The following is a 71,854-nucleotide window of genomic DNA, read 5'->3' as shown; positions in this document are numbered from 1 at the left end:
ATGGAAACACATCGCAAATAAAAGTTGCCATGTAATGCAGTAGAAACGCTCTGTAATTACTAGTTGCCATGGAATGCCATGGAACGCTCTGGAACACCTGGTTTCCATGGAGTGCCATAGAAACTCTCTGGAACTTCTAGTTGCCACGTAATGCCATCACAAGCTCTGGAACTACTGCTTGCCCTGGATTGGTATGGAACGCTCTGGAATTTCTAGTTGCCATGGAATGCAATGGAACGCTCCAAAACTTCTACTTCCCATAGTATGCGATAGAAGTGCACTGAAACTCCTAGTTGCCATGGAATGCCATAGAAAGTCTCCGAACTACTATTTGCCATGGAATCAATGGAACGCTCCAGAACTTCTAGTTGTCATGGAATGCCATGGAACGCTCTGGAGCTCCTGGTTCCCATCCAGTGCCATAGAAACGCTCTGGAACTACTAGTTGCCAAGGAATGCTATGCAACACACTAGAACTTCTACTTGCCACGGAACCCTCTGGCATTTCTAGTAGCCATGGAATGCCATATAAACTGTCCAGAATTACTAGTAGCCATCCAATGCCATGGAACGCACCGAAACTTCTAGTTGCCATGAAATGCCATGGAACGCTCTGGAACTCCTGGTTGCCATTGAGTGCCATAGAAATGCACTGGAAATTCTAGTTGCCATGGAATGCTATGGAATACACTGGAACTTCTACTTGCCACGGAACCCTCTGGAAATTCTAGTAGCCATGGAATGCCATATAAATTCTCTAGAACTACTAGTTACCATGGAATGCCACGAAAAGCATCGAAAATAATAGTTGCCGATGAATGACACAGAAACCCTCTCAAAATGGTAGTTGCCATGGAATGCCATGTAATGCTTTGGAACTCCTACTTACCATGGAATGCAAAGGAATGATCCAGAACTTCTAATTCTAATGGAATGTCATGGAAACACATCGCAAATAAGAGTTGCCACGGAATGCCATAGAGACGCTCTGGAACTACAAGTTGCCAGGAAACGCTGTGGAATTCTCTGCAAATTCTATTTACCATGGAATGCCATAGAAACGCTCTGGAAATACAAGTTGCCATGGAACGCTATGGAAGACACTAGAACTTCTAGGTGCCATGGAATGCATTGGAACGCTCCGGAACTTCTAGTTGCCATGGAATGCCATAGAAACTCTCTGGAACTTCTAGTTGCCACCTAATATTATAAAAGGCTCTGGAACTACTACTTGCCCTTGATTGTTATTGAACGCTCTGGAATTTATAGTTGCCATGGAATGCAACGGAACGCTCTGAAATTCTAGTTACCATGGTATGCGTTAGAAACGCATTGAAAGTCCTACTTGCCATGGAATGCCATAGAAACGCTCTGGTACTACAAGTTGCCATGGAATGCAATGGAACGCTCCGGAACGTCTAGTTGCCATGAAATGCCATGGAATGCTGCAGAACTTCTAGTTGCCATGGAATGCCATAGAAATACCCTGGGTCTACTAGTTCCCATGGAATGCCATGGAAACGCATCGCAGATAACAGTTGCCATGGAATGCCATAGAAACGCTCTGGAACTACTAATTGCCACGGAACGCTATGGAAGACACTGGAACTTCTACTTGCCATGGAATGCCATAGAAACGCTCAGGAACTAATATTTGCCATGAAATGCAATGGAACGCTCCAGAAATTCTAATGGCCATAGAATGCCATGGAACGCTCTGGAACTACTAGATGCCATGGAATGCTATGGAACACATTGGAACTTCTAATTGCCACGGAACCCTCTGGCATTTCTAGAAGCCATGGAATGCCATATAAATTGTCCATAACTACTAGTTGCCATGCAATGTCATGGAACGCTCTGGAACTTCTATTTCCCATGGAATGCCATAGAAACGCTCTGGAACTACTAGGTTCCATGGAAGGCTATCGAACTCTCTGGAAATTCTACTTGCCATGGAATGACATGAAACGCTGCGGAACTCCTCGTTGCCATCAAAATGCCATAGGAATGCTCTGGAAAACTAGTTGGCATGGAATGCCAAGGAACGCTGCGGATCTTCTAGTTCCCATAGTATGTCATGGAAACACTTCGCAAATAATAGTTGCCATGTAATGCCATAGAAACGCTCTGTAATTAGTAGTTCCTATGGAATGCTATGGAACGCTCCGGAACTCCTAGTTGCAATGGAATTCCATAGCAAGGCTCTGGAACTACTAGTTGCCACCTAATACCATAAAAAGCTCTGGAACTACTACTTGCCCTTGATTGGTATGGAACACTCTGGAATATCTAGTTGCCATGGAATGCAATGGAACGCTTCGGAAATTCTAGTTGCCATGGAATGCGATAGAAACACACTGGAACTCCTATTTGCCATGGAATGCTATAGAAACTCTCTGGAACTTCTAGTTCTGTGGAATGCAATGGAACGCTCTCGAATGTATGGTTGCCATCAAATGCCATAGAAAAGCTCTGGAGTTACAAGTTGCCACGAAACGCTATGAAATGCTCTGGAACGTCTAGTTGCCATGGAATGCCATAGAAACTCTCTGGAATATCTAGTTGCCACCTAATACCATAAAAAGCTCTTTAACTACTACTTGCTCTTGATTGGTATGGAACGCTCTGGAATTTCTAGTTTCCATGGAATGCCATGAAACGCTGCAGAACGCCTCGTTGCCATCAAAATGCCATAGAAATGGTCTAGAAACACTAGTTTGCATGGAATGCCAAGGAACGCTGCGGATCTTCTAGTTGCCATGGAATGTCATGGAAACACATCGCAAATAAGAGGTGCCATGGAGTGCCATAGAAACGCTCTGGAACTACTATTTCCCATGGAATGCCATGGAACGCTCTGGAACTGCAAGTTGCCACGGAAGGCTATGGAATGCTCCGGAACTTCTAGTTGCCATCAAATGCCATAGAAACGCTTTGGAACTACAAGTTGCCATGAAACACTATGGAATGCTCTGAACTTCTAGTTGCCATGTAATGCAGTAGAAACGCTCTGTAATTACTAGTTGCCATGGAATGCCATGGAACGCTCAGGAACACCTGGTTTCCATGGAGTGCCATAGAAACTCTCTGGAACTTCTAGTTGCCACGTAATGCCATCACAAGCTCTGGAACTACTGCTTGCCCTGGATTGGTATGGAACGCTCTGGAATTTCTAGTTGCCATGGAATGCAATGGAACGCTCCAAAACTTCTACTTCCCATAGTATGCGATAGAAGTGCACTGAAACTCCTAGTTGCCATGGAATGTCATAGAAAGTCTCCGAACTACTATTTGCCATGGAATCAATGGAACGCTCCAGAACTTCTAGTTGCCATGGAATGCCATGGGACGCTCTGGAGCTCCTGGTTGCCATGGAGTGCCATAGAAACGCTCTGGAACTACTAGTTGCCAAGGAATGCTATGCAACACACTAGAACTTCTACTTGCCACGGAACCCTCTGGCAATTCTAGTAGCCATGGAATGCCATATAAACTGTCCAGTATTACTATTTGCCATGCAATGCCGCGGAATGCACCGAAACTTCTAGTTGCCATGGAATGCCATAGAAACGCTCTGGAACTACTAGTTTCCATGGGAAGCTATGCAACGCTCTGGAACTTTTAGTTGCCAAGGAATGCCATGAAACGCTGCAGAACATTTCTTTACCATGAAAATGACATAGAAATGCTCTGGAAATACTGGTTGGCATGGGATGCCACGGAACGCTACAGATCTTGTAGTTGCTATGGAATGTCATGGAAACACATCGCAAATAAAAGTTGCCATGTAATGCAGTAGAAACGCTCTGTAATTACTAGTTGCCATGGAATGCCATAGAAAGGCTCTGGAACTACTAGTTGCCATGGAATGCCATGGGATGCTGCAGAAATTCCAGTTGCCATGGAATGCCATAGAAATGCTCTGAAACTAGAAATTGCCACGGAACGCTCTGGAAGACACTGGAACTTCTAGTTGCCATGGAATGCCATAGAAACGCTCTGGAACTTCTAGTTGCCGTGAAATGCCATGGAACGCTCTGGAACTCCTGGTTGCCATGGAGTGCCATAGAAACGCGCTGAAACTTCTACTTGCCATGGAATGCTATGGAATGCTCAGGAACTCCTCGTTGCCATGGAATGCAATGGAACGCTCCGCAACTTCTACTTGCCATGAAATGCCATGGAACACTGCAAAACTTCTAGTTGCCATGGAATGTCATCGAAACACATCAGAAACAATCGTTGCCGATGAATGCCACAGAAATCCTCTCAAAATTCTACTTGCCATGTAATGCCATGTAATGTTTTGGAACTCCTACTTACCATGGAATGCAATGGAACGATCCAGAACTTCTAATTTTAACGGAATGTTATGGAAACACATCGGAAATAAGAGTTGCCATGGTATGCCACAGAAACGCTCTGGAATTTCTACTTGCCATGGAATGCCATGGAACGCTCTGGAAATACTGGTTGCCATGGAGTACCATAGAAACGCTCTGGAACTACTAGTTACCATGGAATTCTATGGAACACACTGGAACTTCTACTTGCCTCGGAACCCTCTGGAATTTCTAGTAGCCATGGAATGCCATATAAACTGTCTAGAACTAATAGTTGCCATGGAATGCTATGGAACACAATGGAACTTCTACTTGCCACGGAACCCTCTGGCATTTCTAGAAGCCAAGGAATGCCATAAAAACTCTCCAGAACTACTAGTTGCCATAGAACGCCGTGGAACGCTCTGGAAATACTAGTTTCCGTGGAAGTCTATGGAACGCTCTGGAAATTCTAGTTGTCATGGAATGCCATGGAATGCTCTGGAACTCCTGGTTCCCATGGAGTGCCATAGAAACGCTCTGGAACTACAGGTTGCCACGAAACGATATGGAATGCTCTGGAATTTCTAGTTGCCATGGAATGCCATATAAACTCTCTGGAACTTCTAGTTGCCCACTTATACCATCAAAAGCTCTGGAACTACTACTTGCCCTTGATTGGTATGGAACACTCTGGAATTTCTAGTTGCTGTGGAATGCCATTGAACGCTCTGGAACTCCTGGTTGTCATGGAGTGCCATAGAAACTCTCCAGAACTACTAGTTGCCATGGATTGCTATGGAAAACATTGGAACTTTTACTTGCCACGGAAACCTCTGGAATTTCTAGTAGCCATGGAATGCCATATAGACTCTCCAGAACTATTAGTTGCCATGGAATGCCATGGAAACACATCGCAAAAAATAGTTGCCATGTAATGGCATAGAAACGCTCTGTAATACTAGTTGCCATGGAATGCCATGGAACGCTCTGGAACTTCTAGTTGCCATGGAATGCCATAAAAACGCTCTGGAACTGCTAATTTCCATGGAAGGCCATGCAACGCTCTGAAACTTTTAGATGCCATGGAATGACGTGAAATGCTGCGGAACTCCTCGTTGCCATCAAAATGCCATAGAAATGCTCTGGAACGACTAGTTGCCATGGATTGCCATAGAAACGCTCTAGAACTTCTTGTAACCATGGAATGCCATGGAACGCTCTGGAACTCTTGGTTGCCATGGAGTGCCATAGAAACCCTCTGGAACGACTAGTTGCCATGGAATGCTATGGAACACACTGGAACTTCTACTTGCCATGGAACCCTCTGGATTTTCTAGTAGCCATGGAATGCAATATAAACTGTCTAGAACTAGTAGTTGCCATGGAATGCCATGAAACTCTGCGGAACAGCTCGTTGCCATCAAAATGCCATAGAAATACTCTGGAAACACTAGATGGCATGGAATGGCACGGAACGCTGCGGATATTCTAGTTGCCATGGAATATCATGGAAGCACATGGCAAATAATAGTTGCTGTGGAATGCCATAAAAACGCTCTGTAATTTCTAGTTACCATGCAATGTCATAGTAAGGCTCTGGAACTACTCGTTGCCATGTAATGCCATGAAGCGCATCGAAAATAATAGTTGTCGATGAATGACACAGAAACGCTCTCAAAATTGTAGTTGCCATGGAATGACATGTAATTCTTTGAAACTCCTACTTACCATGGAATGCAATGGAACGATCCAGAACTTCTACTTCTAATGGAATGTCATGGAAACACATCACAAATAAGAGCTGACATGGAATGCCATAGGAACTCCCTCGAACTACTAGTTGCCATGGAATGCCATAGAAACGCTCTGGAACTACTATTTTCCATGGAAAGATATGCAATGTCTGGAACTACTATTTGCCATGGAATGCCATGGAACGCTCTGGAACTCCTGGTTTCCATGGAGTGCCATAGAAACGCTCTGGAACTAGTAGTTGCCATCAAATACCATAGAAACACTCTGGAACTACAAGTTTCCACGAAACAATATGGAATGCTCTGGAACTTCTAGTTGCCATGGAATGCCATAGAAACTCTCTGGAACTTCAAGTTGCTATCTAATTCCATCAAAAGCTCTGGAACTACTAGTTGCCCTTGATTGGTATGGAATGGTCTGGAATTTCTAGTTGCCATGGAATGCAATGGAACGCACCGGAAGTTCTAGTTCCCATGGTATGCGATCGAAATGCACTGGAACTCCTAGTTGCCATGGAGTGCCATAGAAACGCTCTGGAACTACTAGTTGCTATGGAATGCTGTGGAACACACTGAAACTTCTACTTGTCATAGAACCCTCTGGCATTTCTAGATGCCATGGAATGCCATATAAACTGTCCAGAACTACTAGTTACCATGGAATGCCATGGAACGCTCTGGAAATTCTAGTTGCCACGGAAGGCCATAGAAACTCTCTGGAACTCCTAGGTGCCATGGAATGCCATCAAACCCATCGCAAATAATAATTGCCGATGAATGCCACAGAAACCCTCTCAAAATTGTAGTTGCCATGGAATGCCATGTAATGCTTTGGAACTCCTACTTACCATGGAATGCAATGGAACGATCCAGAACTTCTAATTCTAATGGAATGTCATGGAAACACAACGCAAATAAGTGTTGCCATGGAATGCCGTAGAAACTCTCTGGAACTTCTAGTTGCCATGGAATGCCATGGAATGCTCTGGAACTTCTGGCTGCCGTCAAATGACATAGAAACTCTCTGGAAATTCTAGTTGCCATGGAATACCATAAAAAGCTCTGGAACTACTGCTTGCCATTGATTGGTATAGAACGGTCTGGAATTTCTAGTTGCCGTGCAATGCAACGGAACGCTCTGGAAATTCTAGATCCCATGGTATACGATAGAAATGCTCTGGAAATCCTAGTTGCCGTGGAATGCAATTGAAAGCTCCAGAATTTCTGGATTCCATGGTATGCAATAGAAATGCTCCTGAACTACTAGTTGCCATGGAATGCCATAGAAATGCGCTCGAACTCCTAGTTGCCATTGAATGCAATGGAACGCTCCAGAACTTCTAGTTGCCATGGAATGCCATGGAACACTCTGGAACTCCTGGTTGCCATGGAGTGGCATAGAAACCCTCTGGAACTACTAGTTGCCATGGTATGTTATGGAATACACTTGAACTTCTACTTGCCACGGAACCCTCTGGAATTTCAAGTAGCCATGGAATGCGATATAATCTGTCTAGAACTACTAATTACCATGGAATGACATGAAACGCTGCGGAACTCCTCATTGCCATCAAAATGACATAGAAATGCTCTGGAAATACTCGTTGGCATGAATCCCACGGAACGCTGTGGATCTTCTGGTTGCCATGGAATGTCACGGAAACGCTCTGTGATTACTAGTTGCCATGGAATGCTATGGAACGCTCCGGAACACCTAATTTCCATGGAATGCCATAAAAAGGTTCTGGAACTCCTGGTTGCCATGGAGTGCCATAGAAACGCTCTGGAACTACTAGTTGCCATGGAATGTTATGGAATAGACTGCAACTTCTACTTGCCACAGAACCCTCTGGCATTTTTAGAAGCCGTGGAATGCCATATAAACTGTCCAGAACTAGTAGTTGCCATTGAATGGAATGAAACGCACTGGAACTCCTAGTTGCCATGGAATGCCTTAGAAACTCTCTGGAACTTCTAGTTCCATGGAATGCCATGGAACACTCTGGAACTTCTGGTTGCCATCAGATGCTGTAGGAACGCTCTGTAACTACATGTTGCCACGAATCGCTGTGGAATGCTCTGGAATTTCTAGTAGCCATGGAATGCGATATAATCTGTCTAGAACTACTAGTTCCCATGGTATGACATGAAACGCTGCGGAACTCCTCGTTGCCATCAAAATGCCATAGAAATGCTCTGGAAATACTAGTTGGCATGGAATGCCACGGAACGCTGCGGATCTTCTGGTTGCCACGGAATGTCATGGAAACTCTCTGTAATTACTAGTTGCCATGGAATGCGATGGAACGCTCCGGAAGTCCTAATTTCCATGGAATGCCATAGAAAGGTTCTGGAACTACTAGTTGCCATGGAATGCCATGGAAACACATCGCAAATACAAGTTACCATGAAATGCCATAGAAACGCTCTGGAAATACAAGTTGCCACGGAACACTATGGAAGACACTGGAACTTCTAGTTGCCACGGAATGCCATAGAAACTCTCTGGAACTTCTAGTTGCCACCTAATACCATAAAAAGCTGTGTAACTACTACTTGCCCTTGATTGGTATGGAACGCTCTGGAATTTCTAGTTGTCATGGAAGGCAATGGGATGTTCTGGAATTCTAGTTACCATGGTATGCGTTAGATAAGCATTGGAAGTCCTAGTTGCCATGGAATGCCATAGAAACGCTCTGGAACTACTAGTTGCTATAGAATGTCATGGAACGCTGCAGAAATCCTAGTTTTCAGGGAATTCCATTGAAACACATTGAAAATAATAGTTGCCGAAGAATGCCACATAAACCCTCTCAAAATTGTTGTTGCCATGGAATGCCATGAAATGCTTTGGAACTCCTACTTCCCGTGGATTGCAATGGAACGATCCAGAACTTCTAATTCTAATGCAATGTCATGGAAACTTCGGAAATAACAGTTGTCATGGAATGCCATAGGAACTCCCTCGAACTACGATTTGCCATGGAATGCCAAAGAAATGCTCTGGAACTTCCAGTTGCCATGGAATGCCATGGAACACTCTGGAACTCTTGGTCGCCATCAAATGCCATAGAAACTTTCTGGAACTACAAGTTGTCACAAAACGCTATGGAATGCTCTGGAACTTCTAGTTGCCATGGAATGCAATGGAATGATCCGGAACTTCTAGTTGCCATCGAAAGCCATCGAAACTCTCTGGAAGTTCTAGTTGCCACCTAACACCATAAAAAGCTACGGAACTACTACTTGTCCTTGATTGGTATGGAGCGCTGTGGAATTTCTAGTTCCCGTGGAATGCAATGGAACGCTGTGGAACCTCTAATTGCCATGGTATGCGATAGAAATGCACTGGAACTCCTAGTTGCCATGGAATGGCATAGAAACGCTCTGGAACTATTTGCTTCCATAGAATGCAATAGAACTCTCCGGAACTTCTAGTGCCATGATATGCCATGGAACGCTGCAAAACTATGAGTTGCCATGGAATGCCACGGAAACACATCGCAAACAATAGATGCCGATGAATGCCACAGAAAGCCTCTCAAAATTCTAGGTGCCATGGAGTGCCATGGAATGCTTTGGTACTCCTACTTACCATGGAATGCAATGGAACGATCCAGAACTTCTAATTCTAACGGATTATCAGGGAAACACATCGCAAATAACAGTTGCCATGAAATGCCATAGAAACGCTCTGGATCTTCTAGTTGCCATGGAATGCCATAGAAACGCTCTGGAACGACGAGTTGCCATGGAATGCTATGGAACGCTCAGGACCTTCTAGTTGACATGGAATGCCATGGAACGCTGCGGACCTCTTCATTGCCATCAAAATGCTATAGAAATACTCTGGAAATACTAGTTGGCATGGAATGCCACGGAACGCTGAGGACTTCCTCGTTTCCATCAAAATGCCAAAGAAATGATCTGGAAATACTAGTTGGCATGGAATGCCATGGAACGCTGCGGATCTTCTAGTTTGCAAGGAATGTCATGGAAACACATTGCAAATAACAGTTGCCAATGAATGCCACAGAAACCCTCTCAAAATTGTAGTTGCCATGGAATGCAATGGAACGATCCAGAACTTCTAATTCTAATGGAATGCCATGGAGACACATCGCAAATAATATTTGTCATGGAATGCCATTAGATACTGCAGAAAGTCTAGTTGACATGGAATGCCATACAAACGCTCTGCAACTTCTAGTTGCCATGGAATGCCATGGAACACTCTGGAACTCCTGGTTGCCATGGAGTGTCATAGAAACACTCTGGAACTACTAGTTGCCATGGAATGTTATGTTACACACTGAAACTTCTACTTGCCACGGAACCCCCTGGAATTTCTAGTAGCCATAGAATGCCATATAAACTGTATAGTACTACTAATTGCCATGGAATGCCATGAAACGCTGCGGAACTCCTCGTTGACATCAAAATGCCATAGAAATGCTCTGGAAATACTAGTTGGTATGGAATGCCACGGAACGCTGCGAATCTTCTGGTTGCAATGGAATGTCATGGAAACACATATCAAATAATAGTTGCCATGTAATGGCATAGAAACGCTCTGGAAATACAAGTTGCCACGGAACGCTATGAAAGACTTCTAATTGCCATGGAATGCATTGGAATGCTCCGGAAATTCTAATTGCCATGCAATGCCATAAAACTCTCTGGAACTTCTAGTTGCTATCTAATACCATAAAAAGCTCTGGAACTACGACTTGCCCTTGATTGGTATTAAACGCTCTGGAATTTCTAGTTGCCATGGAATGCAATGGAACGCCCTGGATTGTCTAGCTGTCATGAAATGGCAGGGAATGCGGCAGAACTTCCAGTAGCCATGGAATGCCATAGAAACTCCCTGGAACTTCTAGTTTACCACCTAATACTGTATAAAGATTAGGAACTACTACTTGCCATTCAATGGTGGGGAACGCTCTGGAATTTCTAGTTGCCATGGAATGCAATGGAATGCTCCGAAACTTCTAGTTACCATGGTATGCGATAGAAACGGTCTGGAACTCTTAGTTGCCATGGAACGCCATAGAAACTCTCTGGAACTACTAGTTGCCATGGAATACCATGGAATGCTCCGCTACTTCTAGTTGCAATGCAATGCCAAATAAACCCTCTGGAACTACCAGAGGCCATCGAATGCCGTAGAAACGCTCTGGAACTTCTAGTTGCCACGGAATGAAATGGAACACTCTTGAACTTCGTGTTTTCATGGAATGCATTGCAAGGCTGCAGAAATTCTAGTTGCCATGGAATGCCATAGAAACACATCACAAATAATAGTTGCTGATGAGTGCCAGAGAAACCCTCTCACAATTCTAGCTGCCATGGAATGACATAGAAATGCTCTGGCACTACTAGTTGCCATGGAATGCCATGGGATGCTGAAGAAATTCTGTTTACCATTTAATGCCATAGAAATGCTCTGGAACTACAAGTTCCCACGGAATGCTATGGAAGACACTGGAACTTCTAGTTGCCATGGAATGCCATAGAAACTCTCTGGAACTTCTAGTTGCAACCTAATACTATAAAAAGCTCTGTAACTACTACTTTCCATTGAATGGTACGTAACGGTCTGGAATTTCTAGTTGCCATGGAATTGAAAGGAACACTTCGGAACTTCTAGTTGCCATGGTATGTTATAGAAATGCACTGGAACTCCTAGGTTCCATGGAATGCCATAGAAACCCTGTGGAACTACTAGTTGCCATGGAATGCCATGGAATGCTGCAGAAATTCTACTTGCCTTAGAATGCCATGGAAACACATCAAAAACAACAGTTGCCGATGAATGCCACAGAAACTCTCTCAAAATTCTAGTTGCCATGGAATGCCATGTAATGCTTTGGAACTCCTCATTGCCACGGAATGCAATGGAATGATCCAGAACTTCTAATTCTAATGGAATGTCATGGAAACACATTGCAAATGAGAGTTGCGGGAGCTGCGTGAGGACACTGACACGATCAATGTGATCTAACAAGTGAACCTTTATTTCCGTGTTTCCAGTGCAATTTATAACCCTCGACCACACCCAATAAATACTGATTGGCTTCATCGCAAATAACAGCCCATAGTCCAACCTGATTGGCCACATTGCGAGTCATGTTCAAGTCATGTTCACAAATGTTCACACCCATCTTCTTCAGGAATTAAAACTGCGTCATTAATGGCGGCTGTCTCTTCTCCTGCACCTGTAAGATGTTCATGCCCCCTGCACCGGAAGTTGTTTATGCTTTCCGCAGTTCTGGTACGTCCCAGCTCGGATTCTCTGGAAAGGCTGGATTGTTCACATGTCCCTTATTTCATAAATGTCCTCCCACACATCCCCCTTCTTTTTTTTTTTTGCACAATCCAGACTTGTTTTACAGCCTGCTCGATCATTGAGCTTATGTACCGTAGGATACAAGGTAGCATCAGCAGTACAATTCATATCATGATAACAATAAGGATACCATACTTTACCCAGTGTAGTAACCATTCACTTATACCCCAAGAACTCAACCCCACGTCCAGCGGAGAATGATCAATGCCAATCTTTTTAATATTCTTTTGCAGATTTTGTATATGCTTGTGAAATGATCAGAAAGAATCATGTAACACAATCCCTCAAAATCTTCACACCCATGACCTAATACCAATAACAAAAAAACTATAGCAGCTCTATTCTGTAATACTGCACGTCTAACACTATCTACATCTTCCAGCAATTCTGTTAGTATGCTTGAAGTCAGATTAATTTTCTTAGCAGTCCAGCATGCTAAATGCGATAGTTCACGCAAGGCATTGCCCCCAACAGCTCCTGGCAAAAATAATGATAAAGCAATTCTAGAAGCCCTTCCCAGAATGAACCCATTCCTTTGCTGTGTATTAACATTGGTGGCTCCTCACTGTTACCTGCTAGACTTAAAAAATTCAAAACATACAATGCTTTCATCAGTTGATCATTAGGCAACCAACCCTGGGTTCCCCCTTTTTATTTTAACAATGTTGCTTTTAGTGTCTGGTGAGAGCGCTCAACAATTGCCTGATAGTAGGAGAGTGAGGTGTACCTGTACGATGGTTAATACCCCAAAGATTGCAAAAACGTGCAAAGCAAAGCGAAGCATAAGCAGGTGCGTTGTTTGTCTTAATTTCAAGTGGAATGCCTAAAACAGCAAAGCATGCATAAAGATGTCGCTCAACATGTCGTGTAGTTTCACTAGACTGTGCAGTACCTGTCCCACGTGTCTTCTTTTTTTTTTTTTTTTTTTGTGAAAAGCGGCAAAGTGCGGTTAACAAAATATCTTATATATAATGATAACAGTAACACTGTGTCTCACTCACTCACACATTCAAATATTGATAACCAGTTTTACACTATCACACAAGGAGCTCCTTTACACCATTCACACAAAAGACATAAGAAGACGCTTGCAAATATGATCACTACAGTAGCAACTATAGCATTAAGCAGACTAACCCCATTCACGTAGTTAAATATCAGTGCGAGGGGTGAAAATACACGTTGACATCAATGCCGATCGGTGCACAGTGTGAACATTTAGCAAATTACAGAAACAGACCAGAAAGAATACCTTTTTCCGTAGATGGACCGTGTCTGCCCCTGCAGCGAGACAGATGAGTCAGGGAGTCCCTCCGAGAAAGGGTCCCGGGGCGCGCCCAGGGAGTCCCGGTCCTCAGCGGCTCCTGCAGCCGGACAGAGATTGTCACCTCTGGGTTGTCAACTGAATCTGAGAAAACTCAATAACAACTATGTGTTATCAAGCAGGTATTTTCCATTCTCTATTGCACTTCAAGAAATCTGTCAAAGGCTTTTATATGTTTTATGCAGATCCTCCTTTTTCCATCATCTTTTTTAATTAGATTATCTTTACAAGCAACTTGAGCTCTTTCATAATGAACACTGCTTTTCAAATTACACAACTTTATAGGCAACCTGTAAATGAATCCTGAATTTCTTTGCCTGCTTTAGATAAAATGTGTCATATTTTACAGCCAGTTAACATCATGAATAAAAATAGCATTATGAAGCTTTATCTTTGACCAGACACATACAGATCATAAGACAGTTCAAAAAAAATAGTTTTAAAACAAGGACCTGCTTTGACCCTATCGCAATGACTGAAAAATTAAGCACTTTTTAAACCTGCCTGGCAAGCACAAACCTACAGCGCGATTAGAATTTGGTATGTCGTGTAACTGCGGAAGTTTGATTTACAGAGGGACTGAAATGAGTTTACCTTGGCTGATAAAGTGACCCATTGTCCTGCAATTGAAGCATCTCTTTTGCTTGCCTCCCTCCTTTCTATCTATGAGGGGTCGAACAGCACTGTATACAGCAGCAGCAAGTAAGGACGCGGTACCATTGGTGCGTTCTATAACTTTAAGCATATCAGCTACTTGTGCATCTCTGGGTAGGGTACCTAAAGCTCTTTTTGTTGTATCATTAGCATTCTCAAAGGCAAACATTTTAAAAACCTTTTTCTTCATTCCCTCATCCAAATCTGGATGACTTTTAATAACCTGATCTAAATGATCAATAAAAGAAGGAAAACTTTCTTGTGGACCCTGCTTAATATTGGCAAAGGTATATATCTTTCCTGGTTCCCTGATTGAAATCATTGCTTGGTAAGCTAACTGCTGTGACAATTGTAATACCTCTCCTATAAAACCGTGTTGTAAGCCTGTATTTGCAAAAGGACCTTGGCCCATTAACATTTGGGCTTGTATACCATACAATGGATCTCCCTGCTGCCGAGGTCGTGCAGCTTCGCGGTCACAGAGCTGTTGCCATGCCTTGGTAAACATAAGCTGTTGAGAAGGGGACAAAAGAATGTTAGCAACCTGTTGTGAATCATATGGTAACAGAACATCTGCTGTAAAAATAAATTGTAATAATTGTTGAGTATAACTAGATTGAAGCCCATATTGTGATACTGCTGAATGTTTCAAGGATTTTCCAATCAAACGGTTCCCATTTTCCACCTCCTGCCTGATCTGTAATGATAGGAAAGGCAGAAGGAAGAAAATTTCCTTCAATTAGGGCACCACGAATAACTCCTTTCCATCTTCGTCCTGCTTCTTGTTCACTTAATAGTGTATTTGACAATGAAGTAGTTGGCACAGGCATTTGCGACAAAGGCACTGGTAGTGATGACGGTACAGCAAAAGGATTATGAGTCGCAGCGTTTTCTGGAGTCTTCTTGTTGCTGTCCGCTGCCGTATTGAGTGCCGATAGTTTGTTTATGAGTTGCTGTAGGACTTCATCAAGCAGCTCCTTTTTCTGCTTTTGTTTCAACATGATCCCTGGAGAAAGAGAGTCTTCCTGTAGGCGGGCCGTTGTGACGGTGGGATAAGGGCGGGATTTTGGGCGGGTCGTTGTGACGTTGCCATAAGGGCGGGATGTTGGGTGGGTCGCTGTGTATTCAGGATAGGGGTGGGATTTGGGTGGGTCTGCTGGTTCACGTACTTCCCCCTTTTCTTTGCCCACACCCCCTTGTAGTTTTTCCGCATTCTCTTCCGAGTCCCTTCTTAATGCTATCGGGTCGGCACCATTATGGCGCACCTCCTCCTCCGAGGGTGCGGTCCCCGCGGTGGCCCCACCAGCCCCCGAACTCGTGGTCTGTGTCTGATTAGCAGGGGTCAAGGGAGGTGGAACAGGAACAGAAATTTGCATAGAAAAAATAGAAGTAGTAGTTGTTGGCGAGGAATTGCCAGAGGAGGGGGTAAAGGCAGCAAAGGCAGAAGCTGCAGCAGCTCTTTCAGCTTTCATACTATGCAACATCTCCATAAGCAATTTCCATAACGTGGTGTACTTGCCTGCTTCTTTTGCTCTCGCTCCCTCCGAACTTATATCTTCCAATAACTCTTTATCTATGGCCTCCCATGTAGCGAGTTCAAAAGCAACTCCCACGGAAGAGATTAAACTTCTATTCCATGCCCATAATAACAGCCCTTTAAGAGCCGAGGATTCATACTTGAGTCCTCTCACTGAGAGTATGTGTTGGAGCAGATTTAGGACAGCCTCCTGTTGCTTGTCCAACCCCATCTGTCTCCCCGACCGCTCACCTGATCAGGGTGAGATTCCGTAATCGTTTCACGATGAGGTGCGCACCTTCCTTTTCTCTCCTCCTTCCTGGTAACTATGTGAGTCACCGCTTAGCGACTGGGTGGATCGCTGATACTCTTTTTATCTCTTTTTTCTTTATTACTCCGCCGGGGCAGCGGATCTCTTTCAGTCGGCCTTCCACCCTCTTCCTCTCCAAGTCTTGCAACTTTGTTCTGAGGAATCTGAGGGTCCCTGTTCGGGCGCCACTTGCGGGAGCTGCGTGAGGACACTGACACGATCAATGTGATCTAACAAGTGAACCTTTATTTCCGTGTTTCCAGTGCAATTTATAACCCTCGACCACACCCAATAAATACTGATTGGCTTCATCACAAATAACAGCCCATAGTCCAACCTGATTGGCTACATTGCGAGTCATGTTCAAGTCACGTTCACAGATGTTCACACCCATCTTCTTCAAGAATTAAAACTGCGTCATTACTGGCAGCTGTCTCTTCTTCTGCACCTGTAAGATGTTCATGCCCCCTGCACCGGAAGTTGTTTATGCTTTCAGCAGTTCTGGTACGTCCCAGCCCAGGCTCTCTGAAAAGGCTGGATTGTTCACATGTCCCTTATTTCATAAATGTCCTCCCACAAATTTGGTTTACAGTTTTAGAAGTAAAAGATGCCTTCTTTTGCCTCCCTCTCCATGAAGCCAGTCAGAAAAGTTTTGCATTCAAGTGGGAAATCCTTAAGAGTGGTTTGAAGACCCAGCTCACAGGGACGGTGTTGCCACAAGGTTTCAAGAACAGCCCTACCATCTTTGGGAACCAACTAGCGAAAGATTTGGAATTACGGGAACAACCATCGGAAGAAGGAAAAATACTACAATACGTGGATGACATCCTCATTGCAACTAAACCCAGAGAAGCCTGTGTCACCTGGACTGTAAGTTTATTAACTTTTCTTGGGCTTCAGGCGTACTGAGTGTCCCGAAACAAGGCACAAGTGACTTTGCAGCAGGTTACATACTTAGGGTATGAGATCAGTGCAGGGCAACGGTCCTTGGGGCAAGCCCAGAAAGAAGCCGTATGCCAGACCCCTCGGCCACAGACTGTAAAAGAACTGCGGACCTTCCTGGGAATGACGGCGTGGTGCCGGCTCTGGATACATGACTATGGCCTGCTGGCCAAACCACTGTATTCCCTGATAAAATCCAGTTAAAGTCACCTCCAATGGGATGCTGAGTCAGATCGGGCATTCCATCAGCTGAAGAAGGCCCTCATGTCAGCACCAGCACTGGGACTCCCTGATGTGAGTAGACCATTTCTCCTATTTTCCCATGAAAAGCAGGGAATAGCGTTAGTAGTACTGGCACAAGACCTGGGACCATACAGACGAGCTGTGGCGTACTTCTCCAAACAACTGGACGCTGCTGCCAAAGGGTGGCCTGGCTGCCTAAGGGCGGTAGCAGCAGTCATCCTGAATGTTCAGGAACCTCAGAAGTCTACCCTGGGTCAGAAAATGACTGGTTTCCTATCTCACACAGTGTCTACAGTCCTTGAAGTGAAAGGGGGACATTGGCTCTCCCCACAGAGATTCCTGAAATATCAAGCTATCATGGTCGAGCAGGATGATGTTGAGATTGTGACCACTAACAATGTCAACCCAGCTTCATTTCTTAGTGGGAAGGCTGGAGAACCAGTGGACCAAGACAGCTTCACGACAATTGAGGCCACGTACTCTAGCCGCATGGACCTAAAGGATACCCCCATGGATGGGGCAGAGCACTGGTTCACAGATGGGAGCAGCTATATCCTGGGCGGAAAACGACATTCTGGGTACGCCATCACCACTGCTGAAAAGGTAATAGAATCTGGACCACTACCGGCTGACACTTCAGCATAAAAGGCCGAGATCATAGCCCTCACTCGGGCCCTGGAGAGGGCCGAAGGAAAGGCTGTGAATATTTGGACTGATTCTAAATACGCCTTTGGAGTGGTACATGCCCACGGAGCAATTTGGAAGGAGCAAGGACTGTTGAACTCCCAAGGAAAGACTATCAAGCACGCAAAGGAAATTTTAAGACTTTTGAATGCAATCCAACTTCCTGAAAAAGTGGCAATTATGCACATCAGGGCACACCAGAAAGTGAGCACTGAATTGGAAAGAGGAAACGAACTGGCGGACAGAGAGGCAAAACAGGCAGTTAAAGAAATGGTAAAGGTAGAGGGAGCACTAGTCCCAGACGGACAGATAACCCTAGAAGGTAAGCCAGAATAAACTAAGGAGGATCGAAAGTTAATCACAGATTTGGAAGGAACATCCAATGAGGACAGGTGGGTTATAACATCACATGGGAAACTCATAGTCCCCTCTTATACGGTTTGGCCATTGGTCCGGGAGGAACACAAGAAGGGACACTGGGGGGCGGAGGCATTACACAAATACCTTATCAGACACGGGACGACTCGAAACTTACACATCGCTCTCAGACAAGTGACTCAGCAATGTGACCTTTGCCTCCAGACTAATCCAAAAATTGTCCCCAAACCAGAAATGGGCCAAATTGGGAAAGGGAATTGTCCGGGACAACATTGGCAAACTGATTTCTCAGAACTTCCTAGAAAACGGGGGTATAAATACTTGCTTGTACCAACTGATACCTTTTCAGGCTGGCCAGAAGCCTTCCCATGCAGAACAGCTAAAGCTCGAGAGGTGACCAAGGTGTTGCTACAAGAAATCATACCCAGGTTTGGAGTCCCAGCGGTGATGTCCTCAGATAGAGGGCCGCACTTTATCTCCAAAGTTGTGCCAAAAATAAGCCACCATCTAGGGACAGATTGGCAACTACACACTCCATACCAGCCACAATCCAGTGGCCAGGTGGAGAAAATGAATCACTTGATTAAACAACAGATTGTTAAATTAGGACAAGAAACCAATTTGGCCTGGCCACAATCTCTACCCCTAGCAATGCTATGGATACGAACTAGACCCCGAGCTAAGGAAGGGCTAAGCCCATTTGAAATCCTATATGGGCGACCCTATGGGGTACAAAAGGGAACCTCTTCACAAATTGGTGAAGAATTGATGACTTCCTATATGGTGGCATTAGGGAAACAGCTTCGTAAAATTGAAAAACAGGTGTTTCGAACCCGATGCAGGGGTTTGGATGGGTCAGTGCATAACATAGAACCTGGAGACTAGGTGTATGTTAAGTCTCTTACAGAGAAAACTGTGGAGCCACAGTGGGAAGGACCATACCAAGTGCTTCTTACCTCTTTCACGGCAATCAAGATCAGGGAACAAAGTGCCTGGATTCACCACTCCTGAGTGAAGAAAGCTCCTAAAACTCCTTGGAAAGTAACACAGGGTGAGGATGAACTGAAACTAAAGCTCCGCTGAGCGAAATGAGTATATTGCACCCAGAAGTGTTTAGTAACTCGGCCTGCCAAGATTTAGTCAGGAAAATTGTTGTATTTGTAGTTATCGTAACCCAAGGGTTGAACAGTAACACCCCAGAATGGCCATGGACCCAAGCTCATATTGAATATACTGGGGATATGGGAACGCTCTCTGATAGAAAAAGCTTAAGCCTTGCCACCGTGGTTATGCATAAAAATGAAGTGTAGCCCAAAAATTATTGGAGCACAGACCTTCAGAGAATGATGCCTCAACTGCAGGGAATGCGGGGTCAAAACATAAGCGTAGGATGCCGAGGAATTAATGGAACTTCCTACAAAAGGGCAAACCAGATAGCTGTATCCAATATAATAACAAACACAACAAATAGAAAGCCTTGCAGTATCTTGGATTGTTGGCATAATTTTACTCTAACACAACCTGTCTTTGTAACCTGGGTCTGGGCACATGGTGAAATAGGATTACCATTGAAATTGAAGATAGATGCTGTACCGTCTACGACAGCGGGGCCCTGCACAACCTATACAGCTGATACTAGCACTCAAACAGTCCGAACCCAAACTAAACTTGAATCTAAGATTTATGAGATTGGTCCGTATGTCATCAGAAATACAGGTCAGCAACAAGTATTATTTAACCCAGAGTGGTCTCTAAAAAGGGTGGAACTGATGATGCAAATTAAGGTTTCAGAAATACAACCATTGTGTTCCCCTTTCTTACGGACTTCCTATGAAGGGTGGACCACTTGGCTACGCAGGAGAACGGGTATTTTTCAAAGGCGAATACCGAGGGATGTAGCTGGGGTGTTAGGGACAGGACTTGGGGTTCTAAATACCACAGATTCAGAAGTGATAATGAACAAATTAGCTGCCTCTACTGCTGATCTCTCCAAATTACAACAGCCATCACAATCCTCCCTATTAGCTCTAGGAGCTCACCAATGGTTGGTGTCGGAAGTTCTACCCGGCTGGGAACGGACAAACATAAGGGATCATAATATCATTATAGCTGCAATTGGAGGGCTCCAAAGGAATATCTCATTGGCCCTGAGCTGTATCCAGGCCCAGCTGTGGATGCAATCAATAACTGCGTCTATTATAAGGGAAGGAGAGGAAGGGGTCTTCCCCACGGAGATACGGAAGATAGTTTGGGATAGTGCCACTGATAGGGAAAGAGAGCTCCAGTCCTGGTGGGAAATGGTAAACTTTACCTATAACCCCACCACACACACAGTCACTGCCCTCGTGTTAACTATCCACAATGCATCAGTGACTGTAATACATCCCATAATAGCCATGGGAATAAATCACAGTCAAAATTTGCTTTATCCTTTGGAACATAGGACATGGGCCCGAAAGAGAGAGAACAAACAGTTGACTTAGAATCCTGCGTTGTACGAGAGCAACAGGGATTTCTCTGCGAAAGCAATACCATGAGTGCACAAGACATTTGCTGGATACCGACCAAAAGGTCTGTCACCTTGAAATTCGCCCGAATGCCAGTCCAAAACTGGTTGTTGTCTATGCAGTAAAAGGTTGTGCTTGTTTAAGAACAACATGTCGCTTTGTGTCTGTAGGAGGAGTAGAAACAGACACCAGGAATCACTCGAATTTCTGTATTTGTAATTTTACCACCATCACAGGATGTGACTTTAGCTACTTTGCTCCTGTGGTTTCTCATCAAATCCTGAGATCAAACTATACACTGATTTCTGAACTAGAACCCACAACTATAGGGATGGATTTAGCAGTGAGAAAAAGATTGTTGAAACACCCAGACTTAATACGGATATTAGAGGAAGCCAAGAATAATGGACAGGAAACTCTAATAACTGTTCATCATGAGGCAAATGAGGTAAGTAGGGTCTTGAAAAGGGTCAAAAAGGACGGAGAACACAAATGGTGGGATACACTTTTTGGGTGGTCACCTTCAGCCACCAGATTTTTCAACGTCCTAATGCATCTGATAGTAGTGTTGTTGATAGCTACCGCTATTTTATTATTTCTAGTAGGGACCCTATATATGTGGGTTTGGCGTATAGTTAGAAGAATAACTTCAATGTACGAAGCATTATACCAACCAGAATAGCCAAGTAAAAGAATTCACTTAACTCAATAGAAAAGGGGGGAATTGGTAGGGGGACATATAGAAAATATATTTTATAACCCAAGATATATCGAAAATATTAATAGGGAGCTACATAGAAAAACAAAGCTAAACCTATTAAAACTTGCTTCCCAGACCTAACATGCATGCAAGTAGGCAATTAGTCACTACCCCCTGCAAATTGCTTGAGAAAGAAGCTGATAAGGGAAACAGAAAAGACAGAAACAAGGACATAATTCATGGTTCAAAAGCGTCAAAGGCAGGAGGAGCTAAGGGCTAAGGAGGGCTCGCTAACATCCATCTCTAACCAAGAACAAAGAGGAGATAGCCAGATGTGCACACAGGGACAGACCAGGCTGAAACTGGTCTGGGACTGCAAGCTCAGCCAAATTAGAGATTCCAGGGGAGAGGCGAGGAGTATACAGTGAGGAAGATCTACGGCCTTCATCCCTGAAGACCCCTGCCCAGGACCACCAGTAGGAACTGCGCAAGCGCCCCGAGGAGGAGCCCGAGGCGGAGATTATGGAAATGACAAGTGACAGGAAGGAATGGCCTTTTTGGGGACAGGTCATGAATATGTCTAGGCATTTCGAAATAGGTGATGTTTTAACTGGATAAATACTGGAGAAGCGGCCACGGTGGGGATGCACGTTTGTGGTGGAGCGATCCCCCGTGCATCTGCGCGCAATAAACACACCTACTGTGTAACCTTTTGGGTTGTAAAGTCTTTTCCGCACATCAGGGTGTCACAAGCCTGGGGGACACAGGATCACCCCGGGGGCGGGGGTGGTGGTGGTGGTGTGTGTGACAGGGCCTGGGGACACAGGATCACCCGGGGGGGGGGGGGGGGGGGCAGCAGGTGGCAGGGCGAGCATGAGGGGCACAACAACGGAGCTGGGGGTGCCCCCCCACCACACACCACTGTCCCAGTTGTGGGACCCCACGGTCACCCCACCATCCCCACCCCTCCTCCTGCCCCACACACAGCCCTGAGGGGGTCGGTCCAGCTGTGACCCCAGCCCCACAGGGCAGCCATCACCCCTTTAAACAGCTCTCCCGTTCCCCCAAGCGCCCCAACCCCACCCTCAAAGCAGGGGGGGACCCCTGAGCCCCCTCAGATTCGCAGCGCAGTCACAGACCAGAGCCAAGGCTTTCCCTCCTCACAAAGTTATTAAACAGAAATGTTAAAAAAAAACAATAAAAACAAACAAGACATGGGGGCACAGGGGCCATTCCCCCCTCCCCAGCATGTAGTGCTCTGGCAGCAGCCACTCTGGGGTGGGGGTGAAGCCCCTCCCGCCCCCCCAAAGTTAACCAACAGGGTGGCAAAACACCACAACAACAAGGAACTCCCCAAATAGTCAGTGACCAGTACAAGGGGCACCCCCCAGCCCCACCCCCTGCAGCACCCCCTGGCTGCAAAGGAGGTTTAAGTGCTTTTCTATAAGAGTTCTGCCAATAAAGCTTGGCTGACGGGGGGTCGCAGCCCTTATGGACAGGGTGGTGGTGGTGGTGTGTGTGACAGGGCCTGGGGACACAGGATCACCCTGGGGGGGGGGGGGGGGGGGGGTGTGATGTGCTGCAGCCCCGTGGCTTTCCCAAAGCTGGCAAAGCCACCCCCCACCCAGCCCAGGGTGCAAGGGGAAGGGGGGCACTGGCTTGGGGGGCTGCCCCACAGCCCCCGAGCCCCATCCCTGATGCTGGGGAGGGGAGGTAGCCTGACCCCCACTCCCAGAGGAAGTTTGAACCTGGCAGGGATTGAGCCCCCCTAGGCATTCCCCACTCACATGCTACAGCCCCCAGCCACCATTTGGGGTAAAACCTAAACCCTGTTTAGGTTAAAAAAGGGGTAAAAACCCACAACCATACCCCCCGGTTCTCACGCTGCTGAGGGGGGCGATGCTGGGCAGGGCACCCAGCACAGAGCTGGGAAGGCTGGGGGGGGTGGGGGGAGGGGGGCAACCAGGTTTTGGGCTGGGCAACCGTGAGCACCGGCAGCCCCCGGTAGGGGGTGGGCAGGGGGCTGCGGGGGTCCCTCAGAAGTTCTTGAGGCGGCTGTAGAGCTCCCGCTTGCTGCGCTCGCCCACCCAGCTGCGGCTCTTCTGGCGGAACTTGCGCAGGTCCTCCTTGAAGTCCTCGTGGTCCATCGGCCGGTAGTCCTGGGGCTCGCAGTGCATCTGGGCACCCACAGCTCTGTCAGCACCCGCAGGCCCCCCTCCCCACCCCCTGGGGCAAACCCAGCACCCCCCAGGACCCCCAGCACAACCCCCTTCCCCTGGAGGTACCACCCTCATGGAGGATGCTCAGAGCCAGACCCTTTCCCCTCACAGGGCAGGGTTTTGGGGAGCGGAGAGGGTGTTTGGTGTTTTCCCCCCACCCAGCACTCTCACCCTCCTGCCAGGGACCGCCCCCCCTCCCACACAGGGGGTGAAAGTTAGGGGGGCTTACCTGGTACTGGGGGAAGAACTCCCGGTACCCCCCCTTCAGGACATAGAGCTCGGGGTAGTGGAGGTGGGGGTACTCGTTACAGGCTCGGTCCTTCTCCCTGATGAACCGGCACCTGCGGAACAGGGGACAGGATTGGCACCCAGATAGGATCCTGCCATGCCCAGGGGGTCCGGCAGAACCCAGCGTCCACCCCACCTCCCCCAACCCCCCCAAACTCACATCCTGGGCCCCCTCTCGGAGGAGAACTCGCAGTGGAAGATGACGATCACCCTCTTGCTGGCGTCAAAGGGCACGATGGGCTTCTTCAGCAGGAACTCCTCCACGTCCTGCGCCAGCGGCAGGTTGACGGCGCCCTGGTGAGGGAGAGGGGCCCCTTTCAGCCCCCCCATCCTCCTATTTCATCTCGGGGGGGGGGGGTGGGGGGGTGGCCCTCCATACCCTGCCCCCCTTCTGCCCCATCTGTTGGGAATGTCATCACCCCCCTCCTCCTTCCAGCTGGGGCTCAGCACCTCCGGGGGTGCTCAGCACCTTTGGGGAGGCTCTCAACCCCTCCAGGGGGTTCAGCACCTTTGGGGGGGAGCATCAGCCCCTCTGAGGTTTGACAGGTTTGTGTCTCCCCCACCCATGACCACCCTGTCCCCAGACCCGAGGGGCGCAGCGGCGGTTCTGACCTTGATGTGGCCTCCCTCGTACTCGTAGGGGTACCTGCAGTCCACGATCACGCAGCTCTCGATGAGGCTGCTGAACTGCCCCGTCAGCACTGCCACCATCTGTGGGGGGAGCCCGTCACCGAGGGGGGGGGGGGTGGGGGGTGTGGAGCAGGGAGGCAGCCCTGTGGGGGTGTTTTTTTTGGGGAAGAGGTCACTGCTCCCTTACCATTTCGGGAGAAATGTACTTCAGGTCCGGGTGCTTCCCCTCTACCGTCTGCAGAAGGTAAGGCTGGAGGAGAGGCGGGTGCTGGGTCAGAATCTGTCCCCGGGGAGACGTCCTGGCTGCCACCCGCTCCCCCCAGCCCAGAAGACCCCCCACCTGCGAGGTTTGCTCCCTCCCAAGAGGGACGGCGCTGCGGCACTGGATGAGCAGCGGGTCAGGCTCTTCAGGCTGGAAAGTCTCAGCCCCAAGTCCCCTTAGTCCCAAACAAGGGCCACCAGCTGTATTGGGGCTCTGGCACCAGCGCAGGGCTCCACTGAAGGTCCCCCTTTGTTTCAGGAGAGGGGGGCAGGCAGCACCCCCAAGCCTGCAGCACCCCCAGCAGCCCTACCTTGGAGAAGTCCCCGATGAGCTCCCGGTGGTCGTTGGCCAGCAGGTTCTCCATCTCCTCGTGGCAGAAGGACCCGGAGCACAGCAGCCGCGCTTTCTGCGGGGACATGAACCAGAGACACCCCCCTCGGTGTTAGCGAGGGCGCCGGCAGAGCCGTGGCACCGGGCAGTCCCACCCGGGATGGGCAAGGACGCCTCACCCCGAGGATTCCCCATCACCCACCGGCTCCGCCGCTGCCGCCTCCTCGCCAGGGCTACCGGCCACGCTCCTCCGTCGCTTGGTCTTGACGGGGGTGTCCCGGTCCTGGGGTCGGTCTATCCGCTTCCGGATGGGCCTGGTGACGCTGCTGGGCATCGAGGGCGAGCGGAAGAGCTGCCGGCACTTGCCGCGCTTCACCGGACACTGTGTGGGGAGAGAGCCCGTGTTGGTGCCCAAGGGTCCGGCATTCCCCCCACATACCCCCCCCCCCCAGCACCACGAGAACAAAGGGAAAAGGGTCCCTCTCTAGTGGCTGCACACCACCCAGGACAAGCCCAAAGCCCTGGGGGGTGTGTGCTGCTGGCCAACCAGTGACCCTCACCCTCAGATCCCACCCTGGAGACCCCAGGAAGGGGGAGCCTGGGGCCCCATCCACCCCCTGAGACACCCAACGTACCGGCTCAGCCTCCTCCTTCCTCACCAGGGGCGCAGTCAGTAGGTTCTCCATCCCCTGTGGCCCGTCGGTATCGCTCTTCTGGGGGGGCACCTGGGGGGGCCACAGGGGAGAGACAGAGGAGAGCATGAAGGGAACGAGTCCCACTGCTGCGACGGAGCCCCTGCCCAGGGTCCATCCAGCTGCGCAGATGGAGGAGCCCTCCCTACCTTCATCTCCTCCTCATCCAGGATCTCCACGAAGCCATCATCTTCCTCTTCAGACATGGAGGAGGTCAAGGAGCACCGGCGCAGGATGATGGGGCTCTCGCCCTGGGCGACGTTTTCCTTCTCGGGGGTGTCGAACTGGGGAGGGGACACGACACAGCCCATGGCTCAGGAGTGGGGCCAGCCCCACACCAGCCCTGTTTGCAGACACAGTGACCCCAATCCCCCCAGCTCCCACACCCACAGGTCTCCAGTGCAAACAGGGTGGCTGGAGCAGCAGGTCCCGGCTCAGCAGCCCCTGCAGCAGGACCACCCACCCCCGGTGCCCCCCTCTCAGCACCCCCAGCCCCTCTCACCAGCAGGCCGGGTGCAGAGCCGAGTCTCTGGCTGAGGGGGTCCCTCCCCGCAGCCCCATCGCCGGCGGGCAGCCGGCTGTGCTGACTTGGCCTCTGCAGCTTCTTGAAGACAAACCCCTCCTGCAGCAGTGGGGGAGGGGGGGGGTGGGCATGGCATCCCCCTGCCCCTTCCCCGGTCCTGCCTCCCTCTCCCCAGCCTTGCTGTCCCCGCTCACCTTGTCCTCGGGCTTCCTTGGGCCCCTCTGCTCCCTGGCCCCGTGGCTGTTGAACTCCCGGCAGTGGGAGATGTTCTTCAGGACTGGGCTGGCCCCCAGGAGCTGTGGCTGCAGGGTGGGTTGGGAGGGGTGAGAGGTGCTGCACAGCCCCTGCGCTCCCCAGCTCCATCCTCCTCCTTCTCCTCCTCCTCCTCCCAGCTCAGCCAGGGGCACAGCAGGATCCAGCCGCCCTCAGCTCAGCCCTGTAGAGCCCCCGGGACTTACTGGCAGTGAGTGGATCCTCCGGATAAGGAGCTTATTGCTGCAAAAAGAAAAGGATTGAATGAGTGAGAAGATGCCCTGGACCAGCAGCGTCCCACCCCCCCCTGCCCCGAAGCTGGCATGGACCCCCTTGTCCCCTGGGTCCCCACAGTGGGGTGAGACCTCCCCGGACAGGATCCCAGGGCAGCAATTCCTCCAGCCACTGAGCAACACCGACAGCTTGATCCAAACCCCAGGGAAGGGCAGACAGACAGCCTGGCTTTCAGGTCTGGGCACAGGGACAGAGCCCCTTCACTTACTCTTTGAGAGCTCTCCTGGATTCTAGGATCGCTGTCTCAAAGCTGCGGGAAGAGAGGAGCCAGGGTTAGGGGGGATGGCACCCCGTGCCCCAGCCTGAGCAGCCCAGGAGCCCCAGGGATGGGCAGCCGCAGCCCTTACAGGGACCCCACCCCACGCAGGGGTCATCAGCCCCCCCAAGGGGAGAGCAGCTGAGCGGCTTTCAGCCCCACAAAGGGTTAAAACCCCATCTGGAAATCACTGGTTTCAGACGGGGGGACCCCAATCTGGGCTGGGGGGTTAAGCAGCACGCTGAGGTGGTCCAGGGCACCCCGCTGACCCCACTCGGGGCCCAGATGTAGCTGGTGGCAGTGGCGCCCACTGTCCATCTGTATGTAAATCCGGCAGCGGGGATGCTGGGGATGCTGGCCGTCGGCCATATGGCCATGCAGCTGCACACTGCTACAGGACGAAGGGGGCACTGGCGTGTCCCCTGCAGCCCAGCCCACCCAGCCCCAAGGCTGCCCCAGCATCACCATCTGCCCCCAGTTACTCAGTCACCAACATCTGCCAGAGAGGGGCTCTGCCAACGGCCCCGGGAGTGGGCGAAGTCACCGGCGTGGCACTGGCGTGGCACCCAGAGCCCCTCAGCCCCGCAGAGCTCGGCTCTCAGCTGATCCCTGCACCCCAAATCTGCCAGGCCTGGGCAGCAGCACCCCAAGGAGGCTGAGGCGGGGGTGCTGGGAGCCCAGGGAGGTGCTCAGCACCCTCACCCCGCTGCGTGGTGAGGCAGCGAGCCGTCTGCCAGCCGTCCCTGCCAGAGGAGGACTTGGCACGGCAGCACCGCAGAGGCTTCCTGCCTGCACCCGCTGCCAGACCCCTGCCTGCAGCAGGGCTGGGCCGAGCACCAGCACCGACAGCCCCACTAGAGGTGGTTTCTCACACCACCCCCCACCAAAAATCAATTTTGGGGTGGAGGGCACAGCTAGAAGCACAGCCCCCCAGCAAGGCTGGGACAGGTTGAGCGTGGGCACTGCAGGCAGCCTGGGGAGGGTGAGCGGGGGGACACAGTGGGCAAGGGTGGAGACCTCCCGGAGTGGGGGGACGCGGGGCGAGGGACACTCACACTTCCTCCAGTGCCGCGGGGTCCTCCTGCGTGGGGGAGTCCAGCCCCACTCCTGCGGGAACAAGGGGCAGGGGTAGCATCGGGGGGGGCGGGTGGGAGGCACGCCGTGCCCCCGGGACCCTGCTCCAGCACAGGTCCCCCCCCGCTCCTGTGGGGCGCTGGCAGGGTGCAGGGAAGCCCCCCCCACCCCAGCTGTGTTCCCTTCTAGTGCTGGGGAGGGGGCCACAGGGTGGGATCTGCTGTGTGCTCAGGCGAGACCCTCACCCAAAGCTTCTCCCGTCCCCCAGCATGGCAAAGGGACGACCCTGGGACCACCCATCCTGGCCAACATGTCCCACATCACCCTGCCCAGGGACCCCCACTGGGGTGGTCCACAGCCGAGCCTCCCCCCGGGGTGCAGGGCTGGGCGGGTGGGGGGGCTCCCACCCATCATCCACCACAGGGAAGGAAGCGCTGGGGAGGAAATCCCCATTTAAAATCCCAGTTTGACTCAGAGCATGGCCAGGAGCTGAGACAGAGTGGGGGACCCGGCTCCCACGTGCACCCCCCAGAAAGACCCTTCCCCACCCTCAAACCCCTCCCCTGCCTTCCCAGCCCCCCCCGCATGCAGTGACCCCCTGCCCAACGCCCACCCCCCCGACACCCTGCACACCCCCAGCCCCGGGGAGGAGGGGGGTCGGGGCAGGGGCGGGTGGGGCAACAGCACCCATCGCTCACCCGCGTCCGAGGACTCGGAGGAGACGGAGCTGCGGGGGGAGCCCAAGGCTGCCGACCCCCGGCACGGGCTGGCCCGGCGCCTCTGCAAGGACAGCCCCGCCACCCGCCGCTTCGGGGTGTCCCAGTGGCTGCGGGCAGGGCGGGGGCGGCGATCAGCCCGTGGGGACCCACCGGTACCCCTCGGGGTGCCCCCCTCGGGTGGGGCGGTGGGTGGTGTCCCCCCCCTCCGCGCTCAGCACTGCCCTGAGCCGGCAGCATTCACGCGGGGGGGGGAGGGGGGTGCGGTGCGGGGCAGCCCCCCCGTCTCCACTCACCTTCCCAGTCCCACCAGCTTGTCCGTATCCAGCGTCAGCGGGGTGACCGGCGACATGCCCGCTCGCCTCCTGGCCACTCCGGCTAGCCCACGGCCACCGGGGCCGCCCTGCGCCGCCATGGCGAGTGCAGGAAAGGAAGGGAGGCGTTAATTACACCCGTTGGAGCGACCGTTCCCGGCCCCGGCGGAGCGGAGCGGGGCCGCGCCGATGCTCCGCCGTCCGGTGCGCGAGGGGGGGGGGCGCGCGCCCGCGGCCGCCCCTATTTATATTCGAAAACTAAGAGGGGAGCGGCGCGGCGGGAGCCAATGGGGAGGGGCGGGGGGCGGGGCCACGGCCGGGTCGGGGGCGCGCGGGCAGGGGAGCGGAGCCCGGGGGTGCGGGCAAAGCACGGGGGGAGGGGCCAGCAGGGGTGCAGGGGCATGGCTGGAGGGGCTCAGGGGGCATCGCCCAAAATGGGGGGGGGGCATGGCTGGGTGGGGGGACATGGCTGGGGAGCACAGGAGAGCTCGGCCCAAAGTGGGTGAGGGGCATGGGGGGGGCACGGCTGAGGGGGTAAATGGGAATGGTGGGGTGCGTAGTTGGGGTCTTGGGGGGCATACGGCTGGGGGGACACGGAATGGTGCGTGGGTGGGGAGACATCACTGGGGGGCTGCACGTCGGGCGTGCGGCTGGGCAGGATGAGGGGTGGGTGTCCGTCAGTGATTGTGCAGCCCAGGGGGGAGCCCAGTGTTCGGACACTGCCCCCACCCCCAGCCACAAGCCCCCAGCCATGTGGAAGTCTTTGCAGTAAAGATCTCCTGGCGATCCGAAAGCCCATCCGCTGTTCGCACCAGGGGGGAAAGCGCTGAACCCCTGCCAAATCTGCTGGGGCTGCTGACACCCACCTCTTGTCCCGTGCTGATGTCGAGTGCTGTATAGACAGTTCCAGACGCCCTAGAAACAAAAGAGCAGCAGAGACATGAGAAGTGGTTTAGACCCTGGAAGTGAAAGCCCTGACAGGAGCTCTCTGCTGCCTGTAGTGTTTCTAACTTGGTTCCTCCACTCCTTCAGCCAGCAGCGCACAGCGCAGCAGCCCAGAAGCCCCCTGCCATGCAGGCTATCCAAGTGAAAACTTAGGTCCAAGAGGAAGAAAAAGGGCTGGTGCAAATCTCCAGAGTTCATACTAAATTCTTTCAGTCCAAAACTGAAGGGCAGGGTGCCTACAGAGACTGGAAAATAATAGATTTCATTCTTTTCCCCTTTTCTCCAGTTTTGCTCTGTTGGGGTTTAGTTTTTTCCTTTTTCTTTTTTTTTTTTTTTTTTCTTGCGGGGGTGTGTGTGGTTTTTTCCCAGAGAATGTAACACACGCACAGTCTAGCTGTGCCTTCTTAGACCTCTTCTTTGGATCTATCTGCAAAACTCCGGCAACACCATGCAGTCATTCTGAGAGCCCTGAACACACGTGCCAGCCATCTGAGGAAAGGACAGTGCGTTGACACTGTCTGTATTACTGAATGGTTGGTCTTCACTACCTCTGCCAGAAAAGAGAGCTGAATATTTAACCTCTGGTTGCAGTTTCTAAACTGTACCGTTATAATCCTGATCACTAAATACTTTTTTAAAGCAAAAGAGTGGCAAGAAATGTTCTTGAGAAGTGTTATTTATCTGACAGCTATCAGGTTCTAAGTTGCTCTTTCAGGCAATAAAGATTTTTCTCCTTTCTTTAGCGTGGCCGTATTATTTTGAGACACACAAAAATGATTTCCCCTAAGAAAACAAGCAAACGCGTGCTACAAACTTGAGGGACAGTAGATCTTCCAGGTCCTGCCCCTCGCTGCAGACAAGACGTTGCCAGCATCAAGTGCTCTTTGACGACGCCTTCTGACCACAGGCACCAATTCTGATCAGTACTGAGAGACAGGAGAATCTAAGCCCAGGGTCTGAACACGTTTGGAGCTTGCCCGACTTCACGCTTGATATCACACCAGCAAAATACCTGGCCCATGATTTTGTAGAAGTAACTGTGACTAGACTTACCCTTGCCCGACTTGTTCAAATCGAGTGTATTTCTGCTTAGGATCTGCCACGCTCACAGTGCTCCCTGAAAGAAACAACATTAAAAATGGAGACACCCCCTTCCAGCAGATCAGAAATGCCGCCCCACTGTCTGGGGTTGGGAGCCGTTTGTAGGCAGCTGGGTGACAACAACGATACAGGCAGCTCCGCAGCACAGAGAGTCTCCACGAAGACTGATTTTTACAGTCCTCTGGAGAGTCACCTGGACAGGAAACCAAGAACTTGGAGAAACATTCACAGGAGCCGCAGATCAGAAAAGAACAAGTACCAGTGCAAGTGCTTGTTGTCTCGAAACACTAAGGACAGCTGGAACAACAGAGCCTTCATCTTCTTAGCAAGAAATAGTCTGTGCGATTCCCCAGAAGGTTTAAGACTTCTGGAGGTTAACTGCCCCTTGGGTTCTGGAATCCATTCTGATGAACAGGTGCCACTTGCAGACAGGAAGAATATTGCAGAGTGTTCCCAGGAGGGGATCTTCTCAGCGTTTCAGCGGCTTGCCAAAAGAATGCCGTTATGTTTTTAGAGAACAGCGTCTCCTGTCACAAACAAGAGAGAAAAAGCATCTCAGGCAAGAAGCCAGAGAGATTGGGAACATCAAGGAGGAATGCAGATTGGGACAAAGAGGCAGTGAATGAAAAACCAGCCATGCGCTGCAGGACAGAGACAGAGGAAGGAAAAAAGAGGGGCAGGGAGCAGGACAGAGGGAGAGCAAGGAAAACCAAAGGGGCAGGTAGAATAGCAGAACGAGAGAGGGGCTTGGAAAGCAGAGAGGGACGAACAGGGAGCAGGGGACAAGAACAGACAGAAGAAGAAAGGTACAGGGAAGCAAAAGAGTGACGCCAGTGATGGAAGGTGGGAGGGCACAGGCACAGGGAGGCACCCAGAGCACAAGAGGGGTGACACGGCCCCAAGTGTGGACGGAGGGTCGCAATCACGACAAATTTATCTACACACTTGCAGATAAGCCGGCACGTCTTTATTGCAGCGCTGGGAAGCACAGGGACAGCTCCACCCGACGGGCTTCAAAGTTACATCAAAAATTCAACATCTTATACTCTTTTTCTGCAAAGTCAGGATCTTTAACAGATTTTAACATAAGCATGCATCTTATGCCCGCTATTAATTTTGACAGTTACAATGATTGGTCCGCCCTATTCTATAACTTTCTTAATAGTCCTATCCTAACCTAATCATTGGTTATTTTACTGATCAAAATCTCTGATATACAAATTAGGATGGGGAGGACGGGAGAGTCTTCACAGCAACATTCCTTTGTTTCGATGGTTTCATCACATAAGAGAACTAGCTGAGAACGTACAATTTCACCCCTTGTACCTGCCTCCCTCCCTCCTCGTTCTGTGTTCTGTACAGTTTCCCAATCCACAGCACCTTCAGCTTTGGCCATCTTCCTAAGGCCTGCATCTGCTGTCTCTTAGCATAAGTGAGGTTTTGTCTACTCCTTACCATAATGTAAATTAATTGAATCAGGAAATAATTAACTATAAGAACTTAGTTGTTTATTCAAAACAATTATCAATGAAATTCAAAATTCAGATCTGATTATAACACAAGGGCCCAGGACTCACTGCCGCTCCCGCTCTTGGTGCTGCTGGGAGGATTTTACTGTTGAGACACTTCTGTCTCTGCCTCTCTCAGCTCTTACAATATGAGGCTTCCTACATACACAGCCTCACGTGCGCACACACACACACACACTACATGGCTGTACCGTGCTTTGGCTACGCACACAGGCCCCGCGGTGCATGTTGGTGACCAGCTCTGCTGAGGACTACTCACAGGGACCCTTCCTCACGCCGAGAGGCCGGCTGTCTCTTGTCTGCAGCTGGGGGCAGCTCGCAGCCAGATCCCCTTCGTGTCCTTCTCCGGCTGCTTTTCCTTTTGCCCATCTCTTCAGCTTCAGCCTGAGCTGGATGCAGCTGACGACATCCCCAGGGCAGGAACAGACCACCGAGCCCTGGCACGGCCTCTGGCAGAGGGAAAGAACCCTGACTGTCACAGCCGGCCCCAGGCCGGAGCCCCTCCTGCTGCAGCCGCTCCTGCAGACCCCGCTCCTTCCCCGCACTGCTGCTGAAGGCCCCTGGGTTAACAGAGCCCTGGGCCTGCCCGAGGCCCCGCTCGCCGCTGCCAGGACAGGCCGCGGGGCAGCCTGGGGCTGCGGGACAGGCCTCAGGGGAGGGGCTGGGGACAGGGCAGCTGCAGGGGGTGAGCGGGGCTGGGGGGGATCAGGGGGGCTCTGGGCGTCGGGGTGCCCAGTGCCTGTGCTGGGGGGTCTGTCTCCCTTCTCCTTCCCCTCCCCAGCTCTCAGGTCACCCCCGGGGATGCCCCAGCCGGCCCAGCTCCGGCTTGGAGCTCCCACCCACCACCCCCGGGCAGCCACCAGGCAGAAGACACCCCATCACCCACCCAAGGGCCTCACTCACCTCAGGGGCAGCCCCAGCCCTCACCTCAGACGGGCCACGCAGCATCCCGGCAGAGCCATCCCAGGAGCACCCGTGCCCCCCGCCCGCGGCTCGGCCCTACCGATGATGTCCAGGTACTGCCGCACCACACTCTTGGGGTCAGGGCCCAGGAAGACGTAGAAGTCCAGGATCCCGCCCGTCGTGCGCCAGGTCAGGGCCGGGCTGGGCTGCAGGAGCACATCTGGCGAAGCACAAGCGCCGGAGGAACAAGCTGAGGATGGGGACGTGGGCCAAGCCCATGCCCAGCACCTCCGTGGGACTCACCCATCACGTTGCTGTTCAGCAGAAAGACGCCGTGAGCCGAACCGCTGTCCTCCATCACCAGGTAGAAAGGGTGGGAGCTGTAGAGGTTGACCTGGGGCTGGAGTAGAGCACAGCGCAGTGTGGGTGAGGCTCCGTTGGAGGCCCCAGCACAGCACCCACCCACCCACCTGCCTGCCACTGGCCAGAAGCACCGTCACGGCTCGGGGTGCAAAGCCAGGGCTTGCAGCCCCAGACACTGCCTGAGTCAGCAGAGCTCTGCCCCAAACAAGAGCCCTGGACCGTGTCAGGAAAAGCGGCTTCTGAGCAGCACAGAGCCCCAGGGGGGACAAAGACTGACTTGGGGACAACGGTCCCACGGGCTTGCCCAGGGCTGAGGCCAGGTCCCAGAGCTCCACAGCCACCGACACCTTTCCCCAGCCCCAAACAAGATGTCAGAGGTTGCAGGGCCACCCCCACAGGCGCAGATGAGCCACCTCCCTCTCCCTCAGCCCCGCTCCGTACCACAGGCGCCATATCCCGATTCCAGAGGGTGACCCTGGTCCACGCCGTGTCGAGGACCAGCGGCGTCTGGTGCTCCCCCAGCCCAGAAATGAAATGGGAGGGCAAAGAGGTGGAGATCTGCAGGAACTGGTCTGCGAAGAAGAGGGGCGCGACGGTGGTGTTCAGCCTGCCGGAGAGAAAGGGAGACTCCGGCAAACAGCCCCAGCGGTGCCCAGCAGCCGGGTTTCGACTGATCTCTGGGACTCCTGCTTCCCTTCCCAGGCACCGAACCGCAGAGGGGCTCAAAGCAAAGCCCCCGCAGCCGCTGACCGCCACCCTGCTGCTGTCACTGCCATCCACTGCCGCATCCCTGCTCCGTCCCACGCACCGCTGGGGTTGGGGCCAGGACCCGCTTCCAGACCGAATCCCTTCGGGAAGGCTCAGGGCAGGACGGGCACTTACAGGACCTGCCCGTCGCGCTGCCGGCAGACGACGAGGCCGAAGGGATCCTGGTTGATCTGCAGCCCGTAGAGCGGGGAGGTGGCTCGGCCGCTCGCCCGCGGCGTGGCCAGGGGCACCTCGTACCGCTGCCGGGCCGGGTCCCGCAGCTGCGGGGACAGAAGGGAGGGGGGGGGGGTGTCAGCGGGGGGGGCCGGAGCACCGGGGCACCGGGCCCGGGGCCGGCTCGCACCGTGAAGCGGAGGCGGGTGGGGGTCTCCAGCGCCACGTCCAGCCGCCAGCTGCCCACGGCCCCCGGCAGGAAGCTGGCGGCGACGCGGCGGAGCCGGGTGGCGGAGCCGGTGGCGGTGGCCGTCAGGTTCTCCGCCCGGTAGCTCCGGTAGCCGCTGGGGAAGAAGCACCAGGGCGGGCCGGGGCTGGAGCCGGAGCCGGGGCTGGAGCCGGAGCCGGCGGGTGCGTAGCAGCAGCCCCGCTCCTCGCAGTCCGCCCGCGACAGCAGCCGCTCGGGGCCGCAGTCGAAGCGTTCGCCCGGGGGCACCTGGCAGCCGGCGGCCCCGGGGCTGCCCGCCGCGGCGGAGCCCAGCAGCGCCAGCAGCAGCAGCGCGGCCGGGAGCCCCGGCCCCGCCATGGCCCCGCCGGCCCGGCCCGGCCTCCCAGCAGGCGCGGCGGGACCGGCCCCACGGCACGGAGGCGTCTGCGGGGCGGGACCGGCCCCGGGAGCGGGCGGGCGCCTTCCCCCGCCGGGGCCGGGGCCTTCCGCCTCCCGGAGCTGCAGGGAAAGGCGGTGAGAGAGGGGGGGCCCGGAGGGGAAGGGGGCGGCTGCCCCCAGCGCCCCAGGCCAGGGGGAGGGATGAAGCCACCCTTGTGCAGCCAAGGAAACAAAAATCAGTTGCACTGCTACAGCTTTGGTGACCACTACCTGCTACACAGACTTAGTTTTTAGATATTTGTTTATTTACAAAGCCTGCAGGCTCCAGCAGAACAAGAGCTGAGGGTTACATGGATGGGGTTCGTGGCAGTCAGGCTTCCTGCGAGCCCAGCCTGGAGCCCAAGCACTGTCTGAGCCACTGGAGAGTCCGGTAGTGCTGGGGATGGTCCTGCTGGATCTGCTGGACAATGGCATCGATGGTCTGGAGCCGGTGGTGCAGTTTCTGGTGCTCATTTCTCCAGGCTTGCTCCGTGCGGCACAGGGGAGTGTACGTCCCTTCCTTCAGCGCCTGCAGGTGCTTCCGGCGAGTCTGGTAGGACACGATCTCCAAAAGATTCTGAGGAAAGCAACAACAGAAATTGCTTTGACAGCAGGCCGCAGAGAGAAAAGCACTAAGAAAGGCAGGTGACTTTTGTCACCGGTACTGGAACCATCACATTCTGAAAGGGAAGGGCTTCTGAAGAGGGACAGGGCTATGAAGTCCCCCTTGTACCAGCAGAACAGCTGCTAACGGGTACAGCCAGAGAAGTGGTTAGGTTGGAAGAGACCTTTAAGATCATTGAGTCCAACCATGAACCTAACGCTGCCAAGTCCACCATTAAACCGTGTCCCTAAGCACCACATCTACACGTCAGCTAATAGAAAAAAAAAAAAAAATTAAATGTTCATCACAGAATTCCATAAACCAGAGAAATACCTGCATGCACAGGGCAACCCTCGCCAGGACAGAGTTCGACCAACTTACAACCTTTGCAGGAGGCCATTCAAGACCTTCAGCTGGCTCTCAAATCTGTAACATATGAGCAGACAGAAAGCCCTCACAGAGGAGAGCTGTGACCGGGTATTTTCAAGACACAAACCATGTCCTTCAGGCTGATGTCTCCAGGTGAATGCTGCCTCGCTAAGAGTACAACTGCAGCCCCAATTCAGGACCCCCATGAGCCCTCAAGGTGTGCTCAGTTAACTTAAAGTGCCGCTAAAATGCCAAGCACACTCAGTTCAGGATGGTGGCGAGACAGGGAGACGGGGAGCCGGCACCAGGAGAAAGCAGCCGGTCCCGTCGGGCTCGCGAGCTCCAGGGAGCGGAGCCGCTCACCCGTCGCTTCCTGTTCCGACGAGCTTCTGCGTCTGCATCGAGGCCGTCGCACTCAGCCTCCAGCCTGCGCAGTTCTCGCTGCTTTTCCGAGAAGGCGGCACCGAGGGACGCCTGGGCGCTCTCCAGCTCCAGGAGGGTTGCGTTGCAGTCCTGAACGTTCTGGCAAACGGAAGAGAAGGAAAGGGCAGAGTGTGGTTCTTCGTCCAGCTGCACTCCCAGCCATCTCCCCAGAACTCTCCTGTGGGGTTTTTTAAGGAGCCTCCAAAGCCTGTCCCATCTGTGTCCCGACACCCCGCGTGTCTGCGCTCAGCCCACCCTGGTGCTCCTTACAGCCCCGGTGAACTCCTGCAGCCCTGCTCTGCTCGCTCACCTTCTGGGCTTTGCTGATCTTCTTTCTCAGCTCCTGTTTCTTGCAGTGGAAGACGCTCTTGGGGACAAGCTTCTTGTCTCTTTTGTTCTGACCCTCTCCACGAAGCGCTATCACCTCTCTGCGAGAAACAGATGCCTCCATATCACGAATCATCTTCTCCTGCTGCTTCATCAGCTGGCCGTAGCGGACCTGCCGTGTGTCAAGACATGAAATAGGCTGAAAGTAACCAATGTTCACAAACGGCACCGAACCGATTCTGTGCGGCACATCCCCTCCACATAAACCAGACATATGTGACACGTGAGCGTTGGCAAGCCAAATTTGCTCTAAACCCAAACCCGGCTTGCCCTGTGTGGATCTGGAAAGCAAAGGGCTGGATTATCAACTCGTCTAAAGTAATCTTCAAAAGGTTTCACTGGAACTCCTTAGCAATAGGAAAAGCAGAAGAGTAAAGTAACCTGGGAACAAAAGGGAAGAGTTGCTTTGCCAGAAGACAGAAGGCTTCCCTAACCAGTGATTAAGATGATGCAATATTTAGTCATCAACATTCCTTTGCTTATAAATTGGGGTCACGGCATAAGGTGGCAAACATATTATGTTTTAAATAGATTTCTCAGGTGTCTCTAGACTCTGCTGCAGCCCATTACACGGCAGGCGCAAGGAAGGCACGAAGAGCACGCACGCTGGATGTATTTCATTCGGCCCAGCTGGAGGGTGTACGATTTCCAACATTGCTGTGGCCTGGCAATGCTGCTTCCCCAGCCCGTTTCTCATCTCCTGCCTTCAGCAACGCCGAAGCTGAATCCATCGTGTGCAGCTTCCCCTCCCCAGTGCTCCTCCCCCGGGGCTCACCTGCATCCTGTGAATCTCTGTTCTCATGGCGTGGAGCTCGCCGTGCCCTGACTCAGACTCCACCGCCGCACGCATCTCTCTCGTCAGCTGGATCTTCTTCTCCCACAGCAGGATTTGATGCCTTCAGTGACAGAAAGGGAAAGCGGCACCTTTGTCAGCGCCCGAGAGGACGCTCGCTCCCTGTGCACGCGTGGCAGCACGCTCCCGAGCTCAGTCCTGAACATGGAGCTGAAGGTTCAGCAGAACCTGAGGGTTTGCACGTGGGACACGTAAAAGGGCAGCCAGGAGCAGCGTGGAACCAGACAGGGAGCTCCGCCATCCACAACGTGGCACAGTGGTGGCACGGTGACTAACAACAAGCGTGCCCAGGCTGCCGGGGGCTGGTGGACCCCAGTGAGCTGCCCAGCGCAGCACGCTCGCTCCGAGTGACTGGCGGAGGAGAGCGCAGGCAGAGTCACCCCATACAGATCTCAGCAACGTCCAGCACGAGCCTGCTGGAACTGTTAAAGCCGACATCCTCACGGCTCTCGCTGCTTGCAGAGACAGCTAAAGCACCTTTCAGCTTCTGCGCCCAAAAATCCATGAAACTCCTTTCATCTTCTCCGAGAAGGACAGAAGCACATTTGCTGTTGCTGGTTCAGTTCGATGAGCAGAGAGGAAAGGTGACATGGACACCTACATTCAAAGAGGGTGGCACAAAGCAAGAACCTCTCTGGTACCTACTCTGCTTCCACCAGGCTGTTTAGGAGTCTTTCCTTCTCCTCAGTCAGCTGACTGTGCTTCTCCTGCATCTCAACCGACTCTTTTTCTGCTACCTAGGTTTGGGAAGCATAACATTGTCAGACAACACAACGTGGTCAGACTAAGAAAGATTTACACGGTCACTGTCTGCCTCCGATCTGCACGGGAGGCTGAGACCTGGAAATGAGATGTCTGTACCTTGAGAGAGCGCACAAACTCGTTCTCGGTGATCGTGTTGCCATATTGCAGCTCCTCGAAGCTGCTGCTGTTCTTGTGGATCAACACATTCAGCTTTATCAAGTCATTGGACATGTTCCTCATGTGACGTTCGATGTCTTTCTGCTCTTTTGTTTCCTGCTGAATTTCATCTACAGGTGAACAGAAAAAAAAAAAAAAAAAAAGTCTTAAAATTCCCACAAGCAGCAGGTGGAACACAGGCAAGGCGTGACAGACTGCCATCAGACCAGACAACGCTGCCTGCAGAGCCACCTGCATCCCACGTACCCAGCCAAACCATTTTTCCACAAGCCCAAAACCCAAATACGGTTTTGAAGGAGACTGCTGTGGAAAAGAGCTGGTTTGAGCCAAGGGAAGCGCCATCGTGGTGGGGACATTTACCCACCAACTACTTGCAAACGTTATTTAAGAAGTGTAGCACGTGACACGGCCACTTCGGTTCGGTTGGGCCCGTTAAGGCAGTGGGATCAGTTGGGACAGGGAATAACGCCAGGCAGAGCAGCAGAGGTGCCTGGCTCGTAGCCCCAGAGCAGTGCTGGGGCCGCCTGCGTTACTGCTCACACGGACGTAGGAGCACGGCGCATTCTCTGGTGAAGGTCTGGCTCACCCGTCCGTAAGCCCTCGCTCCCTTTTTCCTCCATTCACAGCTGAACGTTTTAAAAAGAGTTGGGGAATGACCTACTTTCCCTGCGCACTTTCTTCTGCTGCATTACTGTGATCCGTTTCTTTAACGTGTCCAGGGAGGCTACTTGTTCCTCCCGTTGGTGTGTTAACTTGACCAGCTCTTGCTGCTGATTGAGCCAGTGCTTTTGTAGCGTCATCACCTCAGAGTGATATTCTTCTATCTGCTTGGACAGCTTGTTGATCTCCATTTCCAGTGGCCCCAGTTCTTGACCCTGGATGAGGGCAAGGTTGGGGATTAATCAGGCAGAAGCTGCTGAAGCACTTTTTGCAGAAGGCCGGTCCAGCTGCTGAGATGCCTACCGAATACTTCCGCTATACTGTTACTTCCTTTGTGCCTCTATTTCCCAGGAGCTGGATGGGACCAATCATTCCTGACCTCACGGGAACAAATGCAAGGGAAGCCCGAACAGCTCTCAGGCTCTGGGGCGAGAGGGGCCTCCTAAGCTCCTACAACAGGCACATCTGGGTGTCCAAGAGTCTGCCACAGCACTCATTCTTGCATTGGGCTCTATAAAGGTCTTGCAGCTCACGGTGCCAGGGGCAGACCTGGGTATCTATCAGCTGAATGGGGCCAAGCACCAAGTGATCTACATCACCCCGCCTGCTCCATTCGCCCCTTGTCAGTATTTGCAGGTTTTCTGATGAGACCCTAGTTACTCCCAGAGTATTGATGTCATTCAACGTTTTCGTCAGGCGCAGACAACTCCCTGCAGAAATCTGTGCTGGGCACACCCTCATTTCACAATTCCCTCATGCCAGCTCCTCCCCCCCCGTGCACTAAGAGCTGTTTGACAGACGTAAACATTTACATTAACTAGTGCAGCTTTTAAACCTCTATACTGATGCCTGAAAGTTTTAACTACTCAGCACTTACACAGCTACATTTATCAGGGGCACCTGTGGTCACCACAAAGAATAAAATCAAGCCTGGGACTGAAATGGGAATGTACATACCCCCTGCCGCGCAAGAATCTTCTCCAACCTCTTGTTGTACTGGCTGAGCACCGCTTGCCTGTTCTCGGTCAGGAGACTGCACCTTGCAATCTCGCTTTCCCTGCAGCTGATCAGGTCACGGGTATTTTTTACTTCCTTGTCCAGCTGACAAAGTGTGTTTTGGAGAACTGTCAGCCTGCAGCTGGTATGAGTTGCATTCAGAATAACCTGGGCCACATCACTCTCAACCTTGGAAAAATGCAGCTCCTAGGAACGCCAACAGACAGAAAACAAATTACTGTCACCAGCAGCAGCCCATTGATTTGGAACGCCCGCTTCCCGAGGCACAGGAGTCAGGGGATTTAGATTCTCCTCCCAGGTCTGTGCCACAAGCTGCGAGCCAGCCACTTACCCGCTCTGTACCTTTGTTTCTCCATCTCCTGACGGAGATACCAACATTTACCTCTGCCATAAGGCTGCTGAAGAGCATGAAGGAGCCCAAACATCCCAAAGCCTTTAAGAGGCCGCGCTCATCACCTCTGCAGTTACCTGCCCTGCCTGGGTGTCTCCAGCTGCCCGGCTCACCGGAGCAGGACATTCTCCACCACACCCGACAAGCACGTCCCTCACCGAACCACCACCGCAGCAGCCAGAAAGGCGGGTGCCTGTTGAGCGCAGCGCGAATGCAGCCGGGTGACTTCTGCTGCCCCCGCGCCGCCAGCGGCCACGACTCTCTGGCTACATCCAGCCGTGCACAGCAGGTGCTGATGGGAGACAACGCGAGTGTCCGCTTGTTGGTGTGCCTGTGGGAAGGGGGCGGGGGGCCCCTCTCTCACAACGGAAGCCAGCCCTGGAACTCTTCCTCTTGCTCAAGATAATGCCCCCGATTTAAAAATCCCAGGGCCAGGCTGAAGTAACCCGCAGAAATACAGAGGTGTGGGTGCCTTGTTAGTTCCAGCCCACACAACTCAACACCACAAACACTACGCTGGATCTTCTCGTTTTTCTATCTGTTCCAGTTACACACTCCCAAAGAGAGCAACTGATCGTGCCACAAAGAACTGTGGGTCTGGTTCGATTGCTCCTTGGGCTGTAATCCTCACTCAGGAACGAGAGCAGGCCTGTATCGCATTCCACGATGCCGGACAGAGATACAGGTTAGTTCAATGTGGAGTACAGCAGTACTACATATCCACTGTCTTCCTCCAATACATAAGAACTGGTACTACCTTATGGTAAAAACTCCCAGAATTCATCGTTCTGTCCCGTTTTTTAAGTAAAGAAAGAACAGTACATTATGTGTCAAGGCCTTTTTGGCCAAACCCTCTCGCGTACACCAGAATCCCGCAATAACATCACTGGAAGAACCTAACTGAAGTCACAAACTCAGCAGACCTTCAACTTCAGGTCTGAAAAGCAGAACGAAGGCGCGGACGAAACACACTTGAGAAACACCACTCAGGGCGGTTTCCTTCCCCCGCCCTCCCAAACGGAAGAGATAACACACCAGGTCTGTTTTTCTCCTACGGAGCTTTGCAGCCAGCTGCGAGAAGTGCTTTGTGGCTTTGCTGGACACCATCTGGTCCTGAAGCTTTGCCATGATTTCGTTCTCCATCTGCACTTTGGCATCAGTTCCTTTCTCTATGTCCTTACTGATGGACAGCAACTGATTCAGACAAGCAGCTTGATCCTAAACGCAGGAAAGACAGGAGACAGGGTCACTACAACTGTTTGGGGAAGGGGATTAAACATCTGTGTCTGATTTGAAAGGTTCTTCTTCCAAGTAACTCTCCTCACCATCCTGGTCCTGTTGAGGGCCTGCTCTGTCTCGTGGAGAACGCGAGCGTAGGTGCCAGATTCCACCTTCAAGGCCTCCTGCCTGGAAAGGCACTGGGCAATCAGCTTCTTTGTCATCTTGGCATCGTTCTGTGAACGGCTCAGGATGGCGACAAGCAACTCATTCTTCTCCTCCTCCTTCCTGATTTACTTCCTACAGCCATGGATGTCCGTTTCTAGGGACTTGAGGTCATGTCTGTACTTGCTGGAGAGGCAAAGAGGATGGAAAATCACCACAGGGGTAGACTCACGCGCTGAACAGTCATCTACAAATTCCTCTTTTCAAACACGCTACTGCAGCGACAACAGACCAAGGAGGAAGATCTTTACAAAGGCCACCCTGCTGTGACAGTGCAGAGTCATCAGAAGATGGATGGAGACAGAAGACTGAAAAGCAAACGTACGTAGGAAAATTAATTCCCGCTTTCAGTCCTGTCCCCACCCCCCACTCTTACCAGGATGCCACCATCAAAGCACATTGCAGGGAATCAGCCAGGCTGACTCCAGAGCAAATAAGCGCTTCCTTTGGCAACAACAGGACGGTTTTCCTGATGATTTCTGAAGGCATCACAAAACCCTAACTGAGAGCGACAGGTAAAATCCCTCTTGAAGTCTAGCTCTTTGGATTGAGAGATGTTGCAAAGGTGAAGGAACTCTTCTAAAGGACTAAAATATGAACAGAAAAACTCTAAACAGCTTTAAAAACCCCACACATTTTGGGGGAGGGTTGTGTTTTGGATACAGAATAGTGACGAAGAACTGTGCTTCCTATCCTTTAACCTTACTACGTGCTTCAGAGCAGCAAACTTGTTCTGCTTGACATATCCTGCACGCGCAGCAATAAACTGGAGACGCACTGCCCCTTTCAGCATCCCTCCCGTCCAACCCGTGTGAGGTCTCTCCTGGGACTGTTCTCAGATACCGTACCTCAGCAGCGCTTGGGTGGCGATATAGGCCTCATCTCTCTGCTTCATTCCCGCCAAGCTGCTATTCCAGTGGTTCATCAGTCGCTTTTTCTCCATGTTAATAGCCTGAACCTCCATACAAGCCTGGGGGAGAGAGGATTTGTAGACAGGATAAATCTATACTAGGCTGGGAAACCAAATTCACGTTACAATGCCTGTTTTTGGTGTGTGTTCATAATACGCTGGGCAGGAACAGCTTCAGCTAACGTGCCTCTGGTTTATGGTCACCCCCGACCACAGAGCATAGGTCTGCAAGGAAAAAAATGCAGAGAGGGTGGGGGAGGAAGTGATTTATAGGCAATTCTTGAGGACAAAGGGAAAGACAAAACAAACCAAAACAAAAAAGTCTTCATTCCTCCAAACAGGAACTGATCATACAACTCTGTCCTACACTGTAGCTACCACGTGAGCATGAGCCAACGGGGTCGGTCCTTCCAGAGGGAAATATTAACCAGAAGCAAAAAAAGCGCATTCTCCTACCTCATTTGCTGCTTGCCGAGTTACTTTTGTGTCCTCTGCCTGAGCCACAAACTGAGCTTCGAACAGAGCAACCTGTTCCTGCAGCTCGTAGGCTTTCCGGGTCAAGCGGTCTACCAGAAGATCCTAGAGAGGCAGAGCCAAACAGCTCAGGATGAGTAACATAATCTCAGGCTTAACCAACTAAATTCTACAGCAATAACTTGGGCTGAAAATGAATTCAGTTAGCTTTGATTCCTACTGAAACTCTTCCATTCCTATCCAAATGACTCCTGAATGCAGCAGTGACAATTTTCAAGAGAACAAAACCTTCTTTGCTGGTTTTTATCGTTCCACCCACAGTAGGAAATTGGTCCTTCAGATCTGAAGCAGCATTCATCCCTGCCAGCATGGGTTACATTGTGCCACCTCTCCAGCAGCTGGGAATCTTGATAATTTATGGTTTAAAATCCTTTGTTAAAAACCATCTAAACCCATTCCATCTCAACCGTTTGCCCGCAATTCTGCATCAACAGTAATTAGTTGGTGTCCTGCTGCAAGCAGGAGGCAGCAGAGGGAGCTCCAGCACACCGACCGCTCAGTTCACCTTCCAAGTTCGCTCTTCCTTGGGACTCAGAGCAATTCTCCAGACTTCAACATATGATACTTCTTTGCTAAATATCTTTCTGCCCCCACACCCCCGTTGCCTGTGTGAAGAGTGATCACTACTGATTACTACTTCCTATTATAAGGCTCATAAAAAAATTCTGTTCAGTACATGCCACTATCTTGGTGGTGGGGATTCTTCTCATTTTCAATTATTTGGGGAAAATATCCCCACGCACCTTCCATGGTGTCTGTATATTCACTACAGCCTTCCTTCTGCCAAGGCAGCACGTCCTCCGAGACTCGCCGCTAGCTGTCACCTGAATTCATTTATTTATTTGAAAGAAGAGAGTTTTACTTGATACCTGTTTTTTCTTTTCCACGTCAGCTTGGGCCTTCTCCAGCTCAGCCCTCTTTGTCGACCGTTTCGTTAGTAAAATATTATGGTGCATATGGTCCGTGTTCTGCACGTAGAAGAGGTGCAAGGCCAGGTTTTCAACCTGGGTCTGCATTGCAGAGACTGGGGAGGCAGGGGGAAAAATATTTACAGAAAAGTATGTTTGTAAGACACACTTTAAACAGAGGTAAAAGGGAAAGAAACACAGAAGCACCCAAAGCCAAATTCGCACACTGACCAGCCAAATCAGCCCCCCTGAAATGTGAATTTGCATCGGCTTTGGAGTACAGCTCCACAAGCACAGCTAATATCTTGGTAAGCAATTCATTGCTTCCCAGCACTCAGAAGCCCAGGAGATCAAAGAAGGGGCGGCCTCAGGAGGCTGTGACTCCACTCCTCTGCCCCAAAACAGAACTGTCTCTTTCTCAGTCTGTTGAACGCTTCTCTATTTTTTTCAGCAACCTGCCAAACCTTTCTAGGCAGTTTATCCTACGCTGAGCTACCCTCGCCATCACAGTTGTTTTCCTGTCCCCTACCCACAGGCCTGCAGCACAACCAGCATGAGTCAAGTCCATTTCTTTGGCTGGGACGGGTTCCCACACGGATGGCACTCTCAGGCTCCCGCGTGCCCCTCACGACCCACGACCTTTGCGATCTCGTCACACCCTTACAGAGACACAGGCAAACGTAACAGAGCGACAGGATCTTCCTCCTTCTAAGTCACAGAGCAGCCCATCTGCCCGGAACAGTTTTAGTCCTAAAGACCTTCTTAGAAGTACAAGGTAGCCACACGGTCTTAGAAACAACCAGGAATACCTGTGAAAGGTTTCAGCGAGTGCCTGATTCCTGATCAATGTTACTGTATTTTTCAATCCAATGCTTGACTTGGATTCAAATAAATCCCTTTCTCCACACAGTACTAGAGCCAGGAAACCTGGCAAGGGCTGCCTCGGTCACCTTTCTGGCGTTCATCGTGTGTGTTCTGACACATTTGCTTGTAAGTAAGCCTGAGGCCCTCCAGCTCCTCCTCCAGCTGCTGACGTGCTGCGGCCACCTGAGAACGGCGGTCGTGGCTCTTCTCCAGTCCCAGCTGCAGGCGGGCCAGCTGCTGCTGCGCTCCGTAAAGAACCAGCCCAAGCTCTTCCCTCTCTGCTTGCCCCTTCTTCACTGCTGCCCTCTGCAAACACAAGAGGAAACCAGTTACCTGGCTTCAGCTCGGGCAGGGGTGGGCTGCTGCGGGAAGGCAAAGTAAGAATGCCACGTACCAGTTCCTGAAGCTCTAGGCTCACTTTTTCCATCTGCTTAGTGAGGTGACTCTTCAGGGCAGCCTGGAATCTTCTCATCAGAGGCTGTCAAGAAGTATGACATTGATACAAGTCAACGTACTTGTGTAAAGAAATTATGAAGAAACCTTACTGCTACCCCCGCTGTTAAATAACACAGCGTATTTTCTGCCACAGACCCTTGCATTCTTACTTTAGCTACGCTCACTGTAACGAGTGAGAGGAGTTACATAGTGGGTATTTGTTGACAGCAGAAAGCCACTACTGAGGATATCTGAAAGTCAGAAACACATCAGAAGAGCTGCCTCTGAGAGCCCATCCCCTCGCTCTTGCTGACAGTACTTCTCTTTCAGGAGCACTGAGGAGTATCAGATTTACCCACTACACGGCTCCCTCCTGAGCCTCCCGTTTGGGGTTAACCCTGAGGGAGCAGACACGCTCAGGAGTCAGTACTTCTGCAAAAGCCTGTTTTAAACACGTGGTTTCAGCCTATGGCTGAGCCGCTGCTGACAATCTACCTTGTGTATTTCATACAAATAAAAACAGCAGGTCTGCGAAGAAGAACGACAAGATTGGAGGACTTCTCACATGTTCTAGATCCAAGAAAACCAGCTCTGTTTCTTCTACGGTTTCTTCACTTCTTCCACTCGTTTCGTGCCCCTCAGCTCCACGCTGCTGGCATGCCTGTTCCCGCCTTTGGTCACCATGCTCACTGGTGAGCTGATCCAACTGCTCAAAGGCAGTCTCTGAGCAGAGAGAAATGGGTTCTCCAATGTCACCTGGACCCCACCCCCCAAGAAAAAAAAAAAAAAAAAAAGAGAGAAGAAAAAGACAAAGAAAATGCTTAGATTTTAAAGCGTTGTGCCTCCAGTTGGACTAACAATGACGAGAAAGGGAGAAAACTAGAAACTGTGCTTGACGGGTGGTATGGAGTGTTGTACTGTTAGCAAGGGACTGAAGGATACCTGACTCTGTGCAGCTGTTCCGCTCCGCTGACCACGCAGACACCTGCTGAGGAGCTCCTGAAGGAAGGGGAGGGTTTTCTCTCTCGGTTACTGGCTGCTCCATGTCACCCAACGCAGGAGGACAACTGTCTAATTCGACTTTGTCCAAGAAAGTCTCAGGGGATTTTTTCTGAAACGTAAAATCCACCACCTGAAACAGCTTTTCAGTCTGCCCTGACAATCTGCTTCTTTCTGTCATCACGAGACAAGAACGATGCAGACACAGAATCGGCAAGAGGGCCTTGTTCTAAACTCAGCCCACAGATACACTGGCAAAGCTGTGCCTCTGCCGATTCAAAAACCACCTTTACCCACATGCAGCAGACAGAGGAACCTCTCCAGCTCTGTCACAGCTTTTGTAGACTTTGTGCCTGACCAGTTAGCTTCTCTCTGTTCAGTTCTGGTCGGGTTTGTGTTGGCAGCAACAAAACCGCCCCAGGAGAATTTGAAGTTACAAATACCGGCCATGCCTTCTGTGAATAAGATTGTGTGTGTTATTAGTGTCTCACCTCTGCAGAACTAACAAACAGCTCTGTAGCTCCTCTTTCTGCTGGGGGAAATGTCTCTTTTTGGTCCTGCAGAGGAACGGACCCTTCTTCTTCACTGTCGCTCCCATTCTCCACCTCTACTGCCTAGCACACACGCAGGCAAAAAGCAGAATAGCAGCGTTACAGCAGGCTGTGCATTTTGTTTAATGCTCATGCTACGGTGCTGTAACAACTGCTTTTTGTCATGGGAGTTTAATTTTGAAGTTTAATCTCGTTCACAAAAACAGTCACCCAGGCAGCATGAAGACGGTAAAGATCCTGACAAAAATTCTACACACCACTTTTAATTTCAGATGTGTCTCTGGCTCACGTCTATTTTTTAAAAAAATGCCCTTAGGGATTTTAGTCCTCCAGCTGGTGCTACACGTAGCCAAACTATTATCTTCTTTTTAAAGAGACACCTTTTTATCCCGTACCATCATTTGCCAAATTCAAGTATCGTGCAGTACCAACAGACAAAAAAAACTTAGCACCACCAACCTCGAACACAGCCCTCGTACGTGTGTCTGTGAGATGGGGGCAACCTCCCGTTTAACATGCCTACAGCCATCTGGGAGCTGAGTGAGAAGCACATGCTTCAGGACGCTGCTGACACACAGAACTACAACTACATTTAACTTGTTTTTTTTAATAGGCAGGGCAAGACTTCAACAACCGCTCCCTTGTTTTACTTCTCCCTATCGAAACTGCTTCCACGAAGCCATCACTCTGCAAGGAGAGCGTAGGAACATCATGCTGCCCCGCGAACGTTCTGAAGGAAATCACCTCCATAGCAAGAGGCGACGGAACTCGGACGATATCCCGCGCAGCGGAGCCGGATTCCACCCCAGAGCCCTCTGCTGCGCCACCGGCGGCCTCCTCCATATTGCTGGGCTGGGGATGGCCTGTGCCTGCAACCAGAGCGGAGGGAAGAGTGAGAACCAGCCCGGCTCCCCGGGGCCCGCCAGCTGCAGGCCGCCGCGGGGCTGGGCACGGGCACCCGCGGGGCCGGGGAGGCCGGGCGGCCGAGGGCCGGGCGGTTCAAGGCCCGGCCGCGGCCCAGCCCCGCACTCACCCGCCGCCGTCTGCGCCATGTTCCCGTGTTCCCGTTGCCAGGCGACGCAGCAACACCCGGTCACGTGAGCGCTCCGGGCCGCACCACCTCAGCCCGTGGAGGGGGGGGGAACGCGGGCCGCACCACCTCGGCTCGTGGAGATGGGGGGGCTGTGGGGGGGGCGCTCGGCCCGCACTACCTCAGCCCGCCGGGCCCGGGGGGGGCCCGCGGCGTCCCGGCCGCCCTGGCGGCGCCAGCCCCGGTGCGGGGCAGCAGGTAACGGGCGGGGGGAGCTGCGGGGACGAGGCACCCGGGACGCTGCCCAGCACCCCGGGGATGCATCCATTTTCTTTTATCCCGCTCTTTGTCTTCCCTTCCCACCGGAGCCCCGAGGCGCTCGGTGTGCTGCCGGCTGGGGGCTGGCGGAATGCGAAAGAGTTCATTTTAACTTTATTTTCTGCTGTTCTGGGCTGGCTCCCTAAAGCTTGGGGTGTATTTAGGATTGCCTTCCTTTTGGGGAGGGGGTCCTCTCTCAAATTGCCCCAGTATCTACCTCTTCCTTTGCTGTTATCAGCAGAGACATGAAGGTGGATGGTCGGTGTAATAAGTAACGTATTGTGCTTTGTTCATTAAACCTGTATGGGAAGGTATGGATGGAAGATTTATGTGCCCGCAAGGCTTGATAGCCCAACCCAAGGACATCCGGCAAAGTAAACAGGACCCGCAGCTGAGGGGGTTGAGTAATCACATTCTTGCATAAGTTCACCCACAGGGCAACGAGGAAGACCTTCAGCCTTCATCCTTACGACCACCAGGAGGCAGAGAAAGACCCCCCAGCAACAGAAGGAACATGCGCAGAGTATCGACCTGATTGCGACATCGCGAATGCAGGAAATGAAACTGTATATAATGTGCTTACACGAGGCGGGAAGGCGCGAGCCGTTGGCGGAGCGCAGACTCCCCGGCCGCCCAGCGCTGCCTTTGCTCTTGTTCGCTTGCTAATATAATAAAATTCGCATTGGATTTTGACACTTTAAATTGTCTGTGTCTCTACCTATCACAATTTGGTGCCGTGACTCGGATCGCGACTAGATTGTGGCCTGCAGCTGCATTGGGGAGGCGCCCCGCCAGCCGGCGGCCCCTGCAGCCCTCAGGTCGCTTCTGTCTCGACCGACGAACCTAAATTGAACACTGAGCAAAGGAGAACCGGTAACCCTGTAATCTTTGTGCACGAAGCTCCGAACGAAGACGCAGGACGCGTGAGTATAGGCCGGGAATCCGTTCGGTTTGGGTTGGGTATCCTGGGGCACGGTGTATGAGACGTCCTGCCAGGGCGAAGTGAGTGCGGACCCTCTAGTAGTGCGTTTCTCGTAGCCCGCGAGGGAGCGAGCCCCAAACGAGGGAAGCGGTTGGGGTGTGTGTGTGAGTGCCTCAGAAGATGGGACAAAGGAAAAGCAAGCCCTTTGAGCCCATGGGAGAGGGGCCCCATGTGAAATTGCCCCAAATACCGCCCGATAGTCCCCTAGGGCTGATGTTGAAACACTGGGATAACTTTCCCTCTAGGCAGGGAAAGGATAAGGTAAAAATGATCCATTATTGCATAGAGGTCTGGGGCGGAAAACAGATTCGAGGAGACCATCTGTATTGGCCTGTTTTTGGATCATTTGAGGATTGGATATGTCAGGCGCTAAACATTTATGTTAACTCAAAGGAACCATTTAATTTGGAAGAAAGTGAATATGCCAGTCTGTGGATGGTGGCCGACACTAGGGTAAATTTATACCCTTTAAAAGAAAAGGGGGGTGGCTACCGAGGGAGGAAGAATAGAGAGGAAGAATTAATAAAGCTTTCAAGGAATATCAAGAAGCAGATGAGTCGCCCACTAAATGGTTAGAGAGACTACGAAAGAGTCTCCAAATGTATTCCAGTCTGAATGTAGACACTCAGGAGGGGCAGGCCCTGCTGAAAATGCAATTTGTAGCAAACGCATGGGAAGATATTAAAAGAAAAACTGAGAAGATAGATGATTGGCAGAACAGAGGTTTGGACGGGCTATTGAGGGAGGCACAGAAGGTGTTTGTCAGAAGGAAAGACGAGAGGTTTAAGAAGCAGGCAAAGGTGATGGTAGCAGTGGCTCGGGAAGGACAATGTGGAGGTGGGATTAGATCGACTCACAAAACGGACCCAGGACCCGGGGTGGAAGGAACAAGGAGAAAGGACGTAGGGTGTTATTATTGTGGGAGGAAGGGTCATATGAGAAGGGAATGCAGAAAGCGGCTGCAGGATGAGAAAATATTCAAGGAGGATTAGGGGTGTCAGGGGCTCTATTTGCTGGGGGCTAGACGTAAGACCGAGCCCTTGATAAAAATTAAAGTAAGTCCCCAGCAACAAGAAATCGAGTTCCTTGTGGACTCCGGGGCCGAAAGGTCCACAGTACAAGAATTACCCCGGGGATGTCACTTGTCCCCGGAGACAATGCAAGTAATTGGAGCAAAAGGAGAGCCTTTCGGGGTTCCAGTAATAAAAGACGTTCTTTTTGAAATGGAATCTAAATTTGGGGTGGGATCCCTATTGTTGGTCCCAGAAGCAGATTATAACCTATTGGGACGAGATATGATCATCACACTGGGCATTAATTTGGAAGTTAAAAATAATGAGATGCAAGTAAAATTATGTCCCCTTAGGAGTGAGGATGAAGTAAAAATTAACCCCGAGGTTTGGTACACTCCGGAGACAGTGGGCAAATTAGATATCCCACCCTTCACTGTAACTATCAAGGATCCGGAAATTCCAATAAAAATAAACCAATACCCAATCTCACGAGAAGGCAGGATGGGGTTGAAACCAGAGATTGAAAGATTAATTAAACCAAGGCTACTGGAACCATGCATGTCTCCCTTCAATACACCCATCTTACCCGTAAAGAAAACTGATGGGTCCTATAGATTAGTCCATGACCTATGGGAAATTAACAAAAGAACACTTGCAAGGTTCCCAGTTGTGGCAAATCCGTATATTTTACTCAGCCAGCTGGGACCTGAAAGTAAAGAGACCTTACTAACCCCATAGTGGGAAGGGCCTTATCCTATTTTACTTACTACAGAAACCTCCATACGAACAGCTGAAAGAGGGTGGACTCACGCCAGCCGAATCAAAGGACCCGTAAAGAATCAACAGTGGCAAGTGACCAGTGTACCCGGGGACCTAAAAATAAAATTTCAAAGGACCTGAATGAACACCTTTAAAATTGAATATAGTGAGAATCCAATTCTGACTGAAGATGGGCATGTAGATGCTGAAATCAAGTGTGGTATATTAACTGTTACCCATTCGTGTGCTTTGTGTGTAAGGTGTGTCGGGAACGGTGGTGGGCCCATTGCCGAAACGGAAGACCCCAAAGAGTGTCTGCCGGATCTGCTGGGAGTGGGAAAGGGAACTCACAGAATTGGCATTAAAATTAAAAGAATCACAGGGAGAGATTATTCTTGAATCAGAGGAATGGTGGGAGATATTTGCGAAAGGAATTCGGCCCGAAAATTATTGTTACCATTCGAATGAACCAATTCCTTTTGTCGCTGAAATAGTAAGAGGGCAGTGCCGGAAGTTCCTGAAAGGGGTGAAGTGCAACGCACCCCAAGTTAAAGATACCAACTGGAGTTCATACATCCTGAGGCAAGTGGCTAAAGTAAGCACGAGTCCTCCTGAAGAATTCCTCTGCTGCCGAGAAGATGGTACCCCTCGTGGCTCGAAGCAACCGAGTCGACGAGCGAGGCAGAGGAGTAAAAGACTATGGAGGAATGAACCCAACGATTGGGACCGTAAAGCAGTGCTTGAGATCCTGCCTCAAGGATGGTAGCGAAAAGGCGAAGCCCTGGAGTGCAAACGACAAAAATCGGGGACGGGTATCAAATCGGGGTAGGAATAAGCAATTGGTATATTACAAAAACCACCACTTTTCCCGATACGTATTTATAGGGGCAATCTGGGTAGTATTATGCATCCCTGTTTGTGAGCCGTACGCGCATGAACCTTTTAAATGGACCCTGTTTAGATGGGAAGACCAAGCTGTAGTACAGACAAAAATAGTCTCTGGACCTCCCAGTTTTACTCCCACATTGTGCCAACTCGTGCCAATACAACCATGCTTAAACCTGAAAGGGTTTTATTTTTGCCCTAGTTCAAATCCAGGAAGGACCTATTGTAATTCACCAGGACATTATTATTGCACATACTGGGGTTGTGAAGCCATAGCATCGGACTGGGCTCCCGGGGGAGGGAATGACAAGTTTATTACAGTAACATGGGGACCGGTGGGATGTGCACCCCCTCAGCATGATAGTTCTGGTGGTATACTATTGTCTGGAAATTGCCAGTTTGTATACATGAATATTTCTCAAGACCAGAACCCTACATGGTTTGTGGGAAAAACTTGGGGAATGCGTTATTGGGAACAGGGAACTGATAGAGGAGGACTGATACTAATAAAAAAAGAGACCATTCCAAATGATCCGGAACCAATTGGACCAAATCCCGTGCTAACACATGAACAAACTCTGGGACCCGCGAATGATACTGAAACTAGCAATGATACCCAGTTTACTGGTAATAATACTCACTCTGGTATAAGCAATGATACTTAGTTTACTGGTAATAATACTCACTCTGGTATAACTATCTCAGAAGAAGAAAACTTAGAAGGAAATACCCTATGGAAAGTGATACAAGCTAGCTACCGAATACTAAATAAGACTAACCCGCAAATAACCAGCTCCTGCTGGCTATGCTATAGCATTAAACCGCCCTTTTACGAGGCTGTAGGAATTACATCCAAGGCTAGGCAGGTAAATGGGACAAACCCTGCACAATGTTTATGGAGAAAAAGGAAAGGATCAGGTCCAAGGTCTCACCTTGGAACAAGTAACGGGAAAAGGACGGTGCGTTGGGACAATTCCACCCACAAAACAACATTTGTGTAATGTAAGTATTTCACTCACAAAGGAAGCTCCTGCGGATTGGTTAATACCAGCGGCAAACACAAAATGGGTGTGCTCAAGCATCGGAGTAACACCTTGCTTGAGCCTCCGAAATGTTAATAAAAGCAAAGATTATTGCATACAAGTAGCAATAATTCCAAAAATTGTATATCACTCAAATGAGTTTGTCTACAATTATCAAACCACCCCCGAGCACCATTTTGCTAGGAGGGAACCGTTTACAGCTCTGACCATAGCCGCCCTCCTTACAATTGGAGGAACCGGAGCGACCACAGGGATAACCTCTCTATTAATCAACAAGCTGAATTTAAGTCACTTAGAGTAGCAGTGGATGAGGATTTGAGCAGAATAGAAAAATCGATAGACGCATTGGAAAAATCACTAAGATCACTATCAGAAGTGGTGCTTCAGAATAGACGCGGCTTGGATTTATTATTCTTGCAGCAAGGGGGATTGTGTGCAGCTTTAAAGGAAGAGTGCTGTGTGTATGCAGATCATACCGGAATAGTACGGGACACAATGGCAGAGCTAAGAAAGGGGTTGGAACAACGAAGGAGAGAGCGAGAATCCCAACAAAGTTGGTACGAATCATGGTTTAACCATTCTCCTTGGCCTACTACTTTATTGTCAACATTGGCGGGACCATTAATACTGCTCACTTTAACGCTTGCATTTGGACCTTGTATTTTTAATAAAGTTATCGCGATAGTTAAGAACCGTTTAGAAGCCGCTCACCTGATGCTTGTTTGAGCGAAGTACGAATTGGTATCCGATGAGCCTGATTTGGCAGAAACCCTTGTCTTGAGTGCTCAAGAGCTGCAACGGTTCAATGAACAAAATAATGGACAAAAGAAAAAGGGGGGATTGTAATAAGTAACATATTGTGCTTTGTTCATTAAACCTGTATGGGAAGGTATGGATGGAAGATTTATGTGCCCGCAAGGCTTGATAGCCCAACCGAAGGACATTCTTGCATAAGTCAACAGTACCCATAGCTGAGGGGGTTGAGTAGTCACATTCTTGCATAAGTTCACCCACAGGGCAACAAGGAGGACCTTCAGCCTTCATCCTTACGACCACCAGGAGGCAGAGAAAGACCCCCCAGCAACAGAAGGAACATGCGCAGAGTATCGACCTGATTGCGACATCGCGAATGCAGGAAATGAGACTGTATATAATGTGCTTACACGAGGCGGGAAGGCGCGAGCCGTTGGCGGAGCGCAGACTCCCCGGCCGCCCAGCGCTGCCTTTGCTCTTGTTCGCTTGCTAATATAATAAAATTTGCATTGGATTTTCACACTTTAAATTGTCCGTGTCTCTACTTATCACAAACAGAATGAGTTAAAAAATTTCAACAAAACAAGGAACAAAGTCTGAAATACAAATTACTGGGATAAACCTATGTTAAGGCAGGTTTATTAAATGCAGTTCTTCTGTCACAGAACAGATTGACAGAACAGTCGAGGTTGGAAGGAACTTCTGCAGACCATCTAGTCCAACCTCCCTGCTCAAAGCCTATGACCTCGTCTAGTCTTTCAGTTGGCTTTGGATTTTTTTATTTGACTCCAGTTTCTACACAAAGGTATTCTGACAAGTGTTCAAGCCATCCAATCACAGTTAACCTTAAGCCCAACAACAAAGAAGCAAAAGAAAAGGTAAGTGAAGGTAGTTTTTCTTCAAGGCAATAAATACTATTAAACATCACCAATTAACATGTGTACGCCCTGCAACTGAAGCATCCTGAATTGACAATAATTATAGCAGTGAGTCTAAAGTTTTACAATACTTACTTCAGAAAAACAATTCCAAATCTAAGACTTTGCAGCTGTTTAGTTTAATATCCACCTACACCTGTTCTTTTACTCATGTTATTGACTCTATCAGCCTGTCTGGGCTCTACATTTTTCAGAATGCAAGATGTATATAGATATGGTCCTACTTTCTATCTCAATGAACAGTGACACAGTAAAGTACTCGGACATTTCCGATCATCACTCCAAGCTGGGCTAAAAACTGGCTGGATGGCCAAGCACAGAGAGTGGTGGTGAAGGGAGTTCAATCCAGCTGGCGGCCGGTCACAAGGGGTGTCCCCCAGGGCTCAGCATTGGGACCGCTCTGGTGTCACATCTTGATGGATGAGCTGGATGAGGGGATTGAGTGCTCCCGCAGGGAGCTTGCAGATGACACCACGTTGGGTGGGAGTGTCGATCTGCTGGAGGGCAGGGAAGCTCTACAGAGGGATCTGGACAGGCTGGATCGCTGGGCCAAGGCCAGTTCCACGAGTTGCAACAAGGTCAAGTGCCGGGTCCTGCACTTCGGCCACAACAACCCCCAGCAGTGCTACAGGCTGGGGAGGAGTGGCTGGGAAGCTGCCCGGCAGAGAGGGACCTGGGGGTGCTGGTCGACAGGCGGCTGAACGTGAGCCGGCAGTGTGCCCAGGTGGGCAAGGCGGCCAACAGCATCCTGGCCTGTGTCAGCCATGGTGTGGCCAGCAGGAGCAGGGAGGTGATCGTGCCCCTGTACTGGGCACTGGTGAGGCCGCCCCTCGAATGCTGGGTGCGGTTTTGGACCCCTCAGGACAAGACAGACACGGAGGTGCTGGAGCGTGTCCAGAGAAGGGCAGCGAAGCTGGTGAGGGCTCTGGAGAGCAGGTCTGATGGGGAGCAGCTGAGGGAGCTGGGGTGGTTTAGTCTGGAGAAGAGGAGGCTGAGGGGAGACCTTACTGTTCTCTGCAACTGCCTGAAAGGAGGCTGGAGTGAGGTGGGGGTCGGTCTCTCGTCCCAAGTGACAAGCCATAGGACAAGAGGAAATGTCCTCAAGTTGTGCCAGGGGAGGTTTAGATTGGACATGAGGAAAATTTTCTTTACTGAAAGAGTGGTCAGACATTGGAACAGGCTGCCCAGGGAGGTGGTGGAGTCACTATCCCTGGAGGTGTTCAAAGACGCACCCATGTGGTGCTCAGGGTCCTGGTTTAGTGGTGGGCTTGGTAGTGTTAGGATAACGGTTGGACCTGATGATCTTAAAGGTCTTTTCCAACCAAAATGATTCTTCTATGTTGCGCCAGGGAGGTTTAGATTGGACATCAGGATAAATTTCTTTACCGAAAGGGTTATCCAGCATTGGGACAGGCTGCCGAGGGAAGTGGTGGAGTCACCAGCCTTGGAGGTGTTCAAAAAACGTGTTGATGTAGTGCTTCTAGACATGGCTTAGTGCGCATGGTGGTGTTAGGTCAACGGTTGGACTTGATGATCTTAGAGGTCTACTCCAGCCTAATGATTCCATGATTCTATGATGACTACTGGCACAGTTTTAAGAATGGGTCAGTTCATACCTCAGAGCTATTGTTTTAAGCTCTCTGACAGCTCAAGCAGACAGTGTGTTACTGGATTGACTTGGTTTTGGTGTTGAATGTTTCCTGGCAACTACAACTACAGAACTGGTTCTCATTTGAAAACAAAATCAAAACCACAGGTCTACCTCTGTTCCCAAGATACTTTCTTTTATGTCCCCTGGGATTGCTGCTATTATTCTAAGAAGTTTGGCTTTACACAAAATCCTGCTTAAATTGAAGATGGCAAGGAACAGCATATATTACACAAATCTGCACACAAAGTTCCACCAACAGAACTTCATTGATTCAGGTCATGAAAATTTATGGCTACTGATCACCATGTTCAGAAAAAGGAATCAAATAGCTACACAAGTTCACTACAAATATTTCAAATCTTACTGTATTAAGCCTTTGAGTGGAATGGATCATCAAAAGCAACATGACTGCTTAAAGAATGGAAGAGAACTTGCATTTCCAATGCACTGAGAAAAAAAATAACCACCACCATCATCATCATTTAGTTGGATCAAAGTAAGTCCTCGCTTTTTATCTGTTATCTGTTTAAAGGCTCCATATTTAATAACAGAGCTTTAATAAAGAACAGAGGACTTCCCACATTTAAGATACCCACAGGACTTCCTTAAGCTCCTCAGTACAACCTGACACCTGAAATAACAACATCCAAACAAAACACAGACATCTCACTGCGTTACTCAAAGGTCCATGGGGACTAAGGGTTTCTGTACAAAAGCCGGGGTAGTACAGATCTGGAAAAAACCAAAACCCATAAAGCACACTGGAGACTTTTTGGATTAATAGTTGCCAAAGGAAGGTGCAATGGAGAGGGGATAAAACTAAACAAAATACAATCCGTTTAACTCCCAGGACACTCTACACTTTGTAAGTGAACAGGACAAAGTCTCCTTATCACAGTAACAGGTAAAACTTGGGGATAACACTATAGATTAGCCATGAGAGGTAGTTTTATGCATTTTATGCATATGAATATAACTTTTGATGAAGCTATTACAAAGTAAACATTTGAAGCCAGTTTATTCCCTACTAGTTGGTTTTCTGTAGTGGTTTTAGTGCTTTTTATCCAAGGGCTTACAGAAATAAGCATTAATTAGGTCTTTTTTTTCCGCTGATGGCAGAATACACACATGGTAATCTGCCCAAACCATTGTTTTCCCATGCTACAGCTACTGGCATAGTAGAAGCTAGCCCTAAAAGAAAAAAAGAGAGGACTAGAAGCTACTGAATATATTTTCCTGTTCATTGTCAGAGAAGTGATTGTCTCGATCTCTTTCAAAACAGACTTTGCTTTATACCCGTGTGTTTAGATACCCTTGCAGCTGGTTACCCTATGGAGAACTCCAAAGATTAACAACCAAATCTGAAGACCCAGGTGAACCTTGTAAAACACCATTCAGTGATTCTGCACCTTCCATACTGGTTTTGTTCAGCCATGTGCCTCTAGTGGTATATTCTACTTTTTGTAGTGAGATGCTCTAAGAGCTTTTACCGGCACATTATGTCAGCTTACGTGCCCCGTCATGACAAGCTTGAGTAAGGAATGCACTTGAACGCCAAGCTATGACTTTTCCTAAAGTCACTGGACGTGACCAGATCCGAAAGCACGCAGGGTGTTAACGTCAACGGTGTGATACACTTTGCAACAGCCCTACTGCTCATTGCTTAGTGAAGACACACCTCAAAAGAGCACTTAAGTCTTCCTCAGAAACTATCACTGACATTTCCAAGAACTGAAAAGACAGGCTGTCTTTCTGAAGCCGTGCAACAACTTCATGCTAATCATCCAGTGTCAGGAGACAGATCAAGAAGTTGTACAAGTTCAGAAGTACACTGACAAATCATACCTCCAAGTTTTTTGTCCCCGAGGTCGGTTGGAGAGTTATCGCTGCAGTGAACTCACAGTCCACAAAGATCACTAGCTAGTAAAATGTTTTGGGGCTGTTGAACTATAAAGTTGCAACTGTCTCTCACTCAAAATACAAAGGTTGTCAGGACGCACTCAGTTTTGTAAAGCAGTCAGAGTACTACTTAACTAGAGGCTCTAGTTTGAGACTGGAAAACTCTCTGTGAACACCAGTATCACAGAACACGACTATTCCCGTTCTCGTGTTTCAGATTTGGAAGTGTTTGCATTTTATTTCCAGTACTAATGGCATCACTTTTGTTCTAGACAATTTTATTACTTTGCTGTCCTGGCTCCCGGTCCTTTTGAGAGAAAGGTTTCATTCAATCCTTTGAACAATAACGATGAGGTTACTAACAATGAGTTTAAGAAAGAACTGACACACACAAACTTGTTCAGGCATCCAGAACAAAAGAACCTGGAAGTGTTGAGAGCAAAGTTCAGGACGATGAAGAAAAGGATCTACTTTTCATTTGTAATTAGACCAAGAAGGGAAAATGCTATAAAGTAGATTCAAATCATTCAGATCAGATTACCAGTGCAGCACTGTGCCAAATTATAAATTAGGACTTTACTTCATTTGACATTTTTATTGATATTAGAAGCATTTTCCAAAGCCTCAGTAGAAATTGATGGAAAAACCAAACTCTGAACTCTCACACCCTAACCATCAGACTGCTCTTCAGTCAACACTTACTCTTCCAGTGGTCATTCCAACACTTGGGACAACTGAAATAAACAGACTGTAACCAGGAATAAAAATCTGTGCTTTAAAAGTATTTTGCATAGTTAAGGCCAACACTTGACTGATTATTGCAAGTCCTGGCCAATTAACTTGAGTATATCAAAAGTAAAATAAACACAAAGTGCATTGAGAGCAAAGCACAAACCAACGGGAACTTCTCACACAGGTGACCGCCACAGCATAGTATTAATAGCGATGGCTGGGGCTGGGACAACCACCTGAAAACCTCCTATTGACGGAAAGTAAGACTAAGGCTTGTGCAACTCTACAGAGAAGCTGGCCATTCAAATCCCTGGGGCTCTAGCCCTTTAAGAGACAAAGAATTCCTTTATTTCTAGGAAAAGCAGAAAAGAATTGCCATCGAAACCACCAGAAGACCTTGAGATCTAAAACCACAGGTCAGGCTATTTATTTTGTCGTGGCTTTGGTCAGAAACTCATTCATCAGTGTCACCGGGGTGTTTCTGCACTGTCCTGTTCTAAAATGAATGCTCCAGCAAACTTCATATTCATTTCTTCAGAAAACAAAACAAAACAAAAACCACCTTTAAGAGAAAACCCCACTATATTTCTAGCTCTTTGATGACAAAGGCAGACTTCCAAATAAGAATCATTTCAACCCTGTGCCTGTAGAAAAATTGTTCCTCTGCCTCCTCTGTTGCTATTCAGAGATTTCTAAGCAGCTACGAGTCCCGACCAGACAAACGTAACAAATTCAAACACTCCTGGCAGAGGCCTGTTTATTATTTTCCAATATGACTGTCTGCCAAGTTTCCCTGTCCAGGGTTTGGCTTTGTTTGGCTTTTTTTTTTTTAAAAAAAAAAGAAAGGAACTGTGTGAGCTAAGCTGTGTCAGGGACTCTCCTTCCAAAAGTTCTTGCAGAAAGTGGAAGTGCACCAGCACGTATGCAGACTTGTATCTGAATACGGTTCAAAACCATTACAAGACACAGCACAGTCAAAACTTTAGTCTTCAAAAACCAAAATGCTATGCTGTGAGTCTTGGAAATCATTTACCAGTACAGAATACTCAAAGTTGTTCTTAACACATGATGAAAAAAGCATAAACTTTAATGAAATCAAGCTGAAATTGATGAGCACAGACATCTTTGGCTCCCCTCAAAATACAACCTTTTAATAACACCTTTGGTTTGATGACTTTTCAATGCAATTCTACAGCGCCTGTTTCCAGTCTATTGCCCATCAGTTTAGCTGTACAAATCTGCACACAGCGTTACAGCACAAAGGCACAGATCTGGTGAGGGTTTCTTAGAAGCACTGCTGCACACTGTTATCTTAAATGATGGTCTTGTGATTAAGGCACCTAAAGGCAAGAAAAGGAGGACGAACCCCCCTTCAAATCCCTCGCGACCCTGTACAGGTCATCCAATCCCTCGCTCTATATTCCACATCTAAAATACCAAATTAAGAATTGCTCAAATATTTTAAATTTTTAAAAATAATTTGCTAACTGCATACGTGGCACTCAGACACAAAGGCAGTCAGGCAGTCTGTATGTGCGATAAACACTGAAAACAATTTCTTTGCAGGAGTAGAATTAAAAGCAAGAAAAAAATCAAGAGCCTTTGCAAAGGTTCTGCACACAATTCTCAGCTTTCAATCTGAACACAGTCTGGAAAGGCCAACGTGAAGGAATCATCCTCTGGCGAGAGTTTAATCCAATCTCAAATAACTCCAGTAAAAGCACCCAACAACAGAGATATTGCTTAAAAGGGCAGGGGTTTGACACGGCAAGCCTTTTGATTACTCTTGCTATTAGGAGGTTTTCAGGTCTTGAGGTACAAAACTCTGTTCAGGACATGAACTGGGGAGTTGTGGGGGAGACAAAACCCTGAAGTTATGACTGCATGAACAACAGCAATCACTTCAAAGTTACCATCCTGAAGAACTAAAAACTTAAGCCCATACACGACTCACAAATGAGACCGTGGGTTCTGCTGCTTCTCTCCTACAAATAAGTAACTCTCCTTGACAATTATGCATTAGAAAAATGCAGGGCTCCAATTATTGTTTCTAACTAAAAACATTTGTAGCGTATTTCTAGGAAAAAAGGATTAAGGGTGGAACTCCTGGAGGCAGCCAGACATACACTGATTTTATAGGAATTGTGATCATTCTATACTTTTGAAAAACCAAGTTCTCGGTGTTATGGAGCCAGACCAGGCAGATCATCTCCCGACAAACTTCCTTGCACCCAACGGAAGGATTGCCCCTTGAAATTTTAATCATGTCTCAACTATTAAGAAACTGTCTTAAAACAAAAAGATAGATCTAATACATGATTTCCTACAACAGCAGCGAGCTAACAAAAATATTTAAATGTGACATTTTGGACACATTCATCCTGTTATTGTGGCTGCTACTGGTCAATAGCCAGGGATCAAGGTCTCTGTTAACACAGACAACTCCAGAACATAATCCTCACATGAATACACTACCTCTAGTGCTAGCAGTACCCTGGTTTGAGGAGCTGAAACAGCAGAATTCCTCTGCAGAGCTTCAGTGTGTGCAGTATTTCAGGACACACAACTGGTAGAAAATCCCCTGCCCTTCTTTAGTTACTCATCGCAGCATCCACAGGCAGCTCACAAAATACTCTGAAACAGTAAACTACTTTCAGCTCCAGAACAGCTCAAACCTCCATTAGGGCTAACAAAGAACTCAGTCATTTGAGGACAACAGACTGAGTCGACCTCCAGAAGAAAAAACCCGAACCAAAACACCCCCCAGCCCTCCTCAGCTCAGCAAATAAATCGCATCAGGCTTTCCCCTCTGCTTCCCCCTGCCCCACAATTCTAAGTGACTTTCTAGTCTAAAGGCACTCACAAATAGCCACACTGTGCCTTTGTCCAAACAAGCCCAATGAAATCAGACGGCTTCAGAAAGCAACATTTACGCCGTGTGACGGCTGCTGCATCAAACCCTCACACTAGGAAACTCCTGTTCACTATTGCACACCACGAAACATCTAGGATTATTAACAAAACATAAAAGAAAAATAATGCAAGCTACTGGATTTGAAAACTCAGCCATCCACCTTCGAGGCAGGTGCAGATTCAACTGTATGACCAAGCTTCCAGTTTCAACTGATGGCTGCTGCAAAGCAGCTGTAAAAACGGCCAAAGTTTTGCCCTACTCAGTTTTAAGCATTACTTGTGCTTCTCCTGACCCTTCTACACCAAATTATCTATCTTCAGATAATAAAAGCATTACGCTGCAATCTTAGTCGCCAAGGTTTCTCCTAAACCAACTTCTTACTAAAGGGTCTTTGGCCAACGCCACTCTGATCTACTGTTACTTTTCCATCACCATTTTATCTCCACAATTTTATTGTCAAATGTATAAGCTTCGGCCTCTCGCCGTCAATGTTCTGCCATCAAAATACCAAGTCCCTGGTCATGAGGGTACTACAAGTAAAAAAATGGAACCGCTCAACCTTTAAAAACTACAGAATTCAAACATCCAGTGAAATTAAATGGTTTACTACAAGACAGATGACTATTGACAGAAACCAGATTATTAATAAAATTAAAATATCGCATTGCTAGTGGTTTCCACAAGAGAATGACATTCTGAAAAAGCCGAAGACTACCTTGGAAAGAATCAGATGTTGCTAAGGTTTTCTTTCAACAACTCAAGCTCCCACAAAACAAGTAAGGTATTTATGGAAGCAACTGAAGAACATGACAAACAAACAGGCTACAGAAAGGCCCCTGAGCCTAAAGAAGAGATGATCAGTTGAAGAAGTGACCTGTTTCTCACTGTGTTTGTGTTTTGTTCTGTTTTTTAAATCTGCCACATAGGCACCTAGATTAGGCAGCTCCACCAAGCTTTCTCTGCCAGCAAAAGTATTTTCTTGTGCACCCATCACCCTGCAGTCAGGCTTGAAGTCTGGCTGGTTTTAGTTTATTTCTGCTGATAGACGGGCAAGATGAACACTAGATATTTGGAATTCATTTTATTCACATTTTCACATCCCTTAACCTAAATATAACCACCCAAATTTTCACGAAAGCAGGCAACACAAAACGTGCTCACAAACTGCACAGTGCTCACGAGAACACTGTAGTTCTCCACTATGTTCAACACCTCTTGGACACTTCTCAGCCAGGGGGACTTTGTTCTCCTTCTCTCCCACTGCACAGAGCAATCAACCTCACCTAACACTTCACCTACTTCCACAAGTCTGGAGATAAGAAATTCCAGGGGATGAGTCAGCCCCGTGAACCAAAGCAAGCGAAACCAAAAGGGAGCACCTTGGATCACTGGTCCCTGTTGTTGCAACTCCCACGTCAGCATTTTCTGCAGCCCTGGCTCTCAGCGCTCTCTTCCTCCAGCCACCCCCACCCTCCCCCCCACCTCACCTCACATGCTCTGCATCTCCCTTTCCGCTCCCAGCCTTCCTTTCAACACATCCTCCCCTCCTCCTGTTTGTCCACTCGGGCAATCCCTCCTACAAAACCCCACTTCAAAATGACGACTAACAATATTGCCATGCCATCTGTTTTCGTAACATATCACTCTTCCTACACCTTTTAACTCCTCCTTTTATAGAGAACAGAATTCTTTTGGAGTGAGGACTATCCACCATTACACTGTCTAAAACAACTGGTTTCTGTTCTTAAGTCTTTCATCTCTAATATAGCCATGGTTAAAAACGACTATGTATTTCCTTGATTAGGTTTCCAACTGCTGGCATAAGAACACAAGCTCACCAAAACATGACATGCTGGCACAACCTCTAAATGCTTAGCAGAGCTTTAGTCTGTTCTTCCCACCTATCCTATGGTGGGTGGTTTTGTTGGTGGGTTTTGGAGGTGTTTCAAGCACCAGACTCAAACCAGAAATCTAGACTGTAAAGGTACTAAATCCATCTCTGCATGGGCATTGCAGGTTCACAAACATACATGTGAATGCACAAATTCCTTAAGAACCATCCATTAAAAAAGAACATAATAAAGAATGACCTGAATTACCATGGCAAGTTAAATTACTTTAGGCACAACATATGCCACTCTTCTGAAGTAAAGAAAACATGGGACAATTTAAAACTGTATTTCTGGTACAGAACACCTTCTTAGTCAAATGACGACTTATATTCAGTTATTTTAGATCATTCCTGTGTTTTCTGTTCAGGTAATACATACCATCAAAAATCAGAAAATACAGACCCAGGATTTGTCACTATTACTTTAGTCATACCATACCCAAGATATCTACATAAAAGTTTTCTAAAAGCTACAAAACAAGCCTTGCTGTAATCAGAAATGAAATGCAGCGCGTACACGTTCACCCCAGAGGACGGCATGTTAAAAAAGGGAAGAGGTAACAACAAAACACACCCTGGAGAGCTCTAAATCAGATTTGGCTGTTATGCAGCGGAGAGAGAAATGAAACTGAAGTGAGGAGAAGCAGCCTTGCGGTAATGCAACACAGAGGCCAGTCACTAGTGGTGCTCCAGAGGTCAACACTGAGGCCAGTATTGCTGAACACCTTCATTAACGGCCTGGACAGCGAACAGGTGTAACCTCAGCAGGTCTGCAGATGATAACATTTGGAGGAGTGCCTTACACACCAGAGGGTGGTGCTGACATTCAGCAGGACCTCGGCAGGTTGGAGAAACGGGCAGAGAGGAATCTCCTGAAGCCCTACAAGGGGAAATGCAAAGTCCTCACGCGGGGAGGAATAACCCCGTCCCTCACTGCGGGCTGGAGGCAGACTGTCTGGAAAGCAGCTCTGCAGAACAGGACCCGGGGTCCTGGGTGAAGCAGCCAGCAACGCGCCTCGGCCACAAAGGCGGCCAACAGTGTCCCGGGCTGCATTAGGAAGAGCACCAGCAGGTCGAGGGACGTGACCCTTTCCCTCTGCTCAGCACTGGTGAGACACATCTGGAGTGCTGGGCCCAGGTCTAGGCTCCCCAGTACAAGGCAAACACGGACATACTGGAGCCCGATGAAGGGCTTGGAGCATCGGACATACAAGGGAAGGCTGTGTGAGCCAGGATTTTGTAGCCTCAAGAAGGACGGGGGGTGGCGGGAAAGAATCTTATTGATGCGTATAAAAACCTGATGGGAAGCAGTAAAAAAGAGTGGGTCTGACTCACCCAAGTGGTGCCCAGTGAACGGACAAGAGGCAACAGGCACAACTGGAAACACAAGAAACTTAAAAAGGAAGTTTTGGGTGGGTTTGGTTTCTTTCTTTCATGGTTCCCCCCCCTCCCTTGCTGTTTGTTTTGTTTTTCTGTGAGGGTGGTCAAACACTGGAACTTACCCAGACAGGCTGTGGCGTTTCCATCCCTGGAGCTGGTCTAGGTGACCCTGATGGGAGCAGGGCGCTTGGACTAACTAAATGATCTCTAGAGGTCCCTTCCAACCTGAACATTAATCTGAGGGTAAAAAACCCACTTCTGTGGTAGGAAACAGAGGAACAGATAATACTCGCAGCAGAACTGGGTTAGTTTTCCTGCTCCTATTTACACCTAACAGTAAAGATGATTAAGCCTCAGTACTACAAAGCTAATTCAAACAGCCTAAAAGTCAAAATAGTTGATACCAAGTATTTATAAAACCAGCTTTATTTTACCTCAATGTAAGAAACTGCCAGACAACCTCAGGCTCTACAGTTTTTAATAATGAATATTTACTCATGCATTGCACAAATATTATTACATCATATCTCGTATGTATGCAAAATCAGAACTACAATAAAATAGGTTCCTCTGTTTCAATATTGTATCAATTAACCCACTCATCCACTTAATTTGGAGCTGTAGATGCATCAGGTCACAACAGCTTTAACATCTCACATGCCTCTGTGTCTAAACAGGGAACAGACAGACCATTCTAAATACAAAAAAACCCAACCCACCAACAACAAAACCCCAACAAAAAAACTTGCTCTACCATAATAACTGGGTGAGAGGGAAAGATACCATTACTGTGCTTTTCTATTATGTTTTTGTCCTGCCTAACATCTAACGTACATATCAACACCTCACTTTCAAGATGTAAGTCAATAAAACACGCAGAAATACCTTCATCCCCAAGGTCAGCATTACACAACGTGAGTATAAAATGGATCACAACAAGGACGCTGAACATGGCTCACATCTCAAAGAACACGGCTTTTTTTCCAACTCGGTAATTAATGCATGAGTAAACTACAATAAGTATTACATTCATTTTCCTAAATAATAAACCCATTAGAAATTTGTTCTGACGGTCAGAAACACACTTGAGACACGGGAAGACTGTAACCCTGAGCCCATGGAGAAGGGGCAACGAAGAAGTGGGATGTGACATGAGGAAGTCTCGGGGGCAACACGGGCCAGGGGTTAGGACGTTCCCTTCTGCAGCGCAGCACCAGTGCCCGCCGTTGTAGGCAGCTTGTACCACGCTAGCGTAGGACCACCATAAAACCCCCACTTTGCAAGTCCTGCACAAGTCTCCCTTGTGACTACGCCCAGAGGTCTCCCCTCGCACGCTCACCCCTTCGCCACCCGCCCCACAGGAACACACCTCCTGCTGTGCCGCCTCCACCCCCGCACCCACAGACTGACCCCCCAGGTGACAACCCAGGAATCATTTACAGCCACATGAAACATCTGAATTTGAATTACTTCACATCTCCAGCTTCTGACTAGCAGCACGAAATTCAGTGGCTTTAATTGTGAAACAACCTTTCCTAATTCTAAGCTGCTGAAATAGGCTGCTGAGTCAGCACCACGTAAAAACTTAAGTCTTACGCTAAAGGGGGAGATGAAAATACAGGAATTTGTGCCCCCCTGTGCTGCACAGTAATCCCACCCCGAAATTCCACTCCCCGTGGCTGAGCGTAGGCTGTATCTAACAGACCCCAGCCTGGCACGAGCAAGCCTGTCCCCACGGCATTCCAGAAGTCTGGGCAGAGACCGACTGCTGCTCCTGGCCCCGGCAACTCGGACCCGGGGGTCTCCCTCTTCACCACCTGACGTTGCCCTTGGCAAGCGAGCCCTGGTTTGAACACCTCCCCAGCAACCCACCAGCACAACTGGTCTTGTACCAGACAGCTGCCCTTTTTCCTGACAGAAGCAAGGGGCTCGAGGAACTGGAAGACCAGCAGCCAATTATCTTTCCTAATCACAAAACAACCCCGCAGACCTTTACTTCAGCTGATGGCAAACTCCTTCCGTTCACAGCTCAGTCCTTGCACAGTCCTCACCATCCTCCAGGAAACTGGGTGGGCCTGGAAATAACTGGGTTCTCTGGACATGCACACACTCTTCACCTTGAAGGTGTACTGATAGCTACACCCACAAGGTACCGCAGGGGTCACAGCATACAGGCCTGTTCTTCTGCCAGAATAAAACACACAGCGCACACCCAGAAACCTGTACCGTGAACTCTGATCTGAGAATCAGAGCTTTTAAAATCTCCAGTTGCTGACACTGCTGAACTGGTAAAGCACGGTAGAGGTCTAAAGCTTTTCCAAGAAACTTCTCTGCCTACGTTGTATTTACGTGCACAGGCTACAGGTATTTAGAGGTTCTTATTCGTGAGTGCCTAAATTTTAACCAAACCTTCTGAAGCACAGCAAGTTCTCCACTACTTCAGGGTTCTTTGTTTTCGAGGAGACTTTCACACTTTGAATCAGCCTGTCTCTAGCTAGATGAAGCTAGCCATTTCTATACCCCTTCATTGCCAAAAAAGCTTGTTTCATGTCCCCCCGAGATGAAGGTGTTTGTTAACTGACCTGCTCCCGTCTCTCCAATCCCACACGTGGGACCAGTCCGTAAGTATCGCCTCGGGGTTGCTCAGCCACAGCTTTCCAGGCTCAGCTTCTCCTCGTCCACCAAGCACCTCGTAAAAAAAGACGTAAATACAAAAGTTACTGCCTTTGCAAAGTTGTGGGATTCTAACTGGGCAGAAAAGTTCCCCAAGTCATCATACTACCCAGTGTTACAGCACCCTCAAACACAGGGCTCAACTGGCGGTTCACAGGAAGGCCGAACACTCCTGCCTCGAGCACAGCCACACTCAGAAGCACCAGGAACACCTTTGGGGGCTGTAGCAGTTTGGGCTGTCTAATTGCAGTCCACGGGCCTCGGTCCGTTAGAGTTTGCATCCAGCAGCGTGCCTGGCTACGTCACCCCTGAGCCATGACTTTTCCCAGTCCTTCCCCCTCCACCTCTACCAGGAGAGTTGTTTCAAGGGACACAGGAAAAGTTGTGTTTAAAAAAATCCAAACAAAACCACAAAACAAAATAAAACAAGAGATAATTCTAAAGCCTCACTGATTGATGTGAGCGAGCTTAAAGCTTTGCAGAAACTTCAGGCAAAGCACCTAGAAACTGAAATGACTATTTTTATCTTCTTTGCTGGAGGCATCTACACAAAACTGTTTAGAAACTCCACCCAAAAGGGAACGATTCCTAGGTACTGCCTTTTGATTTGGGTTGAGGTTTGGGAAACCGTAGAACAGTAGGTACACCAGAGACATCAGAGAGGACTTCTCTGAAGGAAGGTGAGGCTAAGAACGCTTCTGAACACACTGCGAATGGTCAACAGAGCATCAAATTGTGACTGCAGACAGTAAAACAGTGTTGAGTCCTTCATACCAAGTAAAATACCATCTCCCCTCAAAACCCACGCCGACAAGCAGCAAGGGTTACTGACACTGGCATTACTGAAGCTACAGAGAACTGTGCCTGCTGCAGCTCAACAGCTGAATTTTTTACCTCACCTACAAAGCCAAAAGCTAGAACATTATCTTCCCATGGAACATACTTATTTGCCACTTAAGAGGCCACCTGAATTCAAAACTATCGGCTCCGTTCCCACAGCTTTCAACAGCGAGGGGTCTCCTAAGGAAAACCCACTGTGTGCTGTAAGAAAGCACAACCAGGGGCATTGATTGTCATTTTGCTTCAGTTAAACACAACCGCATCTCCGAGTCCAACGATTCAGCTCTGCCCTCCCTCGCTTCCCGGCGAGGTGACCTCGAGTACGGCGTCACGGCCAAGGTGACAAGTCCCGAAAGCTGCGGCTTCCCAGTTCAGCTCCCAGCCCCCACGGTCTGCAGTTACGGCAAGGGCCGTCAAGCACTTCCCTCCCTCCCTCCCTCCCTCCCTGCCTCCCCCCCGGCAGCGCCGAGATGAAACCCTCTCACCTCCACCCCGCCGCGGCCGTCCCCGGCAGGCGGCTCTCCGAAGGCACGGGGCGGCCAGGGAAGGGGAGCGGGCCCGGCGGCAGGGACGCAGAGAGCGGGACCGGAGGCCCCGCGGGCGGACGCCGCGTTACCTCGCTCCCCTCCGGGGCCCCGCAGCGGCGCTCCCGCCGGGAGAGGCCTCCCGGCCGCGGGGCTGCAGCTCCCTCGGCCCGGGCCGGGGCTGGTGTCGCGGCAGCCGCAGCGCCGGCCCCGCCGCCGGACGGCGAGGCGGCCCCGGCAGCGCCTCTTCCCCCGGGCTCTCACCGCAAGTGCGAGCGGCGCAAGAGCGCAGGCGCCGGCGCGGCGCGGGGAGGGCGGCCCGGGGCGGGGGGGGTCGGGGGTCGGGGCCGGGGCGGCCCCTCCGCTGCCCGGGGGAGGGCGGGCGCGTCCGGGCCGCGTCTCCCGCCGTGCCGGCGCCTGCGGGACAACGGTCCCGGGGCTGCGAGCGTCCCGCCGGTTGCTTCCGCCTTCGGTCCCCGCTGCGGCGATGAACGCGCTCGCGGGGCGGCGGGCGGGAGGCACGCGCGGCTCCGAGACAAAGCCGCGATCGGGCACAGGGTCATCGGCCACCGCCGGGGCTTGGGGCCTGACCCCCCCCTCTGAGGAGGCTGCAGAGCTGGCAGGTAGGAGGTGCCCTTGGGCCAGCGCCTTGTAGCTCCTTTTTAGCTGTTTTTCATCTCAAAACGGAGCGCGCGAGCTGGGGAGGCTCGTGTGGCGCCGTGGGGGATGTGGCTGGGGAGCTGACGTAGGCAGGATCTCCCTGCGGTTCCTTCCCTCGGGCAGAAATCAATCTGAAACTCGACTTTCCCGGGTGAGTTCGCCTTCCCGGTGGCAGCGTGGGATCCAGGAGCAGCGTCGTGAGTGATAAACCTCATGTTCGCCTCCGTGGTCAGAGCTGAGGCTTCTGCTTACCCGCTTCAAACACACCCCCCCCCCCCCCGCCCCCCCGTTCTTTTTTACCTTCCAATCTAGAATTTATTTTCCTCTGTGAGAGAAGGGGAAAGTACTGTTTCTGTGAGGTACATAGTGGTAAGGGGATGGCACGACTTGCGACTGAGGAAACGGTTTCAACCATTGAGTCTTGACGGTGCTGTAAGCCTTTGTGTTCTGTCTTGATGGTCACTGCTTTTTAAACAAGATCGAGCTCGTTTTATACTTTAGATATAGAGAGGAAAGGATTGCAGAAGAGTTGGATTTGTGGGACAACAAGGGGAGGCAACTCATCCTACTTCTACTTACGGGAGAGGGAGTGGGGAGAGGGAGTGGTTTGCGGGGCTTTTTTTGTACTTGGTATTGATGTCCTCAACTTGATTGTCATTTAAAAATGCAGCCAACAAATGAACCAAACCCAAAATCCACAACCAAAACCAACCAACCAACCAAAAGAACCCCATAAAAAAAAACAGACTG

At 50.0% G+C, this 71,854-nt stretch overlaps 1 protein-coding gene and 1 pseudogene across 1 annotated transcript; both read right to left on the bottom strand.

The window, feature by feature from the left end:
* Positions 1 to 23,728: 23,728 nt before the first annotated feature.
* LOC147413148 (M-phase inducer phosphatase 2-like) lies at positions 23,729 to 26,424 on the bottom strand. Its single transcript, XM_086480603.1, has 9 exons — positions 26,263 to 26,424; positions 26,048 to 26,131; positions 25,624 to 25,791; positions 25,402 to 25,497; positions 25,017 to 25,079; positions 24,812 to 24,910; positions 24,360 to 24,493; positions 24,141 to 24,252; positions 23,729 to 23,869 (listed from the first exon to the last, which is right to left on the bottom strand). The coding sequence occupies exons 1-9, from the start codon at positions 26,422 to 26,424 to the stop codon at positions 23,729 to 23,731; spliced, it is 1,059 nt and encodes a 352-aa protein (XP_086336729.1).
* Positions 26,425 to 37,184: 10,760 nt separating this feature from the next.
* Positions 37,185 to 49,271, bottom strand: LOC147413147 (coiled-coil domain-containing protein 40-like; annotated as a pseudogene).
* Between the last annotated feature and the right edge of the window lie 22,583 nt (positions 49,272 to 71,854).

The sequence above is a fragment of the Leptosomus discolor genome, unplaced genomic scaffold, assembly GCF_034619465.1.
Source record: "Leptosomus discolor isolate bLepDis1 unplaced genomic scaffold, bLepDis1.hap2 HAP2_SCAFFOLD_78, whole genome shotgun sequence".
Taxonomy (NCBI): domain Eukaryota; kingdom Metazoa; phylum Chordata; class Aves; order Leptosomiformes; family Leptosomidae; genus Leptosomus; species Leptosomus discolor.
This window is presented reverse-complemented; position numbering and strand designations above follow the sequence as displayed.

What these genes read in the sequence shown, in the direction of transcription:
- LOC147413148 (XM_086480603.1), bottom strand. Translation starts at nt 26,424, where the DNA reads ATGGGCTGTGTCGTGTCCCCTCCCCAGTTCGACACCCCCGAGAAGGAA. An exon ending in AGGCGGCAGCGGCGGAGCCG is followed by an intron (nt 25,498 to 25,623) that starts GTGGGTGATGGG and finishes ATGTCCCCGCAG; the next exon opens with AAAGCGCGGCTGCTGTGCTC. An exon ending in AGTACATTTCTCCCGAAATG is followed by an intron (nt 24,911 to 25,016) that starts GTAAGGGAGCAG and finishes CTCCCCCCACAG; the next exon opens with ATGGTGGCAGTGCTGACGGG.